Consider the following 72,089-nt stretch of genomic DNA (forward strand, 5'->3'; position numbering starts at 1 on the left):
CTATACATGCATCATACTTTATTAACTGTCACTCCATTATTTACATACAGAACTATAGTGACAAACTTGATGCACAATAGCACAGTAGCACAATGAACGGATAACCCAGTAAACGTGCTGACATAGCCAGCACCAGGCAGACACTGCCTCTAAGGCCTGTATGAGCCAGGAATAGTTTACTACACTAGTAGAGAGTGTAGGGAAATGAGGGTTGTAGAACTGCGTCACTAGGTGATAGTTATAGTGACCGGATGTGCCAAAAATATGATTTAAACACAAATTCTGCACTTTATTCACAAAATTCAGCATTTAAGCTAACTAGTAAAGTGCAAAAACATGGGAAAATAATACTACACACTTTCCAAAGTGTCGGGAATTCATTGTGTCACTAAAAATAATATTAAAGACACTTTAAAGGCTTATTAAGCACTTTAACGGATCAGTATCCAACCGAACAACTGGACTTTACCCGGAACATAAATATATTGAAAACAACATTGTTTTTCTTTTTCTGAGCCAGTTAGGGTCCCCAAATACCCTAACACCCGTCATAACATATAACACACTTATACCTTATTTCAAGTGTCTAATTAACAAACTAAATACTTAACTATTAGTTGAAATCCAATTGTAACCCCCCCCCCCACAACCGAACGATTCCCTTAGGGAACCACCTCCACAAGTTTTTGACTATTTTAATCATGTGTGCTCAATATCTTGATGACACATTATTTAGTGGATAATAGGATTGTATGGATTATAAATTTGCTTATAAAATAAGATTTTCAAGAAACCGATTTTATTTACAAAGATAGAAATATCTAGTAAAGATAATGGAAGGTTACCACACACTTTTACATAACCCACAAGTTCATGTGTTTGCGATTTATGTATATGTTTGACTAGTTTGATGTTGGAATATTGTTTGTTGATGTTGAGAAATTGTTGATTGAGTTTTGAAAAGAAAATGATACGCTTGTAAGCGTGGCCACCTACAGTTACAGAGGAAACTCTGGCGAAATTTTTCCAGAAAATAACACTTAGAATTATTTTCATGACAAGTGCTTAAAAATATCTTTTTAACTTGTTTTTCCAAATAAATTTCGCCATGATTTTTATTACAAAATAACCAAGTGTCGGAGGTGGGATTTTCATAAATAAAACTTGCTGAATATATATTTAGAATATATATTTTTCATAATAGCACTTGTGAGATTTTTATGAGTACTTTGTGAACTACGTAAATATTATTTTTAGAGTAAAAATAATATTACTAGAATACACTAAATATTAACGGCTCCAAAATAATACTAACACCTTCACAATAAATATTTAAGTTACACTGGTATTATTATTACCACCCGAACTTTACAACGTAACTTACGTATTTTGGGAAAAGTACTCTTAAATGCGTATCTTGATAAAAGTATTATTTTGGAAAATGGTATGTAATAAAATATAATATTTTTGGGAAAAATATTTATATTTTGGAAGTAGAGTATTTTAGACAAATGAAATAAAATATATTTTATTAAGTGAGACTTAATAATATATTTGAAGATACATAAACGCACATGTATCAAAGCCCCCATCCTTGGGAAGGAATATATTTACCAAATAATTACGAAGTGTAATTACGAAATAGTTGCCTAACTATTTCCCAAAGACATTAAACCTTAAGCTAAGGCACGGTCGTCCGTCTAATAGAAGTTAGTACGTGTAGGTCGTCGCACAGCAGGTTGACTGGGAGATACTTTTTAGAGACGCACTTCGGTGAGTTCATGTCCCTCTTTTCTCTTAACTGTTTTCAGTTTTCAACCTGCGGGGGTGAAATACATGTTACTATGATTACGAGTACTTTTACACATGGTATGGTTAGCGTAAGGAGGGTTACTACGTAGATCACGTGAGTGGGTAGGCGGGAACTGAAGGCCATTAATCCTCAGTGTAAGACCGAGGGACAGTAGCGGTAGATCTATCTGGGTGTAGCGAGCCCAGCCCCAGGCCCAACAGTACGGACCTCAGGGTGACTTGGTACCCGACGCAAAAATCTGCTAGGTTTGAGTCTTCCTACTGCACTTCACACATATCAATGGCCTTGCAAACCATTGGTGATCTCTTTATTTCCTTATTTGCTACATACCAGGGATTTTTATACTTATAAAGGTTTTTACATACTCACTACACATGAACTCGCTCAACAATTTTTGTTGATTTTTCCAACTTACATGTATTTCAGGGAACTAAGGATCTGGCACGGTATGCTACTTTTTCACGCTGCGTTAGAGTTATGGGATCATCCACGTTTAGGGATTGCGACTTTTACCTGGACGAGTCGCAAGTCTTAAACGGTGTTTATTTTATGTTTGTGGTTGCGTCTTAAGAATAATGTTTTATTTGGTAGTGTTGTAAACTCGAAGCATGAGTCAGCGTTTCAGACAATGTTGTGGTATTTTGTTTTTAAGACTTTAATTAATGGATGATTCTGCATGGTTTTACTTTCATATAGCTTTGTTGTGATTAAGCTATGGTATTAAGAAGTCACACCAAATTAACCAACGCTTCCGCAAAGCCAGGGTGTGACAGATAGTGCGTTGGGAGGTTGAAAATTTTTCAAAAGCGGCGCCTAAACCACAAAGAAACCAGTGGTGCTTATCCTCATCGCTAATCGGATGTCCGATTGCAGCAAGTTGATCAAAAACACCTTTGAACTTTCGACCGTATTCGGAAACTGTGGAGTTTCCTTTTGAAGGGTCTGAAGAGTGTCGGTCAGATTATGAACACGCTCGATGGAGCCGTGACTGTAGGCGTTAGCCAATGCTTTCCAGACCGAAATGGCATTGTTATGACCGATAGTTTCAACCATTGATTCCTCTGTTAGGATGGAGTTAATGAGCAGGAGAACCTTCTGGTCATTCGCTTGCCAGGAAATGTAATCGGGATTGATAGTGAGTTTTCCTTCAGAGGTGATTTTTTCGGGTGGAATTGGAATCGAACCATCAACATGTCCGCGAAGTTTGAGGTATGTGAGGACAGGGGTGACTTGTTTTTCCCAAGTAAGGTAGTTTGTTGAATTGAGTTTGATGTTAATTTAATGGGTTAGGGAATGGAGTGGGATGGAAGAAGTGTCTGTGGGGTTGGACATGATGATGGAGAGGAAGAAGATTGGTACGATAGAAGAAGAAAGAAGGAGGAGAAAAAACAGAGTTGTCAGAAGAAGAAAAAAGAAAGAAACAGGGGTGCTGAACCAAGGAGAAAAAAGAAAAAAAAGGGGATTAGGATCTCTTGGCTGATACAATGAGATAATGGAAAACTTCAATGATTTTTCATTACACATACAACCCCTATAAATACACAAGAAGTTACAAAGACTAGAGGAGACAATTTCTCCTATTTACATATTTAGATGATACATTTAACTACAATTGCTATAATTTATCCTATGTTTAATGTGAGGGCAACGAAGAGAAAACTACCATGAGTTGTGACGATTTCTTGTGCAAGTTTTGCTATCAGTTTTTTACATAAATGTAGATGAACATGTTATAAAAACACATGTAAAGAAAATCTGAGCAGCAGCCTTTTTACATCATTATAAAAAGACGTTGACATCAGCATTTACATCCATCGTAAGGGATTTTTATTGGAAAAGTTGATTTTTCTTTTTTAGAATTTTTGGTAAAAAAAGTTTGTTTGAAAAAAAAAATCGTTTTGGCCGAGTTCTCTAAACTCATAGGAGTTTTATATATAGGGTTAGGTTCATCTGTGAACAAACTCCTTGATTGTGAAAACTAGTGAACTAATCCTAACCCTTGATTATCTATAGTATTATAAAAAGGAGAAGTGATGTACAAGATGGTAATTTTACCACGCGTATCAATTTTAAAGCAACATGTACAAGGTGCTTAAAGCCATTTAAGTTGCAAGTTCTCCAAAATTTTAAGACACTAGAGGGTTAAATTTGGGATTTCACATGGAATTAAAGAACCCTAAATTAATCTTCATCAATAGAATTGAAGGCGGCCAAGGAAGGATCTCACCTTCTTCAATTCATCCTCTCAATTACCCTGTTAAGAAGTGGGCAATGGAAGATCAGGCACACATTCAATTCATCCTCTCATCAGTTAAAAACGGCATCAACATTACCGGACCCAAAATCGCGAAATAGGACACGCGTCGGCAACTCAACTCTACCCCTAAACCCCAGATTCTCATGGCCTTGAAAGCATCTGGTAAGAATCAAATCCATCAACTTTAACCAGTTGATACCCCTAATCGATTGTTAGACAAAACCATTGCTACATGATAATGAGTCATAGTTATGTTATGTAGATTAGGCATGTTAGGATTGGGTCTTGATCTAGATCTGATCCATACAGGGATTGACGGATCCAATTGGTATAACACGATCTACTCATTTAATTCATTGACCCATATAAAACAATTCTCTTTCTATTTATTTTCTTGTGATATTCCACCCCACCATACTGTTAGCTTCTCACTTTCTTTAAGAAAGTGATTTGGTCTATGGCAACAATATTTATAAGGTAAAGATATGATGAAGGTGATTTCATCATAACGTTTTCTCTTTTATGTGATAATTTGAATACAGTTACTTTTCTTTTTTATTTAACTTGAGTGGTTTATTTGGTATATTCTTAAGCCAGGCTTAACTTGATGTGGCATATTTTAATTATGAGAGTCATTAAACATGACAAGTTATTACATGGGATACCATAATTGACTCTAATATTAGACGGGACACCCGCTGCAACGCGTGGGCATTCCCACTAGTCAATACACAAGTATAAACACAAATGTAAATCAACGGCCAAAATTTGATGATAAAAATATACTAGTGTATTTTACAATTTAATGATTTAAATCAATGGCGAGAATTTGTTCTCAGTTCACAAATATACTAGTTCTCACTCTAGAACACCACATATATGTATATATTTAATCATCTTTACTCCTAGAATTCTTTATGAACGATAATTGTGCATCTATTACAAACCAAATGTTTTAAATATTTAAAATGAAAGCCCAGCAAGTGACTAATTTGACATATGATATTGGATGGTGAGTTGAATATGTGAAATTAAACACATGTTATGTTTAAGCCGATATTTGTGAATATGAGTAATAGATGACCCTATCTCAAATGAAAATTCCGTTTTTCTTGTAATTGTCGTCTTTTAATTTGTTTTCCTTGCTTTTTCCTCACTACTAGTTGACATACTTGAGCTTATATTTTAGCTGGTGAGTAAAAGAATCAAGTGGAAAAGATTAGTGATGAGAATGGGTAGTTAAAAGTAATAAATTAAATTTCTGAGAACGAAGAATATGTGAAAAGCTAGCAGTGAAAAATTACCTATTACCTATCTATTTAAAGAGAAAGTTTATACCTTGGGGTATGGTGGGGCTTGGGTTGCGGGCATGATTTGACACGTGGAGTTCGAGTCCTCCTATCGGTGAGTGACGTGTCCGTGGAGTATATGACGGGGCTTGAGTTGGGGCGTGGCTTGACAGTTTATTAAAAAAAATTACAAAAAATTAAAAAAATACACACAACAATAAAAAAAAAAGCCTAAAATTTTGTTAATTACAAAATAAAAAAAAACCTAAAAACGATTACAAAATAAAAAAAAAACTAAAAATTACAAAAAAAAACTAAAAACGATTACAAAATAAAAAAAGCTAGCACGTTAGGTAAATTTTAAAAAGCGCAAGCTTGTCGAACGGCTTTCGCTCCTTGCCCCGAAATTCAATGTTCGCCACCGCCACCCGGTCCTCGTGGCTTAACTCACCGCTCGGAACGGCTTCGTAGTAGGCTTTGAAACGATCAAGCTTGGGCAAACGATGGGTTGGGGTGACCGCTTGGCTTGGCCAAACGGTTAAAATTTAAACACCCCGCTATAACATGGCCACCAAGCAAATAGGAGCCCGCCACATAGGATCGCTAGCCTGCCCCACGCCCGGCTTTAAACTCCCGCCCCTTGGGCCACGCCCCAACCCAAGTGTCACACCCCAACCGATGGCGGAAACATCGGGGTGCGAGCACTAAGCGTTCAGATTGCTCATGAGAATTCCATAACACTAAATATTCCGATAATAGTTAATTTGATTTCATGCAAAATTATCTAAAATAAACATCCATCGAAAACAAGTATCAAAGTACATCGTCATCAAACATTGTTCAAAAGTCCTAGATTAGCTAAGTGTCGTTTCTAGGCATCATCCTAGCTTGTTTTCCCATGAGTTTCACAGCAACCTATCAGCCTGCAACATGTATTAAAATATCAATACAAAAGTATTGGCGAGTATACAAGTTTGATAATAGAATAATAGATTAAAACAACTCATATCCATAATGTAGTAATAAAAATAGTTTCAGCCGTGCTTGTGTCGTAGTCCACGCAGTGATAGCTCAAGTATCCCGATGCTTTAGTGTTTACCCAAGACTCAAGGTAAACTAGAATCCTCCTAACAATACCCCCCGAGAATAATGGGAGAGGTGCATCCCCTATAGCGCTACTATTGTTAAGGCCGAACTACACAAATTGGATTAAACGTCACATAGCACAAAGAATCAAGAATCACAAGTTTCAAGTACACCGAGGATAGAGTTTAAGTTTCAACGATTCGAGTTTAAGTTTCATAGAATACATGTTACACCCCACAAGTTTAAAGTAAAAGGGGATCGAGTATACTCACAGTGATTGCTTAACAGTATAAACTGCTATTGGATCAAATGGAGCTCTTTTTAGAATTGGCCTGATTAGATTACAATAGGATAAGAGTCAGGCAGAATAACGAGGTTGCTCAAAGTGTCAATTCAGTCACTGGATCGGATGGCTGTCCGATCAGATGGCTATCCGATCGGATTGCCAGTCGGTCGGGTGACACATGTGCGTGAGGAGACAGATGGCTGCCCAATCAGATGGCCATCCGATCGGGTTGCCACTTGATTTGAAATTCACAAGTGAGGGGATAGGGTGGCTGTCCGATCGGGCGGCTGTCCGATCGGGTTGCCACTCGATCCGGGTGTTAAGTGTTTTGGGTCACCTTAATCGGGTGGCTGCTCGATCGGGCGGCTATTCGATTGGGTTGCCACTCGATCAAAGTTTCCAAAGTTTCCATGTTCCAAAAGATTCTTAGTGTTGAGGAGTTTCAAAGTAAAAGGGCAAGCGTCAACTGATAGGGTGTCTGTCTGATCGGGTTGCCGCTCGATCGGGCGACCCCTGTTCTTGTCTAACATTTTTGTAAAATTTCCAAGTTTCTAGCTTAATGGTGACGGCACGGCGCGTACTATGACAACAGCAACCTCATTAGCACACAGCCGTTCTGAACGGGTGGGAATCACCCCTCGTCCGATCAGTCGTCTGTCCTTAATAAGTTTATGTCAGAATCCGTTGCCATGCTCGTCTTCACCGGTGATAACTCAGATCCAAGCCGACTTTAGACTACTTATCAAGTCTACAGTCCATTAAAACCCGGCTCCCACCGAATAAAGTAAAAGTTGAGGAAGTGATGAAGAAAACTTAAGTTTTATTATCAAAACTCTTAGATTCTAGCTTAGATTTAGTGTGAGACGCATGAAATACCTTAGGTCTGAGCTAGATTTTGCTCAGAATGACATCACATGGCAGTTTGTACAAACCCCCATGATGATGTCACCCTCAAAAACTCAGATCCGAGAGATTCCACGGTGAAAAGTGTGATTTCAAGTGAGAATCACATAGAGAATGATGTGTAGAGCGAGAAAGTACAAGGATGTAGCCTAAAACGTACCGAAATCGATGAGAAAATGGAAGAGAAAGGGTGCTTGTGCGTCTGAGTCGAGCAGGTCTGTCACATCAGTGAAGGACTGATGTGACAGCTCTTATTTATAGTGTGAGAGTGTGAGACGAGATAAGGTGTGCATGGGTTGGGTGGTAGTCCGATCGAGTGGCAAATCGATCGGGTGGTCATCCGATCAGGTTGTAATCCGATCGGATTGCCACTCTGGCCAATCCAACCTTTAGGCGTTCATGTCTTTGATTCGCGAGTTAGATTAAGCGTTGCGTATTATTGAGTAATAGCTTAACTAGATTACCTTATAAACATCAAAAGTCTCATAGTTTCTACCAGTGACAAGACTCCAGTCTCTCGCTTAACCAAGAATCAAGTTTCACGAGTCTCAAGAGTCAGGCACTAAACAAATTTCAAGAGTCAAGAATCATAGTTTCTCAAGCATCAAGAATCAAGAGTCCAAGTATCAAGTATCAAGAATCATCATAAAGAATCTAGCTTTCATAGTATTAAGGATCAAGTATCTAGAGTAAAGTATCAAGCATCATAGTATTAAGCATCAATATCAACAAGATTCATACCAAAAGTATCAAAGTATCAATCATCACATAACTACAGGGACTAAAACTAATAATTGATAAAAGTTCAGGGACTAATTCTGCCAAAAGCCTAAAGTTTAGGGACGCTGGGCGTTACAGTCTCCCCTCCTTTAGGAGATTTCGTCCCCAAAATCTTGGAAGAAGGCTGCTCGAAGAGCTGCGGATACTTAGCCTTCATATCACTTTTCAATTCCCAAGTGAATTCGGCGCCACGCTTTCCTTCCCATCGAACCTTAACAATGGGAATTTTGCTACACCTCAAACGCTTGACAGTTTGATCCATGATTTCGACCGGTTTCTCCACAAACTGAACAGCTTCGTTTATTTGCAAGTCTTCGAGGGGAACCTGCAGTCCTTCGTCGGCTAGGCATTTACGTAGATTAGACACGTGGAACACTCGATGCACGTTGTTTAGTTCTTGTGGCAAGTCAAGTTTGTACGCTACCTTGCCAATCCTTTCAAGTATCACGAAAGGACCCACATAGCGAGGAGCGAGCTTTCCCTTCTTTCCAAAACGAACTACTCCCTTCCAGGGAGATACCTTGAGAAGAACTCGGTCTCCAACAGCAAATTCCAGAGGCTTGCGCCTTTTATCAGCATAGCTCTTTTGTGTGCTCCTAGCCTTGATCAAGTTATGACGGATCTGAAGAATCTTATCCGTTGTCTCTTGAATAATCTCAGGGTCAGTGAACTGCTTTTCCCCAACCTTATGCCAGCTGAGAGGAGATCGGCATTTTCGCCTATATAAAGCTTCAAAAGGAGCCATCTGAATACTGGAATGGTAGCTATAGTTGTACGAGAATTCTATCAACGGTAAATGTACATCCCAGTTACCACCAAAGTCGATGACACAAGAATGGAGCATGTCCTCTAGGGTTTGAATAGTACGCTCGGTCTGTCCTTCCGTCTGAGGATGAAAGGCCGTGCTAAGATTCAAGTGCGAACCCATAGCAGACTGAAATGTTTGCCAAAGACGCGAAGTAAAACGACCATCACGGTCCGAGATTATGTCAAGAGGTATGCCATGACGGCATATAATCTCATCAGTATAGACTCGAGCAAGTTTCTCCACTCTGTAATCTTCACGAATAGGAAGAAAGTGGGCTGATTTGGTCAAACGATCTATAATCACCCAGATACTATCGTGACCTTTAGAGGTATAGGGTAGTTTGGTAATAAAGTCCATAGCAATGCTATCCCACTTCCAAACAGGGATTTTAGGTTGTTCCAAGAATCCAGAGGGACGCTGGTGTTCAGCCTTTACCTTCGAGCAGGTAAGGCACTTAGACACATATACGGCAATGTCCCTCTTCATGCCAGGCCACCAATAAGTCATACGCAGATCCTGGTACATCTTATCGGCACCTGGATGGATAGAGTAATGAGATTCGTGAGCCTCAGTCATAATGAGCTCACGGAGATTATCGCGATCTGGCACCCAGATGCGATTTAGAGAGTACTGAAGACCATCAGATTTAGTTTCGAGCTGATTCACATTAGCACCATGAACTTCAACAGTTAGGCTTCCTTCATTAGCTGACGAATACTGAGCTTCACGAATTCAAGCATGCGGGTCACTAGATAAAAGTATTGCCTTGAAATGGGTTTTACAACTAAGGGCGTCGGCTACTACGTTCGCTTTGCCAGGATGATAGCGAATTTCGCAGTCATAGTTGTTAAGTAGTTCCACCCAACGTCTCTGTCGCATGTTCGGTTCCTTTTGGTCAAAGATATGTTGGAGGCTCCTATGCTCGGTGAAGACCACACTTAGTACCATAAAGGTAGTGTCGCCAGATCTTTAACGCAAAATAACCGCACCAAGCTCCAGATCGTGGGTAGTATTGTTTTTCTCATGTACCTTGAGCTGACAAGAGGCATAAGCGATAACCTTGTCTCGCTGCATGAGCACACAGCCCAATCCACGGTTCGAGGCATCACAATATACCACAAAATCGTCATTGCCGTTAGGTAGGGTTAACACAGGAGCATTACAGAAAAGGTTCTTAAGAGTCAGAAAGGATTCCTCTTGTTCGGGACCCCAAACAAAAGGTTTCTCCTTTTGGGTTAGCGTGGTAAGACGAACATCGATTTTAGAGAAAGCCACGATGAACCGACGGTAATAACCCACCAATCCTAGAAAAGAACGAATCTCAGACACGGATTTAGGCGTACACCAATTCTTCACTGCCTCAATCTTAGAAGGGTCAACATGAATACCTTGTCTACTAACAATATGACCAAGGAATTGCACTTCATCAATCCAGAACTCACACTTAGAGAATTTAGCATGCAGACGTACACCACGTAGAAGTTCAAGCATAAGATGTAGATGGCGAGCATGATCGGCTTTAGACTTGGAATAAATAAGAATATCGTCAATAAAGACTATAACAAAATGATCCAAATAGGGTTTACACACACGATTCATAAGGTCCATGAACACGGCGGGTGCGTTGGTCAGCCCAAAAGGTATGACTACGAACTCGTAGTGCCCATATCGAGTATGAAACACAGTTTTTGGAATATCATCTTCGAGGACACGTAGTTGATGATATCCAGAACGTAAGTCAATCTTCGAGAAACATGACGCGCCTTGTAGTTGGTCAAATAGGTCATCAATACGAGGGAGCGGATAATGATTCTTCACGGTAAGCTTATTAAGTTCACGATAGTCGATACACATACGAAGGAACCATCCTTCTTCTTGATGAATAACACGGGAGCACCCCACGGGGAGGTACTTGGACGAATAAAACCCTTATCGAGTAATTCCTGCAGTTGACTAGATAACTCTTGCATCTCAGAAGGTGCAAGACGGTAAGGAGCCCTGGCGACAGGAGTCGCACCAGGTACAAGATCAATACGAAAGTCAACAGATCTGGGAGGAGGAAGACCAGGAAGATCTTCAGGAAAGACATCAGTGAAATCACACACCACTGGAACATCGCTTATGTTTTTCCCCTTGCCCTTTTGTTCCACCACGTGGGCCAAGAAGGCAGGGTTCCATTTACGTAAGCTTCTGCTCGCTTGTGTACATGACATCAACCTCAGTCCCTTCGAAGGTCGGTCTCCATAAACGATCAAAGTATCACCACAAGGAAGAGGAAGACGAACAAGTTTCTCGTGACAAACAATCTCGGCATGGTTCTTACGCAACCATTCCATACCAATAATAACATCAAAGCTACCCAAACACATGGGTATGAGATCAATAGAGAACACGTGATCATTATGAGTCAGGGAACAATCACGAATGATAGAATTAACAAGAATCGACTTACCATTGGCGACCGCAACAGAGAACGACTCAGGTAACTTGGAGCGTGTACAGTTTATCAAAGACTCAAATTCCATGGACACAAAGCTTTTATCGGCACCAGTATCAAATAGAATCGAAGCGTAAAGGTTATTAACAACGAACATACCATTGACAACGTCATTGTCATTACGAGCCTGATTAGCATTAAGGTTGAATGCTCGACCACGAGCGGCTGGCTGCTGGTCCTGGTTCAGCTGAGGACACTGGTTACGGAGGGGGGTAGTATATCCACACTTGTAGCATGCACGAACAACATTAACTGGCCATGGGTTCTGCAGAGGAGCTGGAGGTGCTGGTAACGCTGCCTGAGCTGGGGCTTGTTGAGCTTGCTAGGCTGGGTTAGTTTGACGACAATAAGGAGTCGTGTGACCATAGCGATTACAGTTGGTGCACAGACGACGTGCAGAAGTAGCAGGATGATGGTAGCTGCAAGTGGTACACTTTGGATGAGAACCCGTGTACAGTTTCTTAGCTTCAGGAGCAGTAAGGTTAGCAGCAGCAGTAGCAGGAGCAGGTTTAACAGCAGGATTTGCAATAGGAGTAATAGCATTACATCCGAAACCCTGAGACTTCCGCTTCTTGTTCTTGCTGCCACTTGGCTGTTGGGTAACTTAGTTTGCAGACTTGGAGGGAGCAGGAGTAGCAAACTACTTATCATGCACACGGTTGTTGTTCAAACTTGCTGCTAGACGATAGACTTTTTCAATAGTTTCTGGTTGAGCTGCTTCAATAGAATCGCGCATAGCCGAAGGTAGACCATTGATGTAGTTGGTTATCATTCGCTTAGGAGTAGAAACCAAGTGAGGAACGATCAAGCTAAGCTGCTTGAATCTGGTAGTATAAGCCAGGTTATCATCACCAACCTGCTTCAGATGCCAAAACTCTTCTTCAAGCTTCAATTGTTCATGAGGAGGGCAGAACTCGAGCATCATTAGTTCTCGCTCCTCGGCCCATGGAAGAGCATGAACGGATGTTTCTCTCATTCGACCACAACTCCAACGCTCTGCCTTGAAACATCCCAGTTGCACTCCTAGTCTTTAAATGATCTGGGCACTCGCTGTTAATGAAGGTAACCTCGATGTTGTCGAACCACTCGAGCATAGCAGTCACCCCATCACTGCCCATGAAAGACTTAGGGTTGCAAGAGATGAAATGCTTATAGTTGAACTTAGTAGGATTTTGGTTCTCGGCCTTTGAGTCCAGAGAGGATGGGGGAGTGTTTGATCCTTGGTGCTCAGAGACGATCTTTGGCACGACTCGGGCAATCTGGTCGGCCATGAATGACATCATCTTTTTCTGAGACTTCTCCCTGGATTTCCTGAGAGTGTCGACTTGCTTTCGAGAAGGCATCCTAAAGATCCAATAAGAGGATCGTATAAGTCTAAATTCACGAAGCCTCACAATATAGATTCACACACAATAGACTAAAACTCAACAAGATTCACAAGATTCACAAGATTCACATAGATCAAGATTCAAGTTTCACATAGATTTCAATACCACAAAGCCCACGACCTTCGCATGGCACGTTGTACGAAGTTTGGCAACATGTCAGAAGCGCTTATATATAGGAAGTACCAGCGGTGTATCCACCATGCTTCGAGCACATCGCTTCCACCTCGTACTCGGTGTCAGGTTACGTGTCGTAGAATACACTCATCATCATCATCATAGATTCACATAGTTTACAATAGATTCAAATAGATTTACGTAGATTCTAATAGATTCCAATAGATTCAATAGACTTCCATAGATTCGATAGATTTAATAGACTCCAGTAGATTCAATTGATTCAATAGACTCCAATAGATTCACATTGTTCACATAGATTCGTGCTAACAATCCGCAAACAACGAAACCCCGCATGGCACGTGCTACGAAAGTTCGGCAACATGACGGAAGCACTTATATATAGAAAGTACCAGCGGCATATCCACCATGCTTCAATCATGCCACATCCGTCTCGTCATCGGTGTCATGCCTCATTAACCACCGATTTAGATTTCACCACTTCTCAAAACATAGATTAACCTGATACATTCAACCACATAGATTAACAAGGTAGATTCAATCACTTAAACCCGAGTCTACAAAACTACGAATTTCACTTAGCACGTGGTACGAAGGTTTGGTAGCATGCCGAAAACGCTTATATATAGGAAGTACCAGCGGCGTATCTACCACGCTTCGGACATGCCACTTCCGCCTCGTCTTCGGCGTGAGGCTACGTTTCATATTTTGTTACTCAAAACCACACATATGCAGATTACATATAGTTTATGCTAGAGTACACCTAGGTTACATATAGTTTACACGAGTAGTTTCCACATCTTAGATTTCAACATCCTTATCACTGATCTACAAACACTAAATGTTGCATGGCACTTGGTACGAAAGTTGGTAACATGCCGGAAACACTTATATATAGGAAGTACCAGCGGTGTGTCCACCATGTTTTAGACACATCACTTCTGTCTCGTATTCCATGCCATGTTTCATTTAGCGTCTCATAATCACTCAACACATAGATTTATCAGATAGATTCACATAGCATCATGATTCCCACATAGGTTGAGTAAAACTTCATAAATTTAATTTGATCCTGAGGTTAGAGTTAATGTTTTAGATTGTGGACATACGTGCGGTTCGTGTAAAAGCATAACAAATGATCGAAGAATTGAGTTTAAAATCACATGCATAAAAATCGAGATAACATAAAAGCAAGATAGGCTCTTAAAACATAGGATTGTTCCGGGTAGAGGAACGGCTTAAGTGATTCGAACCCCTTTCGAATTGAGGTAACGTGTCTTGACTTACTTAGACAAACACGTCATCGATGTTAGGCCTACGATATTCGTCCTTTTAGTCATTCCACGTCCCTAATTGATTGGAACTTCGAGACTTTGGCGAGACATATGAAAAAAATCAAGGAGTGGGACTAGTTATCAAGGTCTGAGCTTCACCTGTAACTTGACAACATCGTACCCTAAATAGCGTCGGTACTTATCCGCAGATAAGACCTATTAGAATAGTACGGAGATTTCCCATCAAGGTTTGGATGTCACTCCTTTCTTGAGGGCAATTCTCGTGCAAAAATACAACCACCGATTAACAGTGTTTTCTAAGTATAAAGTGTTTATTATGTTAGCCTTAGAAAAGGCATGTAAGTTTAACAGGATTATGAGCTGCTAGGAAGCAGATACGGTAGAATACATAAGTCTTAAACAACAAATAAGAGTCGAGATTCCTAGAACTATAGACTAGGGCAAGTATTCCTACTTATCCTAATTCCTTATAGTTATAGCTCTGATACCAATCTGTTACACCCCAACCGATGGCGGAAACATCGGGGTGCGAGCACTAAGCATTCAGATTGCTCATGAGAATTCCATAACACTAGATGTTCCGATAATAGTTAATTAGATTTCATGCAAAATTATCTATAATAAACATCCATCGAAAACAAGTATCAAAGTACATCATCATCAAACATTGTTTAAAAGTCCTAGATTAGCTAAGTGTTGTTTCTAGGCATCATCCTAGCTTGTTTTCCCATGAGTTCCACAGCAACCTATCAGCCTGCAACATGTATTAAAATATCAATACAAAAGTATTGGCGAGTATACAAGTTTGATAATAGAATAATAGATTAAAACAACTCATATCCATAATGTAGTAATAAAAATAGTTTCAGCCGTGCTTGTGTCGCAGTCCACGCAGTGATAGCCCAAGTATCCCGATGCTTTAGTGTTTACCCAGGACTCAAGGTAAACTAGAATCCTCCTAACAATACCCCCCAAGAATAATGGGAGAGGTGTATCCCGTATAGCGCTACTATTATTAAGGCGGAACTACACACTCTGGATTAAACGTCACATAGCACAAAGAATCAAGAATCACAAGTTTCACGTACACATAGGATAGAGGTTAAGTTTCAACGATTCGAGTTTAAGTTTCATAGAATACATGTTACACCCCAAAAGTTTAAAGTAAAGGGGGATCGAGTATACTCACAGTGATTGCTTAACAGTATAGACTGCTATTGGATCAAATGGAGCTCTTTTTATAATTAGCCTGATTAGATTACAATAGGATAAGAGTCGGGCAGAATAACGAGGTTGCTCAAAGTGTCAATTCAGTCACTGGATCGGATGGCTGTCCGATCGGATGGATCGGACTGCCAGTCGGTCGGGTGACACATGTGCGTGAGGAGACAGATGGCTACCCGATCGGATGGCCATTCGATCGGGTTGCCACTTGATTTGAAATTCACAAGTGAGGGGATAGGGTGGCTGTCCGATCGGGCGGCTGTCCGATCGGGTTGCCACCCGATCCGGGTGTTAAGTGTTTTGGGTCACCTTAATCGGGTGGTTGCTCGATCGGGAGGCTGTCCGATCAGGTTGCCACTCGATCAATGTTTCCAAAGTTTCCAAAGTTTCCATGTTCCTAAAGATTCTTAGTGCTGAGGTGTTTCAAAGTAAAAGGGCAAGTGTCACCTGATAGGGTGGCTGTCCGATCGGACGGCTGTTCGATTGGGTTGCCGCTCGATCAGCGACCCCTGTTCTTGTTTAACATTTTTGTAAAATTTCCAAGTTTCTAGCTTAATGGTGACGGGACGGCGCGTACTATGACAACAGCAACTTCATTAGCACATAGCCGTTCTGAACGGGTGGGAATCACCCTCGTCCGATCAGTCGTCTGTCCGTAATAAGTTTATGTCAGAATTCGTTGCCATGCTCGTCTTCACCGGTGATAACTCAAATGCAAGCCGACTTTAGACTACTTATCAAGTCTACAGTCCATTCAGACCCGGCTCCTACCGAATAAAGTAAAAGTTGAGGAAGAGATGAAGAAAACTTAAGTTTTATTATCAAAACTCTTAGATTCTAGCTTAGATTTAGTGTGAGACGCATGATATACCTTAGGTCTGAGCTAGATTTTGCTCAGAATGACATCACATGGCAGTTTGTACAAACCCCCATGATGATGTCACCCTCAAGAACTCGGATCCGAGAGATTCCACGGCGAAAAGTGTGATTTCAAGTGAGAATCACGTAGAGAATGATGTATAGAGCGAGAAAGTACAAGGATCTAGCCTAAACGTACCGAAATCGATGAGAAAATGGAAGAGAAAGGGTGCTTGTGCGTCTGAGTCGAGCAGGTCTGTCACATTAGTGAAGGACTGATGTGACAGCTCTTATTTATAGTGCGAGAGTGTGAGAGGAGATAAGGTGCGCATGGGTCGGGTAGTAGTCCGATCGAGTGGCCACTCGATCGGGTGGTCATCCGATCGGGTTGTAATCCGATCGGGTGGTAATCCGATCGGGTGGCAATCCGATCGGATTGCCACTCTGGCCAATCCAACCTTTACGCGTTCCTGTCTTTGATTCGCGAGTTAGATTAAGTGTTGCGTATTATTGAGTAATAGCTTAACTAGATTACCTTATAAATATCAAAAGTCTCATAGTTTCCGTCAGTGACAAGGCTCCAGTCTCTCGCTTAACCAAGAATTAAATTTCACGAGTCTCAAGAGTCAGGCACCAAACAAATTTCAAAAGTCAAGAATCATAGTTTCTCAAGTATCAAGAATCAAGAGTCCAAGTATCAAGTATCAAGAATCATCATAAAGAATCTAGCTTTCATAGTATTAAGGATCAAGTATCTAGAGTAAAGTATCAAGCATCATAGTATTAAGCATCAATATCAACAAGATTCATACCAAAAGTATCAAAGTATCAATCATCACATAACTACAGGGACTAAAATTGAAAATTGATAAAAGTTCAGAGACTAATTCTGCCAAAAGCCTAAAGTTTAGGGACGCTGGGCGTTACACCAAGCCCACCCGGGGAGGTGGCTTGGGTGTTTTCAGCCAACCCACGCCCCAACCCAAGCTCCATACCCCACAGTCTTAGGACTATTACCTATCTATTTTTTTTGAACGATCAACAAACTCAATCCCGAACACTCTCGGGGTATTACCTACCTATTTAAAGAGAAAGTTTAGAAGTAATAGTATTGGATTGTTACCTATCTATTTAAAGAGAAAGTTAAGAAGTAATATTGGATTCTGAGGGGGGGGGGTTGCCAACAGTGGCGGACTCATGATTTTTTTTTGTGGGGGCGGAAAATATTTTTAATGATATTAGGCCCCTTGATATATAAAATAAATCCGGTTCATATCGGATCGGATTGGGACGGGTCATGTAAAACTACAGAACATCAAGCTAAAATTTATATAATCTTAAAAACACGTCAAATGACGATACAAACATATTTAGTTAGTTTAATTTCTAGAATAAATAGTTAAATGAAAAATTAAAAATCAAAATATCATAAAACTTTTAATGTCAACATTGCTAATATTATTTTAAAATCTAAATATGAACTTTTCACTACGTCAAAAATGCCTTTGGTCAAAGATTTCTCAAAACTGGCAAACTACATATTCGACTAAGTGATTGTTTAATGATTCTTTTAATGGTTCAAACCTTTTACTTGTTCAGTATTTAATGGTTCAGACTGTTTGTTTCACGAGCAGATGTCTGAATGGTTCAGACATTTGTCTCTAAATGGTTAAAATTTATACAAAGTCTGAATGGTTAAGACCTCTAATCTGAATTGGCCAGACATTTTCCTTTGAACGGTTAAGCATTATACAGGTTCTTAATGGTTCAGACCTCTTACTAGTTCAGCACTTAATAGTTCAGACCTCCTCTTACTGGTTCAGCACTTAACCATTCAGATGTTGCCAAACAGCCCCTAAATGTGTGGCTAAAGGTCAATTCTAAGGGTGGACGGTATGGTTGGGGTGAGTTAGGGTGTTTGAGTTTTCTCTACCCAATGATATAAAGTCATGTCAACTCCCCCCTTCACTCCACATTTTCTACTCAAACACTAGGTATGGTTCAAACACCCACTAAATTAAAAAATAAAAAGTTTTGATTGGTTCTTCTCTCCTATCTCCTCTCTCTCTCTCCTCCCTTTGTTCTTCTTCACCTTCGGTGAGTATACACCGAAAAAACACTCTCTCTCCTACTCCCCACTCCCCATTCAAACACCCGGTGTGATTCACCGATCAGTGAATGCCATCCCCGAATGAGGTCACTAAAACCATACCGACTCCCCTAATATTTCAAAACAGTTTTAGCCACACATTTTATTATTAATGTGATCACTGATTAAAATCGGTTCCATACTATTTGTTGATGAAAACCTCACACTAATCGGCAGAAGTTAACACTTGCCCTTGGATCTTCACCTGTGATGGTGCGCACCAAACCCTTACTTGGTCTTAATCAATCAGAGTAACCGTATCACTTGAACTTAATCAACCGAAGAAAAATTCACCAACTATTTGTTACCAAAACTTTGTGTCACAAAAAATTTAAAATCAATTTCTTTTGGTCACTAAAAACCTTTTGGGTTCAAAAGTTTCACTAAAAATACTTGTCAAAACAAATATTATCATTTTATTTATTTGAACTTTAAGTAATTAAAAGTTGTCACTTAAAATTTGACACCACAACTATTTTCACACAAATCATTGTCAGGAGATCAACCGAAACCACACAAATCAGTTGAATTATACCAAAATAATACCAAACTTCTCCAATTTGCCAAATTATTTATCTTTGTTTAGTTCAAATCTTCGGTCCATATTTCTGATATCCCATCCAATTTACTTCAACTAAACCGTGTCAAATTCTGAATTTCACTGTATTACTTCAACCTTACTCAGCCTAATAATGACACCAAAATCCCATCCAATTTACTTCAACTAAACCGTGTCAAATTCTGAATTTCACTGTGTTACTTCAACCTTATTCAGCCCAATAATGACACCAAAGGGAGTTTAATTTGTAGCCTAAATTCAAACCAACACTTGATGTATCAGCCCACTATTATTGTGTTGACAGTTACCAACTAACTAATGGTCCAATCCAATTTCACTAAATCTCATCCATTTTATTGGCGCAAACCAAACTCCAACGGCTCAACTTCTCACACATGTTAGCCCGCATTTGACTAATGAGTAACAGCCTACTTTAGAATTTTCAATCTATAAACTAATCAACCTTCAATATGTTCCACTTAATTTGAACCGTCCCAAATTAATACCTCTAACACCACACGGTGTGGTGCGTGGAGAGGGGAGGAGAGGAGAAGCCCCTCCATGCCCCCAACACCGTCCCGTACCTTGGCGTGGGGGAGGGGCTTGGAGAAGATGATCGGCGTGGGTGGGGGGCAAAGGTGATGGTGAGGTGGCGCGATTTGGTTGGTGGAAGATGGAAAGATTCGTTGAACGGCTCTTTTGTTTAAAAAAATTCTAAAGATTTTATCATATAAACCACATTAAATACAGCCTATTCACCGTTTTTCTCCGTACAAACATATTATTTCACTCTCAAATCCTCTCATTAAATAAAAAATGCAATCATCATCTTCGCTTGACAAATTTGCTTTATCATCTTCGTTTGACGAGGGAGCGGAACTAATAACATCATCGCTTCAGAAAGTCGTTCATTGTATATTTGAAGATGTCGATAGCTCACAACCCAAAAGGGGGAACATATAATACACGATCGGCTCGCCACACAATAATTATTGGTAAGTGATCATTTTTCACCCAACCGAACATATGATGATAGGAGTTTTAGGCGACTTTTTTCATATGAGGCTAGGTTTATTTCTAAATATATAGCAAATGATTAAAAAGTAAATATTGTTGGAAATTTGTGAAAATAGCACTTTTCACAAATATAGGAAAATGATTTTTTCCTATTTTGGACTAGAAATAAATATAAGAAAATGAGTGGGTTTTATATATTTATTTGTGGGTTTGTATTCTAGGGTGGGAGTTGGCTACAAAGTCCATTTTTCCTACAAAGTATACAAAGTCATAAAACACCACAATTTCAGCCATAAAACACACTCACAACCCACAAATAACAAAGTGGAGATTACTAAAACTCCATATTTGTTGGGTTTGTGTTGTGTTTTGGATGATAAGGTTTTTATTTTCGTATAACTAACATTAATGTGTTTTATGTTGATTATCATGTTGTGTTTTATACACATAGTTCTACGATGGTGTGTTTGAAGTTTTTATGGACTTTTACGGTTTGGATATTGTGTTTTAGTGATCTTTACTCTGTTATTTATGGGTTTTAAGTGTGTTTTATGGTTAAAATTGTGGTGTTTTATGACTTTGTACACTTTGTAGGAAAAATGGACTTTGTAGCGGAACCCCACCCTTGTGTTCTATGTTGGAAGAACTACAAGAAATTTGCTTCTTTACCAACACAAAGTATATGTGGGAAAAAGCATATAATGTGTTCGTAGTTGTCTTTACCTACATATAAAATAAATGTAATGATGTGTAGGCTCATGACTGTGGATATAGGTCATTACCTACACATAAGTTATATGTAGGCATATAGCAAGATATACCTACACATATATGTGTGGCTAAAAGCCATTTATATGTGTGGTTAAAAGTACAACAATTTGTTTAGAAGACATCTGACGTGGCAGTTGACATGGCAGTTGACGTGGCATGAATATATGTGTGGGTAAAAGTAATCTTATGTGTAGGTAAAAGTAATATTATGTGTAGGTAAATGTTGAAGATGTGTAGGTATTGATCTTAATTTGTGTTGAAAAAGAAATGTTGATGTGTTGGTAAATATATTTTGAAGTGTAGACATTAACCACACTATATGTAGATAAAAATATTCAATATATACAAACAAATACCAAAGCAATATGGAAACCTACGTGAACAAATTAAGATTCTTAATTAAACTAATAAGCATCAATCTTACAATCATCCGGTGGACGGCTACCTTGCCATAGTAAAATGAAAAAAAAAAAAAAAAAAAAAAAACTCTGAATATAAACAAAATCAACTGCTTACAATTGACACAGGTCCATTCAACAATATGTTTCATAATCAACATGAATTGTCGACCCGACTCTTGGGTTTGACTTCCTTGCATGTCAGATTCACTCTGAGGTCTGACTTGTGTCTGTAGGTTGATGCGGCTGAACCGCCTGTATTAAACCACCTAATTGTTGACCGTCGTCTTGTGGTGCATGAGCAGGTTCCGATTACTCCTGAGGTGGCTCCATTTCTGGGGTCCAGCGAGATTGGTTTGGCCGATTGTTCCACCTTTCCCTCAATTTTAAAAATTCGTAAATAATCGAAGTAACACACATCGCACCACTGAAGCCAGCAAATGTAGCAAGCAGCACTGATAAAACCCCGGTCACGTTAAGCTGTAATTTTTTTCACACGGATTCAACGAGTTTGACTTAAAATGTCAAACATAAAGTATTTTACTATTTCTGTCTTGCCTTTGAGTAAAAAATATATGCGAAACCAACCTCTAAAGCGAACTGAACGCCTGCATAAACCCATGCATACCTTCTCTTCACTGAACGTAAATTAAAAAAACTATTTTTACATCGAATAAATATGATCAAATCTCTAATTGGGATGGAAACATACCCATCGTTGTTGATGTCATCGATGCAAGGAGACCCAATATGCAAGAAAACGGCAGAGATATAGCAATCGCACCTGAACCCATTTTATCTACCAAAAGTTGCTCCAAGAAACAAAAGTATGCAAGCATGCTAACGATCACAAGAACGGGTACATCCTGCCATACTCTAATAAAAAGAAAGTATATTATATTATTATGTCCCTGAAAAATCGAATGTGTTCACGTATAAACATGTTACCTGTATCTAGTAACTTCTAACTGTTGCATAGCTCCATTTCCCCTATGGATTCGGCTTTGAGACCTCTGAATTCTTAAAAGAGTAACAGCCAAGTTTTTGACTTCTTGCTTGCAAACTTCACAAGTTTTGTTTCCTTTAATGCTAAACCACTTTATCGCACATTCTTGATGCGCCAGCACTAACTCGCCTTTGCAATTACACTCCATTTTAAGGGTATCATCGGCACCTTCCTTTAATTCAACCATACATATTTTACACGTAGCTTTTTCTTCTGCGATGTCCTCACCCACTTCTTTATGATCGGTTCCGTCTAAACGTGTAAATTATTAGTTATTGGAAACAAGAAAATGTTTAAGCGCACACATGATTGTTCATTTACTCGTTTACCAGTTTTGGTTGTAGGATTCGTATTACTTGTGGGAAGTGTTCCTTGTGCAACTTTTGGAGTAGCGGGAATTATCTTGAATACGCCACCTAATGACTCGATTTGATTTACGCTTCCGTCTTTCATCAAATCAGGAACGGAATATGAACGATGCATAGGCGGTTGGATCCAAACTTTCTGTAAAGAGCAAGGATTAAAACAAATAACATGGTTATTATTAGCTCGCAAAATCCGAAAAAAGCGTGGTACTTACTTCAACAGTGTTTCTTCCAAGCATAAGGACTTCGGATTGGGAAAGAAATCAGATTTTAGTAAAATAATTGAACTAAAGAGTGTGCTGAATCAAACAGTAATCTTACCTAGTCTTAGTTTAACCACCCTCTGTAAACTTGAATGTTGTTGCAGCATAAAGTTAGTGTTCCAATTGCCATTATCTGATACAACATAACTTGAATATATTAAAACATCCACATAGGATATTTCATTGTCAAAATGACATCACACACTCCTACAGTCTCATGTGGGGATAATTAAATATATTCTACAAAACCTGGTATATATTTACCCAATATAAAATCATAGTCTCATGTAGGGGTGTGAATTTCTGACACGACCCGAAAACACGATAGGAACCTAACACGAAATTCGCGGGTTTGGGTTTAGTCTAAATGGGTTCGGGTCAGTTTCAGGTTAAACCTGCGGACCCGTTTAGCTAAACGGTCAGGTTTAGGTCAACCCGGTCGGTTGGCAGGTTGACCCATTTAACCCATTTATATTAGAATTATATTTTTACAATATGTTTTATGTCATAATTTGATTAGGTGTATAATTTTATGTCATAACTATAACTTAAAAAGGGAAATCTATATATGATAAAAAATAAGTTGAATGAACAGTGATTTAGTATTTTAGTATTAAATTAGAATTAGAATTAGAATTATTTAAAATTAGAATAGTAACATCATTAAGAGATGAGCAAATGGTATCGGGTATAGGTACTGGTCTCAAATTTACCAAACCGGTGTATTTTCGGTACCGGTTCTGCACAGGTATTCACCGGTTTTTACCCTCAAATACCGGTGTCATACCTGTACCGACCAGTAACGAACCGTACCATACTAGGTATATTCGGTACCGGTACCCACTTTTGGGGATTTCGGTAACGGTATTTTCAGTACCAGTTGGTAACGAGCTCATCAAATCCTGTAGCAACGCAACAATGCAAGTAATTGCACTGTTTAGATTACTTTTCATACACACATTAAGTAAACTGTATTTCGTTTGAATGGGGTTTTATATACACAACAACTTATTTTGCTTTCTTTTTTGTCTTTTTCTGTAATGAATGAATTGTAGCATGTAAAATTAACTTGGATATTTAGAATACTGATGAGTAAATCGTATCAGATCCTGTAAACGAACCGGTATCGTATCGGTACCAAATTTACTATACCAAATCGTTTTCTGTACCAATTTGGTACCCACCTTTTGGCGTTTTCAGAATCGGTACTATCGGTTCGACACCGGTCTAGCACCATACCTGTATTTATTGATTTTTACCTTCAAATACCATACCGTATTGTACCGAGCATTTTCGGTGCCGGTACCTAATTTCGATGATTTTCCGGATCGGTACTTTCGCTGCCGTTACCGGTACCGAGCTCATCCATATTTTAACGTGTTAGCACCGTAACAACTGAACTGAAAACAACCGAATTTCCAACGTGTAGGACGTGTGGGCCCTATTATTATATATTAGGTTATTTAAAATCGTTTTTTTATGACGGAGTGACTATCCTTACCACGTCATTTTATTTATGTTTTGATATTCAGTATCTGTTTGCCGTTGCTGACACGCCTTTTGTAGTCATTGAGTCCCGCCGCAACGCGCGGGATGAAAATAACTAGTTGACATAATATTTTATGATTTAATTGTAATTTTATTATATAAATTTGTGTTTTTTGTAGTAGATGTTAATTTTAATATATTAATTTGCTGAAAAAAATAAAAAAAAAATACGGGTTGAATGGGTCGGGTTCGGGTCAGCCTGAGAATATTCGGGTCGGGTTCGGGTTCGTATGTATGACGCAATTTTCGGGTTCGGGTCGGGTTCGTCTAAAATTTTCGGGTTCGGGTCAGGTTGACCCCGCCAACCCGTGAACACGACCCGTTTAGCACCTCTAGTCTCATGTAGGATATATAAGGTAAAAACATTAAATAAAATAAATACCTGTGGTATAGCACAAAACTTGAAGATTGATGGATCACGTAATTTGGACATATACTTTAAACAATATATGTACTAAAGCGTTTGTCACCATATCATTCAAGCACTCAATAGCCTTCTGCGAGTTTTCTTTGTGTTTCAAGTCCTGAGATACATATCATCAAGTAACAATTAGATTGAAGATCCAAACTTCAAAACTAATTAATAAGAGCATTCTACTATGTGATTCTACATTGGCTTTGGATGCAAAAGGGATGTGGGGGGGGTCAAAACGGTAATTTTGTATGAGTTAGGTTGGGTAGCCACAAACACTTTGTCTAAGAAGTTCGAATTTCTTTACAAATAATTAACGTGTCAATATTATTACAAATATACTTTGGCTGACTTGTGGTCAGTACAACTGATTTGACGTGTTTCTAGGGCTGCAAATGAACTGAAGGTTCAACAAACAACTCGTGAACTGGCATCGCGTAGCCTTGCTCTAATCAAGTTATCAGGTATCCACCCAGGCTGCCCACCACTAGTGATAGATGTCACCACCGTCAATATAAACGAACTCAAGTTACTCCCTAACGAATTCGTTAGTAAAGAAAGTGTGCTACATAAGCTACGCATAGCATCGGGGGACTGATCATAGAAGAATTCAAGCTGCCCAACAAAGGTAAACACTTCAGCAGCACCCAACAAAAAGTACTGTGGTATCTACCAGAAGATACTCGGTAGAACGGGGGTATTATAACCCAGCGATGCTGCGATATCAAGACGTTTTATTTCCACCAAAGTTGCAGCCAACATGCAAAGAATGGACAGAAAGAGGCTGATGCCCATTCATTGAAGTTCGGTGAAGCCTCTTCCTTGATTTGTGAATTTTCTTGCGATGGGAACAAGGATGCGGTCATAAACAGGTACCCAAAAGATAACACTGATGACATCTAAAGTTGACAGAGAAGCAACGGGAATGGTGAATGACCTGATTGTTGTGTCCATCATCACCCCTTGAAGGGGTATGGTCCCAAAAAGTCGCGCAAACCTCAGATCAGGTTGCGCGTGAGACCATACTCCTTAACACAACAACTTGTTAACAACAACCTCGCGCGACCTACATCGCACAACGATTTATCCCGCGTGAGGGAATGCACACAACAAACACAGATATCAACACTTAGCATAAAATAATGGTACAAATGAGCACACTAGCCCCGCGCGGGTTAGTTGCCATCCAACAAGAACCACTCAGTAGGAAAGCGCGCTTCTACCTACAGGGGTACACGGGGTACAAGTGGCAGTAAAAAGAGCCAATGAACGTCCAGCAGGCTCGGTCCAATCGTGCGCCACGATCGCCTGACGATAAGTACACAAGGACGCCTACATGGCACCAATCAAGAGACGGGGACAACTGTCCCACGATCTCCACTCGTCTGCTGATGACAGAAGGACAACAAGGCCGACAACAATGACACGTGGCTCCAATCAAGGTGCGCCAGCACCGACGAGCATCTAGAAGCCACTAAGCGGTCGATGCCAGCAAGGCAATGAGCATATTCGTTGTGTTGTCCGTTTCTGGCCCAAGGCCCATCAACCCACAACCTCTTACACCTCTCCGGCTATAAATAGAGACCTTCATTCCTCAGGTTAAACATTCTATTCCCTTGGCTCTCACTCTTTACACTTAATTACTCTCAAAGTAATCGCTTATTCTCACGCCGGAGCTTGGTTAAGAGGGAAACCCCCACATTCCCCTCTTAACGAGTTAACGGTGTTCTGTTTTGCAGGATAAATCACCAAGTCGGAGCTCAAATATCCTTAAGAAGATTAACCCTCATGAAAGGAACATAAACCAATCTAATTAAATCCCTAATTAGATCACTGTTTCTTCATTGGCGCCCACCGATTTTTTCTATAACCACCCTCATCTTCTTTTATTTGAGCCTTTGACGTCTCTTTCTTCCTTCGGCTATGACTGGTCAAGGAATCATCCCAGAGTTCGGTTTCGGAACCAACTCTAACACGGCGTTGGGCGAGGGAATCCAAAACTTCCAAGCCCAACAAATCGAAGAAATCGGCGAAGTTGAAATCAACAATACTGGGGGTCCGCGCGGGAGCTTCACCCGCATCACCCAAGTGGTCACCCCAGGAAACGGAGAAGGACCTTCGAACACAGCGCCACCTCAAAATGTATCTGCATTACTTGGCTTACCAGAAGGTGAAACCCCAGCCTCGTGGTATGCCAAGAACATCGCCACTATCAATGCAGCATACCAATCGCTCATCGCGCAGCAGGCAGTTTTGACGGCAGAACCGTCCTTGGTCACCCCTCAGAGTCAGGGGGTGCGCCAAATGCCACCACCAGCCAATATACAAGGCAGAACCAACAGGCCTCCCCCTACAAGACGTTTAAGCGTACAAGACACGCGCGATACAAGAGGGGAAACGGATAGTTACTATGAATATCCGTCGAACCTTCAACGAGGCCCTGTTCACAGCCGGCTCACGCCGCGCAACATGAACAACGAATGGGAAGAAACAGACCCATATGATCCCACATGGGAAGGTGACGAAGAATCGTCAGTCTTTAATCGTTTACCAAAAAACCATGAGTACTACAAGCCAAGACAACACATTGGCTACACAGAAGAAGCTGAAAGAGATTTCCGCCAGGCATACAGACCAGCGGAAGCTGCGGAACACTCCAAGTTTATCCCGAAAATTGCACTCGCGCCGCTTTCACGAGAGAAGCTACCCCCAACTGTTGGGAAATTCAATGGGTTAACTGACCCAGACGATCACGTCAGAACATTCACGAGTGTGGGCTGCATGGGAGGTTGGAACATGCCCATGTGGTGCCACCTGTTCATTCAAACCCTTACCGGAGCGGCTCGCGACTGGTTTGACAGCCTTCCGCCTGGGAAGATTAAATCATGGACAGATTTCAAGACGCAATTCTTAAGCTACTTTAGCCAACAACGTCGCTACCAACGTGACACAGCCGAAGTAGAAGATATTTGGCGAAGAGATGGTGAAGGTCTGGAGGACTTCATCACGCGTTTTAACAAAGAGTGTCTGGAAATAGGCGGCGTCAGTGAGCAACTCATGCGCTGCCACTTCAAAAAGGCTATACGTTGCGATAGTCTCATTAGAACCATCACAGGCAAAGATGGAATGCCAAAGGAGTGGGATAAACTAATGGAAGCCGCAAAAATCGTCGCGCAAACTGAGGAGTCCCTTGCTGGTGGAAAGGGTTACTACCCAGAAGATCGATTTTCAAGAGGAAGTACGCGCGATAACAACAACAAGCGTAACAAATATAAGAGTCATGACTGTAAGTCTGAGAGACCAAGAGGCCGTGACGACAGGCCACGCTACAGAGAAGATGCGCGAGAAACGATTGACCGAATCGGTTACAAGAAGGCGGTCAGAGACGACAATCGCGACAAACACTGGACTCCGCTCACAAAAACTCCAAAGGAGGTATTGATGACGGAGAATGTCGATTTCAAAGCGCCAAGGCCAATGACAAACAAGAAAGGGCAAGACCCTAACTTGTACTGCGATTTTCACAAAGATTCAGGGCACCTGACCGACGACTGTTACAGCTTGCGCCAAGAAATCGAGAGGGCACTCAAAAGCGGCAAGCTAAGCCATTTAGTGAAGAATGTACGCAAGGAAACCCGTCAACTCCAGCGCCATGATGAAGGTAACCACAAAAAGGTCCGACGACTAGAGACCCACATGGTCAACGGACCCAGGTACAGCGCGAAAGAGAAAGGCAAACGCCCTTATGAACCTTCTTGGCAAGAGCAGCAAGTTATATTTCCAGTAGTGCGCGGCGGACCTCGCGCCACACGTCCTGTGGTCATCACCGGCATAATCGGGCATTATGAAACTGACTACATATTCATAGACCCGGGAAGTACTGCCGACATCATTTACGAACAGTGTTTCAATCAGTTGGATGAAGAGGATAAGCGCGACTCGAACCTGTCGATTATCCTTTGTCTGGATTTTGCAACGAGATGGTTTTTCCTCTCGGACAGATCAGTTTCCCCGTCACGCTCTCTGACGGGAAACACTCAAGAACAACAAATGTGAACTTCATGGTAATGCCAGTGAAATCGAGGCATGATGTGCTTATTGGTAGGGAAACACAAGGCGAGCTAAACATGGTGACTTCAACGCCTCATTCTGCGATAGGTTTCCCAACCAAGACAGGAGTGGCAATCATATATGCCAAGAAAGAAGTAATGTCGACTGAAGAGTTGCGCCCAACAAAGGCGGCAAAGGTCTCCACGACCGAGCCAGAGAAATGGGTTTTAAACCGAAAATACCCCGAGCAGACTGTGACAATTGGCCACGCCATTTCGTCAGACATCAGAACACGTCTAAAGCAACTGCTGTTTCGAAACATGGATATATTTGCCTGGACACCGGCAGACATGACCGGTGTCCCGCGCAACATCACCGAGCATTGCTTAAATACGTACCCATCTGTCGAGCCAAAGGTCCAAAGAAGGCGCAGCCTAGGGGCAGACAAGACAAAAGCAATGAACGAGCAGGTATGTGAGCTGCTCAAAGCCGGGATCCTGCGAGAGGTAAGATATCAGAGTTGGGTGGCGAACCCCGTGATGGTCGAGAAATCAAATGGCGGATGGCGCATGTGCGTAGACTACACTGATCTCAACAAGGCGTGCCCAAAGGATTGCTATTCCTTGCCTGAGATTGATAAAAAAATAGATTCTCTCGCGCCATACCGATGGAAGTGCTTTTTGGATTGCTACAAAGGATACCATCAAGTGCAGATGAAGCTAGAAGATGAAGACAAGACAGCGTTCAGAACGGATCTTGGAATCTTCTGCTACACAAAGATGCCTTTTGGCCTGAAGAATGCAGGCGCGACATATCAACGCTTGATGGACAAGACCTTCGCAGGTGACATCGGAAAGCATATTGAGGTTTATATCGATGATCTAGTGGTTAAAAGTCCTGAGGAGGACCAAATGTTGAAAGACATCGAGAAAACATTCAACTCATTGCGCAGCGTGAATATGAAGCTAAATCCAGCCAAGTGTTCCTTTGGCATGGAAGAAGGGAAGTTTCTAGGCTTCATTGTCACAAACGGCGGTTTCAAGGTGAATCCAGAGAAAGTACAAGCTATTGAGCGAATGCCTTCACCGAGAAACATCAAGGAAATGCAACGACTACCCGGCCGGCTGGCCGCGCTTAATCGTTTTCTCTCAAATCACGCCGCAAAGTCGTATCCCTTCATTAGCACGTTGCGCAATTGTGTGAAGAAGCAAGAGTTCAAATGGACCCCGGAAGCCGAAACAGCTTTTCAACAAATGAAAGCGTGTCTGATCGAACTCCCTACCTTGACTGCACCATTTGAGAAGGAACCCCTCGTACTGTACTTGTCCTCCTCGAATAAGGCAGTCGGGTCAGTATTATTGGTCGATAGAAACGGGGTACAAACCCCGATCTACTATGTCAGCAGGGTACTCACTGACCCAGAAACAAGATATTCCACAATGGAAAAGCTGGTTCTTGCACTGCTACACGCCTCCCGAAGGTTGCGCCGATACTTCACAGGCCATGTGATAACTGTGCTTACAAATTTCCACATTGGCACCATACTACAGAAGCCTGAGACATCAGGCAGGTTGGCAAAATGGGCCATTGAACTGGGCGGCCATAACATCTTGTACAGGCCGCGCCCGGCCATTAAGGGGCAGGTCCTCGCCGACTTCATCACAGAAGTGCCGGCCGATAAAATCAAGGAGTGCGAGCTGATAGAGACTCCCGAGAAAGATACAACAGATGAAACTTGGATGCTTTACACCGACGGGGCATCAAATGAAGATGGCGCTGGAGCAGGATTGCGCCTGGTGAGCCCAGAGAATCACGAGTTTACTTACGCCATTAAGTTGGACTTCAAAAACACCAACAACGAGGCTGAGTACGAAGCATTTCTGGCAGGCTTACGCCTCGCCATCAAGATGGGAGCAAAAAACTTGCGCGCACATGTTGACTCACTCCTGATAGCCAGTCAAGTAAATGGCATATACGACGCGAAGGGAGAAGTCATGGCTCTATATCTGGAACAAGCGAAGGAATTGCTCCAACAATTCGAAACTCACAAGGTTATACATATCAATCGCTCAGAAAACAAGCCTGCCGATGCCTTGAGCAAGCTTGCCTCGACTTCCTTTCAACATCTCGCCAAGGATGTAAGAATAGAGGTACTCAAGAATCCATCGGTATTACTACGACAAGTAAACGTGATCGAAGCAGGGCAACCATCGTGGATGACCCCAATCATCCAATACTTGCAAGAAGGGGTGCTCCCTGAAAACAAAGCGGAAGCAAGGAAGATCCAAAACAAAGCCCTACAATACGAAATGAACGGCGGTATTTTGTACCGAAAATCCTTCCTAGGGCCACTGCTACGCTGTGTGGACCCTCAGGATGCGAATTACCTGATAAGGGAGATCCACGAGGGAATTTGCGGCATTCACTCCGGACCACGGATGGTTGTCGCGAAGATCATGAGCGCCGGTTACTACTGGCCTGGTATGCATGTCGACGCAATGAAGGAGATCCGCAAATGTGAGTCTTGCCAGAGGCATTCTCCAAAAACACTGCGCCCTAAAAATGATCTTATCCCTGTATCCACCGCATGGCCCTTTCAGCAATGGGGAATTGACATGGTGGGACCTTTCCCGGATGCTCCCGGCGCCGTAAAGTTCATCATAGTAGCTGTCGACTACTTCACAAAGTGGGTAGAAGCCAAAGCCCTTGCATCCACCACAGCTATGATTGTGCGCAAATTCATATGGGAGCACATCATATGCAGATTTGGCCTCCCGCTCAAGATCGTGACTGACAATGGCACCAACTTTGCTTCGGACGATCTTAAGAAATGGATGAAGGAGATGAACATCGAACACACTTTCACATCCGTTGCGCACCCACAAGGCAACGGACAAGTGGAAAGTGTGAACAAATGCATCGTCGAAGGGATAAAGGCCAGATTAGGAACAAGGCGGCGCGGATGGGTTGATGAGCTCCCAAGCATTTTATGGGCTCATCGGACCATGCCAAAGACGAGTACCGGAGAGACCCCTTTCAGCCTGGTCTATGGCTCAGAGGCGGTCATTCCGGCGGAGATTGGCTTGCCCTCGCCACGGATGACAACGGTCAACGCAGTTGACAATGAAGCGGAAAGGCGCCTAGACTTGGACCTGTTAGAAGAAAGACGCGAAATCGCGAGAATCAGAGAGGCCAAATACAAAACCCAGTTGGAAAGGTACTACAACACAAGGGTTCGCATTTGCACTTTCAACCCAGGGGAATACGTCTTTCGCGACAATGAAGCATCAAATGCGGAACGACCAGGGAAATTGGCACCTAAATGGGAAGGCCCATATCTGATTCATGAGGTCCTGGGCAAAGGGGCCTACAAATTGCGCACCCTAGATGGCCACATCTTACCAAGAACTTGGAATGCGCAACAATTGCGCAAATGTTACATGTAATCTATTTCGGCCTTGCGCCATCTTTCAATTCACTACGCCGGCTACAAGCTATTAGCAATTATGTATGAAGGCCTAAGCGCCCATTTCTGACTTGAATGAAAACATACGACATGTTTTTCTATTACATTTTTTCGTTACAAATGCATGCTAAACTTTTGATTAGCGCGAAAACGCTCCAGCATTTCAAGGTTGTTCAAACCACCTCCAAGGTCCTCCGCGAACAAAGCGCGAGACCGGGTGGATACCTTAATACTTAAAAAACGCTTCCATTTATTCGAGCTAATTTAACATAAAGTTTTTATAGCAATGCAATAATTGCAACGGAAAAAACCAAAATGTTTCATTTCATTTAAAACTTGCGCAAATGCGCAGCATTGTACATAGAGTGTCCGAAGAAATTACAAAGGCACAAATGCCTATCAACCACCTATTCAACAAACTATCCTATTCATCGCGGCGATCATCACCATCATCTCCGTCATCTTCACCATCATCATCGTTGCCATCATCATCACCATCGCCGCCATCATCACCAGCTGGCTCTTCGTCGGACAACTCGACGGTAACTGGTGGATCGAGGACTGCCTTAAGACGCTGGCACCAGTCGTTTTTCTTCAACGATTCAACAACCAACTCCATGATAGGCAAAGAAAGGTTGTCATAGGAGTTTTCAGCACTTGCCAGTGCAGCATCAGCATGTTCCGTCACTGAGCAATGACTTATGTCAAATTCCTGCCCAAGCATCTGCTCAACGTGATCGGCACACTCCAGGTAGCCTCCCCGATGACCCACCGCACGCGCCGCATCAGTCAGAGCCGCTACGGCGCGGTCTAGCTCGCCCGCATTCAGGATGGAGTTGGCAACCTTCACAAAAAACAAAAAGCATTAAAGATAAAACTCTCAACAAGAAAAAGCATAAGACAAAGTGGAGAAGATTCAAAGAGTTTTTGAGAGAAAAGTGGAGAAGAAACGAAGAGAAGTGAGAATCTCTCACCTTCTCTTCGGATATATATACCCATCGCATTTAATGCGATGGGTAACCGTGCCGCGTTCGCCGCTAAGCCAACCAACGAGAGGTTGCCACGTCAAGCGGAAAACCAGGGACGACGGTTACCACGCGCGCGTGGGCCTCACTCTCCTGACACGAAGTGCAACCGCCGCAGGCGGCATGATGACATCCGTGCCAGGGGTCAACTCAAACGTCGCTCTCAGCGACTTATCTCACCAACCCGTCAGAAGTTCAAATTTCGAAGTTTCCCGCCATAAAACGTGCAAGTAACTTCATGCAGAAGTCACATGAGCCGCGCCAGATATACGTAAAATACTATAACCTCGCGCGCCTAAAAGGCCAAACAATAAATCACTCAACACCTGCCTAGTACCTGCGCATTTAAAACGACAGTTTTCAACGTACGCCATACAAGTCAGGATCAAAAGAACCATTTCCCCTTCTCTTATTTTTTATTAAGTCCATAGCTCCAACCACTTGCGTTGCGCATGGTGCAGCACTGGACTGGGGGGACTTGAAGGGGTATGGTCCCAAAAAGTCGCGCAAACCTCAGATCAGGTTGCGCGTGAGACCATACTCCTTAACACAACAACTTGTTAACAACAACCTCGCGCGACCTACATCGCACAACGATTTATCCCGCGTGAGGGAATGCACACAACAAACACAGATATCAACACTTAGCATAAAATAATGGTACAAATGAGCACACTAGCCCCGCGCGGGTTAGTTGCCATCCAACAAGAACCACTCAGTAGGAAAGCGCGCTTCTACCTACAGGGGTACACGGGGTACAAGTGGCAGTAAAAAGAGCCAATGAACGTCCAGCAGGCTCTGTCCAATCGTGCGCCACGATCGCCTGACGATAAGTACACAAGGACGCCTACATGGCACCAATCAAGAGACGGGGACAACTGTCCCACGATCTCCACTCGTCTGCTGATGACAGAAGGACAACAAGGCCGACAACAATGACACGTGGCTCCAATCAAGGTGCGCCAGCACCGACGAGCATCTAGAAGCCACTAAGCGGTCGATGCCAGCAAGGCAATGAGCATATTTGTTGTGTTGTCCGTTTCTGGCCCAAGGCCCATCAGCCCACAACCTCTTACACCTCTCCGGCTATAAATAGAGACCTTCATTCCTCAGGTTAAACATTCTATTCCCTTGGCTCTCACTCTTTACACTTAATTACTCTCAAAGTAGTCGCTTATTCTCACGCCGGAGCCTGGTTAAGAGGGAAACCCCCACATTCCCCTCTTAACGAGTTAACGGTGTTCTGTTTTGCAGGATAAATCACCAAGTCGGAGCTCAAATATCCTTAAGAAGATTAACCCTCATGAAAGGAACATAAACCAATCTAATTAAATCCCTAATTAGATCACTGTTTCTTCACCCCTTGTTCTACAAACATGGTTGACATTTGGGCATAAACGGCTGAAAAAACAATCCCTGTTGCCCATATTGGAAACATTCGGATCACGATCTTGAATTCTTCTACTTGTGTCACCGTGCATAGCCGGAATCCGACAAATTTTCAACAAATTAGTGGTAACAGAATCATTAGCCGGTAACAATGGCTGCCAGCAATCCATTCATAAACGAGGTGACGAGTTCCGGTCTGGAGAAGATACCATATACATATACAAAAAATTACCTTATCGAGCTCGAGCCGGCTCGCAAGCCTAAACGAGCTTTTTGTTTATATATTTTTTATTAATATATTAAACATATGTTTATATAATAATAATTACCATTTATATAAATATAAAAAAATAACTAAAGTATACGTATAATAATAATATAATTAATATAAATTAATTAATAAATACTAAACGAGTCGAGCCCGAGCTGAGCTCGAGCTCGAAAAATTACCTTCGAGCCTAGTTGGAGCTTCAGAAATAAAGCTCGAATCGAGCTGAGCTCGAGCTCGAGCCTGGTCGAGCTCGGGCTCGGCTCGGCTTGTTTGCACCCCTAGGTTTTAAAAAAGTAATAGTAAAGGTAAACTAACCTGCAACCGTTTTTCGATCTTTTTGTAACTCACAGAAGCCGATCCTCGCAGGTTTCCTTTAAACAACACCCCAGCCTGTGAAATCAGGATCATAAAAAATAAAGATTTTTAAATCACATTGTAAAAGATGACTTGTATTTAATCACCTCATATGGCTCCTGGCTAGTAATAAAGAAAGTGTTGAATCCAAACACTTGGTCTTTAAGTATATCGATGGTTTCCTTTGGGATCATGATTACGTCATCAAGTTCCTGTGGCTGTTAAAAATGATCAGAAACTATAAATAGAGAACGTTATGATACACATGAAGATGGACATCGTACTAATGAAATGTTCACCTTCACACCTGGCAGCGGTGATCCGCTTATTATCAGTCTCCTGTTTTAAAATTATGAGTTAATATACAAATTTGTTGCAAAATAAGAGTATAAGAAAAATACCTTGGTGACTTCTTCTTTAGGTTCAGCCTCGACAACATCTGTATTTAGTAATCTGTTAAGCCCCTCAAGTTGACTTGATTGGACTTTATCCTAACAAAAACAAATTTCTATAAGAATTTCAAAATAATCACTGTATTATTATTAATTATAATAACAAATAATTTTATTTAAATTGACAAACACCTCGCTGGGCTCTTGAGCCTTGTTACCATCCAGGAATTTGTTGAGTAATTCCAACTGACTAGGCTTCCCCTTATCCTAACAAGAGAACTTATCAGTTACTTATCGAGTCAAGCGCACCAATGTATAAATGACAGTTATATAGGTTAATGTTTTTTACTTTTCCTTTATCATCATCAATGGTTGAACTACTTGAATTTGTGGATTCTGCAGTTTCAACTGCTTCATGCGCTTCTTTTTCCTATACAAACATGTTAAGACATCCAAGCTTGTAACTAGGCATATGATAATAATGATGAAGAAGAAAATTGAACTTTTGTAATCATCACAGCAAAACCCCCTTTTTGGTCAATGTGGTTTCATCATGGTATGAACGATTGGGCCTCTAGTAATCATTTTACACTAATATCAACGACCATAAACCTGGTTCTCAAAGCCAAAACTCAAACGCGGGCAGAAGATTAAATCATGATGACAAAGGTTTCTCATATGCAAACCTTTGATTTATCTATTACAGTTATTACTATTTGATTTATCATCAATCCTAAAGTTCGTTTCTTAGTCGTTTTCCTATCTCTAGTTTGAAATATTGACAATATGATAAACAAACAATGCATATGGAATTCCTTAGGGAAGTATTTCACACCTGGATATGAACTTAATTAAAGCACCATATAGGAAAGTAAATTAGTTACCTTGAAAGAATGTTGTAAGTTGTTTTGAAATATCTATATATATATAACTATATAATACATTTCCAATGGACACAAAAGTAATTTAACACCTATTTTTTAAGATGGCAGACCAAAAGTCTTACATAAACCCTATATTTTCACATTTTCCTTCCTATTTTGTCCTCATCTCCTATTACATCTCCGTATATCTGCATCAGTTTCTTCAGAAGAGTTCTCTTTCAATCTTTGAATCTCTACAGCCACAACATTAATTGTTACTGGAAGAATTAATTCCCAGATACGTTTATTCCATTTGCCCTTTGATTCCTGAATTGCCCCAATCGATTATCCTTCCCTCAATCAGTTTTAATCGAATGGTGCTCTTCCCCTTTAATGCCACCGCTAAAGCTTCCGCTTCTCCACCTTCTGTCTATACAAAACAACCTATTTTTTGTCTTTGTATCTTAATTTTCTCCGGCGAATACGCATGTTATAGTGACAAAGAGGGAAATCCGGTGTTCCCTCTGATGCTTTCGATTGCATATTCAGAGAAGAGAGGGAGGGAGAACCAGAGAACACAGAGAGAGCAGTGGTAGTTAGAGAGTGAAAGAGCGATAGGAGAGAGAGAGAGAGAGAGACAATGGAGAAGGGAGACCAGGCAGAGGGGTTAAAGCGATGCCGGTTCATTCATCTAGGGTTCCGACAGAGGGGTTCAACCGATGAGCTGTAATCCGGGTTTACCCGACCCAGATTGGTTTCATGACTCAGTCGCTTAATTGTTTATGTTTTATTTGTTATCTTTTTGTGGGTGGTGTGTTTCCAATGAGAATATTGAAATTAAAAGTTTCAAGATTTTGATGTTTTTGGTTTGCAAAAGTGAAGATCAGCCATGGCTCCTGCTGGAAAAGCTTTACGGTTTTTTCTTGAAGCCAATGATTGGTAAAGTTTATATTTTTATTATGTAATTGAATGCTTCAAATAGTTATGTTGGTGATCATATTCATTACTTTATCTTATGAATTGCTAAATGTTCATCTGAATTCATAGGATACAGTGCGTGTTTGGTTCGCGGAATTTGTTGGAATTTGGATATAGTTAGTTTACCTAAAGTAAATCACAATGATTATTTTTTAATTCTTTTTTTGAACGACCAACAAAAGCCTGATCACGCGAGTAAACCCAATGGCAAAAGGCCACCCACGCCTGCAAACACAGATTGCGCTGGTGACCTGGCCGGCCACCGTTCCAGAGGAAACCCGCAGCCCGATGACCCACTTGGCTCAACCCAGAGCATTTTGCTCCAAGCGAGGCGAGACTCGAACCCTTGACCTCCACATTGGAAGGTCGTGGGGTTGCCAATGCACCAGAGGGTCATCGGCGAAAATGATCAGTTTGAATGCACATATGAATACCTCTTTATATTGGTATGTTTATCTGAAAATTTTGGTTTGTTTGGACCAGGTTTTGTGATGCAGGTTTGCCAAGTGATATAACTATTGTCATTGATAAAGTGAAGTTCCATCTTCACAAGGTAACTTTCCCTGACATTACATGCAGTTAAAGATATCCACATTTTGGTATTGCAGCTTTGACCCATTTTGAATGGGTCAATTTGGGTTGTGTTTTATCTTAAAACCTTTAGCTAAAAGGTGAATAAGTCATTGGTTAGCACATAATTAACGCATTAATCATGTATATAAAACGGACGAAAGAGTGTTTACGGGTCAACCCAGCCCATCCCATACTAAAAGTCATTCGCTTTAATTCAAGCCTGTTTGGCCTGTGGGGCAACATGCTCATCTTGTTACCTCTGTTAAAGATCATATGTTTTCAAATAATTTTGTGTGCGCTCATTTTGATCACAAGATTAGTGCATTTATTATCATTAGATTTTGATTTTAACTATGTTCAGTTTTATAACAAAGAGCTAGATTCTGGAAAATGCATTATCTTTTGCAGCTCGTTTTGTTATGGAGAACATGACTATTGAGGCGATCATCCATCAAAGCCGGAACCACACCGCTGCCAGCTAAGACACAGTAGTCCGAACCACATTGCATGCTCTATTTTCGGCTACATCTAATAGGTTCCAGTCACTCTTGAGTTCGCGAAGTGGTTGCCGGAAAATTGTTGCTGGGAATCTATGGTTTTTCTTGGTGTGTCAATAGTAACTTATAAAGTTTATATGTAAATTGTATAAGAAGACGAGAAGAATGGAACGTCTTGATGGAACGAATTCATACAACAATTTAGCTTGACCTTTTTGTTTGCCTTCTTCTGTGATTATTATTTTTTAGTGCTTTTAGGTTAATAGTTTCCATTGATATAACTAATCCTTTTTCAGAATATATGATATATATTTTGGTTTTGAATCTCAGGTCACCTACATTGGAGTGTTTATATACTTAAAATGCTGTAGTGTACACAGAAGTCTAGGTCCAAATGTTTCAAAGGTAAGCCTTTTTTATGCATATGCTGTTGGGTAATCTTGATGTGTCGGGTCGGTTCGGGTTGAGTACCGGGTAAAGTCAGTTACGGTTCATGCACTTAGAATGGGTTAGCAGAAGAACTAGTCCATGTTGACCGAGTTATATGGAGCTCATCGTGTGAACGTTGGCTTAGAAGTTGCTGAAATATAGGAGCACGTTAACTTAATTGTTTTTGCATGTCTTTTGTTTATTATAAATAGGTTAGTGGCAGTAAGGCTTTTGTACTCTCATTTTTATAAGTAATAAAGTTTCAACAGTTTGCCAATTACATACGTGAGTTTGTGTGTTTGATCTTGGGCTGAACCAACATTTGGTATCAGAGCGAGGTCGAAACGAGGGGCGTTTTGAGAGTGCAGGTTTGAGAGTGCAGGTTTGAGAGTCGTCTTTTGGGTGAAGACGGTGGAGCCGTTTTGAGAGTCGGTTCCGTGAAGAGGGGAGCAGCCCCTTTAAATTGCAGGGCTATGAAGATAGATCGAGAGAACGGGACGGATAGCGGTTATGGAAGTTCGAAGAAAGAAAGAAAGAAGAACGGCAAGACAGAAAGCTGGTTTATTTGATCAACAAGATGAGAAAGAAAGAAGGCCGTAGCAGTGCCGCGAAACCGAAAGAAACTAGCACGATCGTCGCCGGAGAAGAAGAACCGGTAATAAGAAGACCGCTGTCGGAAAGCTTGTTCCGACGGGAGAAAAGAAGAAAGAGACCGTTGCCGGAGATTGATTTGTGGCGTGAGACCGAGAAGACCGAAGAAGCCGCACGAGACCGGCGGCGTGAAGAAAAGCAGACCGAAGGAGGCAATCGAGACCAGCGGTTCGCCTGAGAAAGAAAGACCGATAAGCTGCAAGAAAGATAGGCGGCTAAACTAGACCGAGACCGTGGGTGTGACATTGACCGAAGGTTCGCACCATGATAGACCGAAATAAGCTTTTATTGAAGAAATCTTAGACCGAATGACCGAAAGAAAGACCGTGATTGTGAACAAAGACCGAGAGTTCACATTAGACCGAAATCGTGAGCGAGAGACCGAATGCGTTCACGTTAAAAGAGAAAGACTGGATCATAGTGGCTCGGATAGAAAGGGAAGCTAGACTGACATCAAGATTACGGGGGTGAATGTTGGGTAATCTTGATGTGTCGGGTCGGTTCGGGTTGAGTACCGGGTAAAGTCAGTTACGGTTCATGCACTTAGAATGGGTTAGCAGAAGAACTAGTCCATGTTGACCGAGTTATATGGAGCTCATCGTGTGAACGTTGGCTTAGAAGTTGCTGAAATATAGGAGCACGTTAACTTAATTGTTTTTGCATGTCTTTTGTTTATTATAAATAGGTTAGTGGCAGTAAGGCTTTTGTACTCTCATTTTTATAAGTAATAAAGTTTCAACAGTTTGCCAATTACATACGTGAGTTTGTGTGTTTGATCTTGGGCTGAACCAACATATGCACATTTATTTACCATAATTTTAACAAACTGCACGTATCCAGATATAACAGTAGACTCGGTTATGAAAACGGACTGTACATTTTGATCCTTAGATAACTTCTTATACACAAACAGATGTATGCAAGTTCTAACATGATACGACTTACCTCGACAGGTTTTATTAGCAACAATTGATGAATGGGCTGAAGAAGAAATTAACGCCATGGTTGAAGTTGGAGGAAACAGTTCTGCAAATTCAATTTACGAGGCCCATGTTCCTAAAGGAGTTAAACCTGGCCCAGATGCTAGCCTTGACTTTGAGCACCGTACTAAGTTTATCAGGTATACTTTGCTAGAATATTCTGATAAACTGAACCCATTTATCACTTACAAAAATGTTGAGTCAAAAATTAATCACCAGCATATTCTAGATTAGGTACAACGTCTTACGTCTGGCAATATCTCACCATGGACGAGTCTATTTTACTCTTTTGGGGACCCCTCGTATGCTAAAGATCATATATAGCTTCTGTCTTTGAGCATCACAAAGCCACGATTTTCATTGTAATGTACCGTCTCACAAGTAAGTATTTTGCGGGTGTGATGGTCCAGTTAATTCTTCTTGCAACACCCGCAGTATTAGGGGTGTTCTTCGGGTTTTTTTTTCGGGTTTTTCGCTAGGAAAAAATGACCCGATAACCGACACATTTAAAGTTCGGGTTGTTCGGGTCTGGGTTATTCGGTTTTCGGGTTTACACGTAGAATGGGAAGATTTTTTTTTTTTTTTTATTTACAAAATATCATCAAACATCATTTACCAATATGGTATGATGATGTTCAAAAGTTTCAAAACTTAATCTTCCAAATATTAAAACACTCCAAACCAAAATGCATCTATAAAGAAAAAGACAATTAGGGTTTTTGTTCAGGTTTCGAGTTTCGGGTTGTTCGGGTTTTTATTTGGGGTTCAAGTTAGTCGGGTTCGGGTTTGGGATTTTCGGGTATTCTCTAATTCGGGTTTGGGTGGATTTAGATTCGGACCGGGTTCGGGCTTCAGATAAAAAAGAACAGCCCTACGCAGTATGCCTTATAAGTGCAATTGCAGTCTCTGCTAGAATAAAGAACTTGACTCAAAAGTCGCAGGATAAAACCCACTCAAAGCTTGTCTGCCATGGGAACAAGCAGCACAAGGAAATCTTCAAAAGGTGGAAGTAACTAACTGGTCTAGACTCTAGAGTAACATATCATCATGATATATGAAACTTTTAAGTTATTAGGTTTGTAGATTGATGTCACTGGTAGAGTCTCAAGTATATTAAAAATATTAGTCATATCTTTGCATTCACATGTTTTAGATTCTACTTCCTTTATGACACTAATTTCATTGCCATATGCCTTGGCTTTTGTCTTCATAATGGTTTTATGACATGTCTACATGTGTGTATACTTGCATATTCAGAACAAGGAGTTTCCATGGGGTAAGCTTTTTGTAACCTAATTACATATTTATGGCATAGAGGTCCGTTGCATTCTCACTTTCTTTTATTAGTAAAATCTTCCTTTTACAAGTTAACTTTTTTATTAGCATGGTTGAACCTTTTATGACCATTTGTGTTTTGAGGGATAGGTTGAAGTTGTCTTTGTTAATTGTGCTTGCAAAATGCATAGTACTACGAGAAGTATGTAGATCTTTGAATTAAAGGATATAGGAGGTGATATGAATTAAAATAGACTTTTGAATGCATTCGATCCATTATATATGTTTTCCCATTAGGTATATTTTTAGTGGCTCAACCCAGGTCATCCATGTTATAATGTATTGAAGTTATTAATCTTTAGTGTTATTTGTGCAGGTCTTGATGGGCTCTTTACGTGTCGATGTTACACCATGTTAACAAGTTGCCTCTATTTTTGTTATAACAACTTTTATTATAATGTTTATAGCCGTTTCTTTTTTTACAATTTTGTTGTCTATATTTTTTTTATTGTTTTAAAGTTTGAATTATGTTCTCGTCCCGTATTGTCGCCTCCGCTGCAACGCGCGGGTTCCCCACTAGTTTGTTAAAAAATATGAAGGGCCACTTAAGTTTATAACAATAGTTTTAATAAAATCATATTGAACATACATGTAAAATAAAGTTCATTTTTTGAAAACAAGATTGTTTAGGTTGTAGTATGGAGTCTTTAAAGCTTGTTGGAGTTGCAAACAAGTATGAAATACAGGTCACTACCTTACAACTGTAGGCCATGAACTGGAAATTTCTCTTTGAGCAATCCACGTGTTATGACCTGATCCACATTGAACGGACGATGGCTAACACACAATCCAAACATCAAAAATTGGTCAGAACACATTCAAACAGGAAAATCCGCAGATCAACGACATTTGAAAGCAATCAATGTACAATCAAAGAAAAAGGAGGAACACAACTTACATGAACAGTGAATCGGACATCTCGATCATCTTGCCCTGAAGTTACTGTATTAGAGCAGGGGGGCGGCTTACATATATGTAGTTGACAACACAGGGGATGCGCAGGTGGGGGGATGGGTTCAGTGAGGATTATTGAGGTGTTGGTGAAGTGTATGGAATCGACTAATGTTAGGTTTTTTTGGGGGAGAAGAAGTGGTGCTGGTGGAATAGTTGGAAGAAGTTAAGGAAGTGGATGTGTGGTGGTATGATATTAAACAAAAACGATAAGTTATTAGAGGATTTGTTCTTGAAATCATGAATTTGAAATATGAAACCTGCAACTACCGGAAGTTTTGGTAAGATGGAGTGTTTTGCAATTCGGGAAGGAGGGAGTTAGGGCTATCTCCATCCACAACTTTCTTCAACCCAATCTTATAATAAAAAATTAATTTCTCTCTCTTTCACCTACACAACCCAACTTACCTCAACCTTTTACTCACATCCACACCCCAACCTTTAATTTTTTCTTATTAAATATATATTTGTATGCTTATTATTTATCTATAAATGTGTTAAAAATAATTACAATTAATATTTTCATTTAAAACCGATTTGTTTTAAAAGCAAAATAAATAACAACAATATAATGAACCAGTAAGATCAGTACATGTGGAAAACAAGTATCAAACATAGTTAATAAAGTTATTGAAAAAAATTTAACGAACCAGTAAGATCAGTACATGTGGAAAACAAAGATATATGCATTTTTTATAAAAAAAATTAATTAAAAAATATATTTTTTTTGAAGAAACTCGGTTTTTGATGAAATTTATATCGATATATTCACAAAAAAAAAGTTAAATAACACTGTGTTTTCAGATTTTTTTTAATAATTAAATATTAAAAGTTATTAAAGAAAATCATGTTTTAGTTAGAATTAATTGTTATAAAACAAAAATAGAAAATATAATTATAAAAGAACCACTAACAATCCAACATGTGGCATTTATAAAATAATAAAAAAATCATCAACCAAAGTTGGCACACCAACTTGGTCGTGAGTTTTAACTGAATTTTTTTTTTTCACTTTTTGGCCAATCAACCAAGGTTTTGGTCACCAATTGTTGTAGCCTTAGGGTTTAGAATAGAGATGCAGAGGGAAACTAAAATTTAGTGGTGAAAATCTAAAAAAAATTGAAATCTTTGGACGAAAATTTTAGTGGCTGATAAACTATTATTTACACAAACTAAATTATTTATATAGATTTTATATAAATTAATACGTACGGAGTGGGGATAAGCGTTTGTTACCATATATATTCGGTATCGGTATACATTTTTTTCATTTTTTTGGAATCGGTACTAGTTAGACATCTGTATTTTGGTCTATTTACTGATACCCGTTTTCCTTTTTTTTTTTTGATATTGGTGCTTTCGATACCGGTACAGGTTCGGAACCAGTCCAGTACCATGTTCATCCCTAATAGAGAGTTTTAAAAAGTAAATGAAAGTTAAGCTTTATTTGTAAATCTTATATGTAAATTTAGAGATGGCGCAATGGGTCAGGTATGTCTAATCCTATACCCACACTTGGTTGTAATATCATGTCTCATACTCGGCTCAAAACTTGACGTGATCTACTAAGGCCCATTATGTTCCATTAAAACTTGTATGATCAACTACCGTCCACCGTGATTGATCTATTAAGGCCCAATATTGTCCTTTACAACATGTATGATTTACTATCGTCCACCGTGATGCATTAATGCCTAATATGGTCCATTATGATCCACTAAGGCCCAATATGATCCACTAAGACATGCACGATCTACTATTTTCCATTGTGATCCATTAAGACCCAATATGGCCCATTAACACATTTATGATCTACTATTGTCCATTAAAGTGTGGGTAAAGGTTTCGAAAACATTTCTTATTTTAGAATTTAGAAGCACTTAGAAAATAGTGGCACACGTAAAGTATCATTTAAAGTTATCAAATATTTTAGTGGCATATGGAAGGTATCACTAAAAATCTAAATAGTGGCATAAGGACTAAATGCCACTAAAAATGTGTGTTAAGCAAATGTGGCAAACGTAAAGTGCCACTAAAACCTAAATAAGTGGCACAAAAGCTAAATGCCACTAGAAGTGTGTGCCACTAAATGGACTTTTTTTTTTTTGTAGTGTGATGTTGAAATAGAGATTGTTTGTAATTTCAAGCATTATAATAGAAAGTGTATTTTCGGATTGTTTGTGGAATTCTTCTGTAAAACTTCTGCTATCGGTTTATAGTGTTGATATATCTGATTTGTAAGCGAATAGAGTGTTGATTGTTTAAAAAAATTGATGTTTCAAGTTGGGAAAAAGAGGAATCTTTGGAAATTTAGTGTAATATAATTGGTAGTGGGGACCGAGTTGCAGTAGAAAGATATGACTTTGTCCTAGAAAGTGTTAAAGGTTATTTTAGGGCTTACATAGTATGCTTTTCAAATAAAACTCGTTTTTTGTTAAACTGTTTGATTTTTTTTTTGTTTTTGAATTTCAGATGGATTTTATAATAATTCTAAATGTCAGTGGAATGAAGGAAGTAACACAAGGATTGGTAAGATACATTCTTAGAATTGTGTTTATATTGATAGAATACACTTAAATGTCAGTAAATGTATTCTATGTATAGGTATTACCAAAGATATTAACTAATCACATACCGAGAGATTGTCAATCGATAAAGTTGGTTGATTACTTGGGGGTCAAGTATAAGGTTTGTGTAGAAAATATGGGTCATAGAAATAAAAAGATGCACGGTTCTCAATGGATACGGTTTGTTAAATGTCACAAACTCAAGAATATAGCCATGCTTTGTTTCAAAAAACTGAAAGAAGCCAAATTTGAAGTATCTGTTCTGAGCGATGAGGGTTTTGAAATAAGAAAGGATGGCAACGGAAAAGATTATGTGCATGGTTGCGTGGTACGTGCTTCGGAGGAAACATACTATAAGCAGGTTAAAGTTTGCTATCTTCTTTTTATATTCTGTCAGTATCTATTTTTTTGAAAATAAATTTATAATATATATGTTGGATTGTTTGTAAAATGTAATATAATGTTCCTGAAATGTATCAAAATTGTAGGATTTACCGCATGGATTGCTGTGGTTGTTGTCAGATAGGCAGTTAAAGATTGATCACTTACTTGCAAAAGTACACGGACCTAAACAAAGTTCAACGGTTGATGTGTGTTATGTTTTCACTCCGGAAAATCCAAAAGGTTTAGCTGCTGGTTTTATGGGCTCAGGATGAACCACATTTTGCTTTGAGAATGAAATTGAGGAGGGCTGCCAGTTGCTGTTTCAATGGATGGGAAGTACCCCAGCAAACAATTTTAACTTCAATGTTAACATTTTCAAGAAAAATGGGGTAGGACTGCAAGTAACGGCTGAACATCAATGCAGCCGTAGCAACCACCAACACAACAAAAGGCGTCCCACATACAAGAAACAGATTCAATATCATGTGATAAAGACAAACTTCCTGGTATTTACATAACAACTTTGCTTTTTATAAGTTATTTTTGTTATAATTTTGTCTTTAACTTTTACTTAAACTTACGGTTATGAAGAATGAATAATACTACCATGTTGATTTACTTTTACAGACGATACCAAAGAAGTTTGTTAGAGACAACCAGCTAAATAGGTACCTTGTGCAGTTTTGTCGTTTGGTCATGTGAAGTTTCGTGTACCCCTACGTGTCAGAACAGATGATAGACAACCTGCTGATGACACCCATCTGGTAATGGTTACGGACTGGCATCAGATTCAGATTCTGGCTAAAACGGGGATGTCTGTGGACAAAGTATTGAGGTTTGAGCTGGTAGAAGAAAAAAGTGTGATAGGTGACAAAGTACATTTTGAAGTTTGTTAATATGTTTTATGACCATGTTTTTAGGATTTATTGCTTTATCTTTTGATGGTTATCCTAGGTGGACAAATTTGGTTTTCTTAAGTAGAACTTTAACAATCACGTCCCGCTATGATGGTATCGTAATTTTGTTTTTGGGATGAGTAACAGATATAACTAAATTCGATATATCGATTTTCGTGCCCCGTGTTATATATAACTATATATTATCTATAGTGTATCAGGGGATTCGAACATAATATAAATATTCATGAAAATAACGAAAAAATACAAAAGTACAGGAAACATTAAGGAAACATTGTCATTTGTCTTCACAGTCTGAAATGTTATCACAACTAAGATAAATATTGTCATTTTCTAGAATAACTCTATCGTGAAAATAAGAAGGATTAGAAACTTTTCTTGAAATATCACGCTATGTGAATGATATGAGAGAACCAACTGGATCAACTTTGTCTGTAATAAGCAACTCTTCCGGAAGATGTCCTCCTTTCATCAGTTACAATAGATAAATCAACATTCAATGAATGATTAATATTAATAAGAAAACTCTATACAACATATAATTTGTAATATTTGTTAATGGGCTGCTCTAAATGTTATGACTTGACGATTCAAGTGGTTTAAAACACTGTTTTAAACCAACAGTGGTTTCAAAACATATCATTAACAACATTATTTTAACCCAAGAGTGGTTTGAAACACTGTTTAAACCCAAAAGTGCATTCAAAACCTGTTTTAACCCAAAACAGTGGTTTGAAAACACTGTTTTAACCCAAAACAGTGGTTTAGAAACACTGTTTAAAATAGTGTTGTCTAAAATGATAATATGTTGTCTAATAATTACCTAGGGCATAAAAATTTTATTGTTGTGTTACGAAAAAATTATTAGTTCATATCTGATATAGAAATTAGCTAACTAATTGATAATATGTTGTCTAAAATGAAAGCATGACCTAATTTTATATTGTCTAATAATCAAAACATTACCTAATTTAAAACACCTGTCCGATGGACACGGGTACATCGTAAACATTGAATGTAAGCCTACATTTATATGTAAAATATGATGTGAAATTATTTAATGAATTCACATTGGCATATATATCATTTAAATTCTGCAAGTGTTTCCAAACATTCAAAAATTGACAATTGTTGACCTTGAAACCAAAGTCCAAACATTTAGAAATCTACAAAACATTCAAAAACAAAAGTCCTCTGTCTCTGTTTCAAGCCAAATATTGATCTTGAAACCATATCTGCAAGTGGCGCTAAATTTCTTGATCTCAATACCCAACCTGCCTGAAATTGACAATTACTATCCCGTAAGTTTCAAAACCACATTGAAAAATCATATATAAAAACCTAAGTTTCGAGATGTATTAAGGAAAACCGTTACCTGAAATGTAAAGGGAAAGAATGTGATGGCTCAATGATGGTTGTTGTCGTTAGGTGCATTGAGATCTAACGTCAAGAATTTAATGGCTTAAGTATAATTATAAGCTTATTAACGAATGAGACCAAATTAATTTAAAATTTAACCTTATGATAACGAAAAGGCAATCTTTGTATAGTCTGAAACATAAGTCATCCTTGAACATGGGTCATCAGCCAAATCAAATAATAAAAAACAGATTATATCCCTGCATGAAAAAAAATGGATAAATTTAAAGGGAAAATGGGTTTGAAAAATGATAACCCAACAGTAGAGGATCTCATTCTACAACTCCGATAAATGCAAGGGTGTTCTCAAATAATGGTTCCTAGATATTTGAAAACCAACAAAGATCGACAAATGTTAAAAGTACTGCTTCTGTGGACATTTGTTGGTCTTCAAACATCTAGGAAGTATTACTTGAAAACACCCCTGAATTTATCGAGGCTATAGAATGAGATCTTCAAATACTGGGTTATCATCTTTCAATCACATTTTCACTAAATTTATCAATCTTGTTTTTCATACCTCATCGAGTCAAACTATTCGCCTGCAAACAGATCGAGAAAGCTTGAAGTATAACCTGTACTTAATTACATGGCACCAGATTTTCACTGATTCAAGAATCTCAACATCAGCTGACAACAAAGAACCAATTTACAAACATCTTAATAACAATCCATAATTCAGATTATTAACTTCTGAATGCACTAACCGGTTTTTCCTGAAGAATTGTTGTTTGGTCTGTGTGGTGTGATGTCAATTGTACTGTTATTCCGCTTCCTGGCTGTATTAACACGTTAAAATCTTAAAACATAGAAGCAAACAAAATATTCCAAAAAAAAACAAAACACAAGTAGTTAGTTATATGCTTACCAAACTTGAAGTGTTGCACCGCAGCCTCCACATGTGTACACCGGTTTGCTGCTTATCAAACTAACCATCATTATAATCAGCAAATTGCTATTATTATCAAAACACGTTTAAGTGAAAAGTAAACGGAATGAAAAACAAACAAAGATCATTGAATCTATAAACAATCCATCCAGACTTGCCTGTGTGTTGAATTAACCAGTGTTGCTGTTGGCTTCATGATCATCGTTTTTGACATGCCCAATGGTTCTGGTGGTGAGTTGTACGGGTGATTCTCGTGTATCAGCCAACCAAAATAATTAAAAAACAAATGAAACACTACAACAAAACAAAAATCATTACCACAAACAAAACGAATCAAAAAAGATGAAACCTTTATCAAACTACAAATTCTTGAAATTACCAATCACAACTAAGAACAAACATACCAAGAGCATCTTCACGGATGGAAAAAGTACCTTATCTTTCTGATTGAACAACAATCGAGAATTGAGAGTAACCACCTGATCTGTAGGAGACAGTTGCTTCAACCTTAACATCTTCACAGTCACTTTATATCAATGGCCACACGAACCAATTTACAAACGATGATTCAACCAAATTCACAGTAAACTGGCCACACAAACACCTATAAAACAAAACACAGGAATCGGTTACAAACGTCAATTTATATGACCGATCTACAAACAAAAAATTGAAAAACTTACCAGCGTCATCACATACAACTAAATAGGCATCTCAGGCCAACCAAACTCCATTTTCTTGTATAAATGTAACAACAATTATACACGATCCCTTTTCAAGAAAGACAGAGTTGATATGATTACTTCAGCTGTGCATTAAATGGCCAAACAACTCCCCAACCATAGAATTCTTGGAAAACACCATAGTTTCAGTCTCAGGTGAGAACCATCTCATCAACATCATTGACTGAATATCACTTGCAATCTAAAAAACGTTGTCTTATGTGTTCGAAGTTGCAAAAAAATTATATTGTCAGAATGCCAAGCTCAGATTGTGCATAAAGATGACAACACCATGGCTGCAAGAGAGGTTGCATGAACAACTACCATCCTACGACCTTGTCATACCATAATGCTATCTTCATTCAATTTTTACTCAGATCTTTAAAATCATCATAGCCTCATGTTGAAAGGACAGGAAAAATGCACTTTGCATTCATTTTTATTCATCATCACAGTCAACACTAAATGATTTGCTAAAGTAATACAAGTGATTTGAAAATGTCAGACCTCGCGTATATTCGGGCAGACGTTTCCTTCATCATAGTTTTAGACTTAGGTGAGAAGCATCTCATCAACATCATTGACTGAATATCCCTTAGGTGACATCGATCTAATTATCATCAACTAAACATCGATTACACCCAACGCTACCTAGAACAGCCGCGAACGGCAGCCGGCAACGATTAGGGCATGTTGCAACAACACGGCAGATCTTGCCATCATAGCCTAAAATGACAAAAGCATCTAAGGTGATCAAAACTGAACTGATCAATTTTCAAAATAAAAAAAATCCTAATTGAATCTTAATGTAACAACACATACAGGGTCAGTCAACACAGTTTAGAATTCTGATGATACAGGTTCAGGTAATAATCTATTTTTTTAGGAGGCAAAATTTGAAATACATGGGGAGTTGTTTTGGCCATTTAAGGCACTCAGAAGTAATCATATCTCCTTCCAACTCTCTCTTTCTTCTCTATTTATGGTGAAGTTGCAAAACATTTATATTGTCAGACTGTCAGGCTCAGATTGTGCATAAAGATGACAACACCGTAGCTGCAAGAGAGGTTACATGAACAACTGCCATCCTACAACCTTGCCATACCATAATGCTATCTTCATTCAATTTTTACACAGTTTGCAAAATCATCATAGCCTCATGTTGAAAGCACAAGAAAAATGCACTTTGAATTCATTTTTATTCATCATCACAGTCAACACTAAATGATTTACTAAAGTAATACAAATGATTTGAAAATATCAGACCTTGCTTATATTCGGGCAGACGTTTGCTTCATCATAGTTTTAGTCTCAGGTGAGAAGCATCTAATCAACATCATTGACTGAATATCTCTTGGGTGACATCGATCTAATTATCATCAACCAAACATCGATTACACCCAACGCTACCTAGAACAGCCGCGAACGGCAGTCGGCAACGATTAGGACATGTTGCAACAACACGCCGGATCTCGGCATCATAGCCTCAGATGACAAAAGCATCTAAGGTGATCAAAACTGAACCGATCAATTTTCAAAATCAAAAAAATCATAATTGAATCTTAATCTAACAACACATACATGGTCACTCAACACAGTTGAGATGATACAGGTTCAGGTAATAAAAAGAAACCCTCTGGTGTAGAAGCAACCAGTGAGAGTGTTTTAATGGAATTTTTAGGAGGGGTCGGTGACATTGTCGAGGGTTATCAGGAAATGCTATCACTTTGCATTTCCTGACAACCTCGACAATGTCACCGACCCCTCCAAGTTTTCCACCAAAACACTCTCACTGGTTGCTTCTTCAACAGAGGTCATGGTAAACCTGTAGCTACAGCTCCATCAAGCTTCGATCACCAAACATATATGTGTTGGACCGCTCCCACTGGAATTAAGAAAAAATGTTTGAGTTAAATAATCATATTATTCCATGGTGTTATTAATATAAATTATAAAATGAAAGAGACATACCTCATTACCTCCAGCCGGTGACTACATCAAACAGTTTCTCCTCAGCTTTCCAAACATTACCCACTGCTCCAAATAACTTGGCTATTATTTCACCATCTTCTTGTGTTGCACCTACTCCCAAACTACATGCTATTTTTAGAAAAAAATGCACATATTATTTGAGAAATTTTTTTTTTATCATAGACCCTTAAATCTTTTCAACTTTAAGGTTATGCTTCATACTGCAAACCAACAATTTCAAGAAGGTTGTCATTTGTTTATTGATGTGTGAAATATTAATGAGCCTCAGAAACATTTTCGCTCGCATAACTTATCAACTATCACATAATTCTATAGATTACCATGAATCTACTGTGAAGATACTATAAAACATGAAAAAGCTCATCATTCCAAGTGTTGAAACAGTGACAACCACCTTCATAGTTGCTCGGCCCAATCCTTCATCTTGATCATTGACTGCAGATTTGATGAGTGACCCATCTTCGTCTGCTTCTTCAAGAGGAAACCACTGTAATATCAAATCTCACAGGAAAATGACTACAAACATTCAAGAGGCCCAATCCTTCAACTTGTCGACTGATTAAGTTTAAATGACTACAAACATTAAAGATTACAATTTTTAACCAAAAAAAAAAAAAAACAAAACACATCAATTTTTGCAAACCAAATTGCGTAATATTATCTATAGCACACCAAATAACCAAACAAACACAAATCTATAACAATACCTGTTGTTCTCAAGAAAAGCTTAACCTAAAACTGCCATTATCATGTCAAATTTGAGTTGTTAAACATTATCATGTCAAATTAGATCTGTTGGGTTTTTTAACACAACAACTAAAGCAGGCATTCCAGTTTCTTTTTACGTTTTCTCTAGAGGTTTTTTTTACCATTGAGTTTTTTGAACATGGTATCAAACTCTAAAAGAAACAACTCATTTTAGATCAATATTGCTTAAATGATTTGGGTTTCTAAAAGACCTTGGTAACCATTAACTGTCATAAGTGTGCGGGCGTGAGGACAGAGCTTCCAACCATGACCTGTTATCCACTAATACGTAGAACTCTTTGCTATCGGGGGCCAAGAAAACGCTATGATCCGAAAGATAAGACTGCAAATCACTGAAAAATGCAATGATATTAATTCAAGTGGAAAACTGCAGTTTACACAGATGAAGATTCATTATAAATTAACAATTATGGCGAATTTACTGCAAAACCAAGTTTATTTGACTACAAATCCCTTAAAAAATGCAAAGATCCAATAGAATAACATTATTTCAAGGTGAAAACTGCCATTTACACATATGAAGATTCATAACAAATTAACAAATATCGTGAATTTACCGCAAAACCTAATTTATTTAACTACAAATCACTATGAAAGGCGGAAGAGAGAGAGCTGACTATCGCCGTCCTTGTCGAAGAGGCTGAAAGCCTTCTTGAATTCAGAGATCTGATCATCTGTGAGCTGAGATGATGGAGTTTTGTTGGTGAAGAGAGAGGGTTAATCGGATCGAGAAACAATGGGGGGAGATGAAAATGCAAATTTTAGAACACAGGATTAAACCTTCAGTTTGCAGGAACCTCTTCAATCCATGGCATGATTTTTCTTCTTTGATTTAAGTTGAATCGAGAGAAGGGGCACATGCAGATCTAGATGGCAGATCTAAATCTAGATCTGATGGAATTTGAGAGGGAGAAAGAGAAGAGGAGGTGAAAATTATGGTTCAGACATTTGTGCAGAGTAATTCAGATTTCAAAATCAAAACTAATTAAAGTACCGCCCATTTTTTCGGATACCAAAATGGTTATTTGAATTTAGAAAATTATATCTATATAACAAATAATATATAAAAAACGTAATTATGACATAAGCATGGGCAATGTGGCATGGCTGAGAGGCTGACACATAGGCAGATTTACATCAGCCAATCTTCTCTTATTATAGATAGTATAGATTGAAACTGTCTTAAATTCATGAGTATAATGCAATCCATAAAGTTGGATAAGTAGAAAGTTCATTCACATGCGCGTTGAATTGTAGTGGTTATCCGGGTTGAGATATTGGAATATTCAACACCATATTTTTTTTCATGTACTTACTATTTGTAGATTATTATATAGTCAAATTTTATTATTGCAGTTAAATGTTAATATTCTTTTCATTTCTTATATGACAACAATAAATAAATTAAATTAATAAAAACTAAAAATATCATAAATACCGTCATTAAACAAAAAAAAAATGTATGGTTCCGTTTTCCATGCAATCAACGCAATCTTGGTTGCAATATATCCATTGTCCCTAAGCCCAACAACAAGGACGCTCTTGTAAGGTCCACACAACCGTGCTTCCCCTATCCATCCAAACAAAAGAATATTAGTTGGCCGCAGGGTAGATCCTCTTTCAAATGAACCCGTCAGGAAGTTCACGCGCGCCTCCTTTTTAGCAGTAATCCATGCCCGTTTTAGGGTGGAAGTGGCACTCCTCTCATCTACCCTAGTCCCCTCCAATACTGGGATGACACGTCATTTTTACTCTAAACTACCCTAACACCACAAAATCACTTGCAACACTCCTTTCAACTAACCTAGAACTTCTTATTTATTTATTTATTTATTTGTAATAAAATATAGTAAACAATTTTTCATGCCTCAACGTGATTAAATTGTTTGGGCTCATACTTACGGAGGGCTACCTTAATCGCTTCTTCTTCATTTTGCACCTCTTCCATGTTCATTGCCTCGTTGAAAAGTGGGTCAAAGTTTATACCCTGCCTTTGGATTATCCGCAACCTTGAATGAATCTCGTATACCTTGCGTTTTTTTTTTCACCCATATTTTATTGGAATGGTTCAAGGACTTCAGGCCATATCTGACACGATCCGCAAATCCTGTTCTCGGAGAGACTCAACGAAGCACTAACCAATGTTACTTCCTCTTCTTCGGTCCACCCGCCGTTGCCATTTCAAAGAAACTTTTGTTTGTAAAATTAAAGTGTGGTGAGGTGTGAAAATCATTTGCATTTATAGTTGATTATTTAAAGATTTTTTTATATGTTTGTAACGGTCATTAGATCGTTGAATGATAAAAAAAAATGTTCCCACACACGGCTTCCTCTACGCTCAAACCCAACCCGCTTGCCTTACCCGAGTAGTTGGCGGTGGTGTAACCGTTGCAGGTTAGAACCCATAAAGCCAACCTGAGGGGCACCGCCCCCTCCACTCTTAGAATATTACTTAGAACATCTCTAACCGGATCATGCATGTATTTAAAACAGATAACTCCTTGCAATGAATTGCATGCTTCCCAAAATAATGCAAACAAACCTTAAGGCAAACTAGACAGGGCTCATGTGTTGGAAAAAAAGCGCATTAGTCGGTACTTAAGGATAGCCCGGTAGTTCGACAGACACATGTTGGCCCATTGAGGATGACTCTGATCAAATCTCCAGCATGAGGGGCCTGGAGACATTCAAACGCCGGTTTTTTGGTGACGGGGTACATAAAACTTCTATCCCAAACTCCCCAAAGCAGCATGGCCTTAAGGGAGCGGTGTTCTTATCTGAGAAACCACCAAATCAAAACAAAACTAGGAATCGACTTGTGCAAGCAATCCTACGCATACCCGTAATTAGAGTCTAACCCATTAATACCACAACCCCTAAGAATGTTGTCTTGCAAACTCCAAGATTGTGCCCTCGAGGCCACAAAATCATATGTAGATACATCATCAGCCGAAAATAAATGCAAACCCCAAACGAGTCAGAGAAGATGCCAACCTCCATTGAAGATCCCAAAAAAACAAACCCCACAAACCACAATATCCTCGATCGCCCTCCTAAGGCTCTAGTAAAAAATAGAAACATTTTCCCCTAAATACATATGCTGCCCCGTTTTAAGGACAAATAACAACTTTGCAACACCCATACATGAGCGGAGCAAAGGGGGCTTGCATTAAAGGTCCCGTAGACATGGAAGACAACTCATCAGATCCATTGTACAAGATGCCCTTTTCACAGCCAAACTAGTGATGAAACTCGCATCCTGGCTAACGACCTCCTTGAGGAGTTTCACACCCACCACCAGCCTTCCAATTGCGAGAGGAAACAAACTCTCCTACACCTAGACTCCATTGCATGGCAATACAAATACTTTTGTTTTCTTGATGTTAAGTTCAAGTCCCAAACATAACCCTCAAACCTGATTATATCTAAAGCTTTAGCCATCTCTTTAGCGTCTTTGATAACCATACCATCATCTAGGTACCAAGCATGAAAGAGTTATTTACAACTATCTCGTACACTGTAAATGAGGGGATGCAAAACTAAGGTATAAAGGAGAGACACCAAATGGTGCCCCTGTTGAACTCAAGTGGTGAACCATATAGGATCATCTCCCACATATAACCAAGCTACTTGCCTATATATATATATATAAAAAAACCCATTGGGACATGGATGGGCATTGGGTCCAAACCTCATGCAATAGGATTGTCTCATCCACCAAGTTGAAGGCATTAGAGAAATCGACGATAAGTATATCGAACGACCCATCCGAGTGGAACTCATTTAAAAACTTGTTCACACTTTGGAGCACAGCCTCTGTCCCGCTGGGAACTCCCTTTCCAAACTAATAATCACCGAACCTCTCATACCAACATTAGAGACCAGCCTCATCTAAATCGCACCCACAACAATAAGCCTAATCCAGTTGCCGGTTAAGTAATGGTGTGAGGGGGTGGATCCAACAAACATTGCCAAGGCCCTACAACACCTCCCTTTTAAGAAAATTTGACAACTTCAGAAATAGCCATGAGCAACCCGATGACGATCGCTAACACTTCTCCATAAAGAGCATCCGAAACATGTTGGGTAGTCAACCCACCCCGCCCATAAGAAGTCCTTTTGGGGAAGATTTAAGGCAACTAAGCACACTTTTAGCATCCACAACAAGAGGAGACTCAAAGAGTAATGAAACATGCATAAATAGAGGGGGCATTGATTAGATGTCGAGCGTCTAGTCAAAGTCTCAAAGATAAAGGTTAAAAGTGATCCGTAGTACCATTAGTTATATAGTTAGTGGTCAGAAGAGTGTCGAACCAAAAAGAGTTTGTAGTGAATCAATGAAATGATTCCAATTGGTTTTTCGTGAAATAAGCTAACAATTTCAACTAGAATTATGAATAAATGGTGATTAAAATGGATTTGTAAAAAAAGTATGATAAAGAATCACACCTAGGCTTCGGATTAACATGTATCTAGGGTTGTCCTACGCGAATGCTTGGATTATTTTATAAACGTACACCAATTTTCTTGAGTTTGTTATATTGAAAACCTAATCTTAGAAATGAAAAACAATCTATCATACATAAAAGGTGCAAGAAAACATTAAAAATATGAATTAAAGACAAAAGTATGTTTTATAAATCAAGAATAACAACCACAGCCCAGCACATATCAAAACTCATTGAAAACTCACAACGCATTCACAAAATTACAATCAAAAGAATACCAAATGTTTGTATCAAACCAAAACATGTAAAAAATAAACCGTAGAAAACTCATAATCTTTCTCTGGGGATGATCTTGGATTGATTATATAACAACCTCCTAAAATATTTCTGACACCCCTAAAATATTTAGAACATCCATATACGTCCTAAAATACACCCTAAATACGTAAAATGGCCCTAAATACCTTTATATAATTAAAAATAAAATAAAAACAATTTCTGAGGAGCGCTCGCGGGCCGCGAAGACCTTGTCTTCAGGCTACGTGGGGCGCGACAGCTCTCGATCAGGGCGACACCCTGAGCTGCCACGTGGCAGGTTCGTGTCAAGTCTATATCCGGCGAATCAGCAACCCTAGCCCCTACACCCCTAGCTTGCGGCCCGCGAAGGCTTAGCCTTCATCTTACGCGGGTCACGAGAGACTGGTTGAACATAACAATAAATAGGAGGCCTCGACTTTCATTTTTTCGACGCTCACAATATATAATTTTCTCTCAATTTCTATAGTGTAGAAGTAATACCCGGGCATTATCCCCACTAATATAGTAGCGAAGCTCTGCCTCATTGTAAGTTTCATAACCCCCAGTTACGTATTAGATACGCTGCCCGATTGATCTAGTGCTCCGTAACTGATGTCGAGGCTCTGCCCGACATAGTCGTTGGAGTTTTGTCTAGGGGAGGGTATAACTAATGTAAATATTGGGTTATTATACTAACGCATGTGCATTGTTTAATTAATAGATTATAACCAGGAAAACACAAAGGAAAACCCTAAAGTAGCAATGTGAGTAATCCTTCTTTTTTGCAAACTGTTTTTACAAAACCTCAAATGTTTTACATTATATTAAACAGTGATTGAGTATTTGTATTCTACAATTATCATCGGTATGTTGGGGTTTTGTATACAAAATTTGTTACCACACTGTGAGTAGTAACATGACCACAAGTCGGGTTGACAGTACCGTGGGTGGTGATTAAAGTAGAAAAATAAACAAATGTAATTGCGAGATCGCCCTCAATAACTGTAAACTGATAAAACCTGTCTTGATTAAATTGGGATTCACTCACCGGTATTTCCCACTTACAAAATGTTTTTAAACGCGTTTTAGGTAACAAAATGTGAAAGCCAAATAGAAGCCAGCTGGACAGCACTGAAGGCTTGGAAAAGTGGCTATAAAAGTTATCTAAATAAAGAATATGTTTTTATTTAATAAAATAGGGTTTACCCCTATAAAATGTTTGTAATGGAAACTTGGGATTTTCCCATGTGTTTAATATTATAAAAATGTCGTATTTTACTCTGATAAAATAATTCCTAACTACGGTCCTGAGGTAAGTTCCGCTGCCAAAATTGATGAACACCGATACCACTGAAACTGGTCGCGGCCGCCCGTTCCCGGGTAATTAGTGGACGGGGGTTGCGACAGATTAGCCACTCATGATTGATGATTGATCTTCAAAACATAATGGAATATAGCAATGGATGGATTGGATCTTTAATAATCTCTCCAAATGCTCCCAAAATTGACTATGGAACACCCCCTATTCATGTGTGTCTTGAATAAGTTGAATGTGAATAGAACATTAAAATTGGTTAAAGGAGAATTTTTGCAGGTTGAAACTTATGGGGGATGCAATTTGCCTCCTAGTTCTCCACTGTTTTGCATTTTAGTATGCATCCATGAAATTCTAATGGTGTCACAGGATGCGTCCTTGAGGAAGCAACTTCGCATCCCTATCCAAAGTCATCTCCTTTCTTTTGAAAACCAATCCCTAGTAATTCCATATACTTGCCCCTTATACAAATTTGTCATAAATAATTATTCATGTTTAACCCTTATACTTTTCAACCTTAAAAAATTTGTCACCATGAATTTTTCATTTTTAACCCCAACACTTTTCCACTGACAATTTGGTCACCAAGTAATTATTTATGGTTTAACGACCTCGTCGCCACACGTGGGGTCCTACGTTGACTTGGTTATCCTTTTTTTATGTTTGACTTATCAGTCTAATTTTGTTACTTAACACCCCACAGCGTGTGTGTGTCGTTCAGCATTTTACGTTTTCCTTTTTATTCACCAACTTTAACTCCTCTCACATTTTTACGATTTTTTTACTTTTAACCCCTCTCATAAATTTGTCACAAAACATTTTTCATTTTTAACCTAAACACTTTCTCACTTTCAACTTTGATCCCTTATACTCATAAAGCGCAGGTCCTGAATACTATATACATTATTAACCAACTTTAACTCCTCTCACATTTTTAAAATTTATTTTTTTTACTTTTAACCCTGTTGAAAATATATGATTAATTCATATACTATACATTTGTTGGTTATGTTTATTTGTTAGGCCATATCAGTCATGTTACTTTTATACATATTGGGCTAGTCTTAGGCTTATTATTGTTATAACTAAGCTGGTTATTGTTATAACTGTGACAACCCTCACCAAATCAGGTATTCGTACGACTTAATTAATATTTAATTACTGCTTAATTACTGTGCTTGCTTGCCCTTGTGGATAAACTGCTACCTGAATACTGATACATGTACTTACTTGCATCATACTTTATTTCTTGTCACTCCATTATTTACATACAGAACTTAGTGACAACCTTGATGCACCAAAAGCACAGTAGCACAATAAACGGATAACCTATTAAACGTGCTGACATAGCTAGCACTAGGCAGGTACTGCCTCTAAGGCCTGTATGAGCCAGAGATAGTTTACTACACTAGTGGAGAGTGTAGGGATAGAAGGGTTGTAGAACTGCGTCACTAGGTGATTATTACAGTGACCGGATGTGGCTAAAACGTACTTTAAGTACAAAATTCAGCACTTTAAATAAAAATTCAGCATTTAAAAAGTGCCAAAACTTGAGAAAAATATTATTAGACACTTTCCAAAGTGTCGGGAATAAATCATGTCACTAAAAATAATAATAACGACACTTTAAAGCTTTGTTAAGCACTTTAACGGATCACTATCCAACCGAACAAACGGACTTAACCCGGGACATAAAAATATTGTCATTGACATAGTTTAACTTTTACTGAGCCAGTTAGGGTCCCCGAATACCCTAACACCCGGTATAAATTACTATACACTAGTAAATGGGTTAGCCTCCTAACTAACCAACTAATATTTAGCAAACTAGTTCAAACCCAACCCCTAACCCCAACCCCTTATCCCAATCGGCTCCCCCATAGGGAACACACACCCTTACATTTGTGATTATTTTAATTGCTTGGTTTAGTATCTACACTACATAAGGACTAATAGACAATAGTGGAAGATGGTTTATATAAGTAAGACCACTTCACTTCAATAGTCACAAAAAAAATAATAAATGAAAACCATCTTTCCCTCTCTTCTTACAACCGGCCGAAGACCACAACACACCCCACCACTTTCCATTTTCTTTTATTTTGGCAATTCTATATAATTCAAAGGTGTTAGAGCTCGTATAAGGAAGCCCGGTGTTCACGGAATCGCAAGGACCTCACCTCAACGCTATTAACCGCCTATTTTTCGACTAGTCTCTTCCCTAGCCTCGAGCTAGTAGTAAGTAACTCTAAACGCCTTTTTGTTCATATCTAAAGTGGGTAATAAGAATTTTGTAGGTTGAAATTTATGAACATGTTAGAACAAAATTTAAAAGTCTACTAAATAATATAAACAAAGTGGTTAATAGATGAATATTGGTGTAAAACTTATAAGACTTGTTTTGTTATGATTATTTAGTATTGTTTTATGCTAGTGTTAGTTCGGATCGTCATCTAACCCGGCTAAGTCATGTTCATGAAACATGACCTAGTGTATGTTAAAGTGTGAAAAGTGGTTAGATGAAGAACACTACTACTTATAACCATGAACTTGTGTAAAAACAATTTTTCTTATGAAATGGAATTCTAAACTAGTAGATCTAAAGATCTACAAGTGGTTTTTTCGAAGGACCAAGTATAAAATGAAATCATAATTTTAAAGCCGGGTCCTTCCTAAACAAAAGTGATTTTTGTGAACACACAAGTGTGTAGACACTTGTGTAACAAAAAGTTTTAACAAAGAATTATTTTTATAAATTTTGAACAAGAAGTTGTAGAAATGTATCTTCTTTAAGAACAAGGTTCTCAAAGAAACCGAGTCTACTTATAAAAGATCTACTAAAATATGGGGAAAGTTACTACATATCTTACACAAACCACAAGTTCATGTATTTTTGCGATTTATATCTATTTTGACTAGTTTGATGGTTTGAATATTGTTTACTGTTGATTGAGAAAATTGTTGATTTGAATTTTAAAAGAAAATGATACGCTTGAAAGCGTGGCCACCTCCAGTTACACGGGAAACTCTGGCGAAATTTTTCCAAAAATCTAACACTTGTAAATATTTTTATCACAAGTGTTATGACTATATTTTTAACTTGTTTTCCCGAATAACTTTCGCCACGATTTTTATTACAAAACTTTTTAAGTGTCGAAGGTGGGATTTTCACAAATAAACTTGCTAAAATATATATTTAGAATATATATTTTCATAACAACACTTGCGTAAATTATTGTGATTATTTTGCAAACTATCTAAATATTATTTTTAGAGTAAAAATAATATTACCGAATGTTAACAACTCCAAAACAATACGAACGCCTTCATAATAAATATTAAGTTACGACGGTATTATTAATACCACCCGATCTTTAAACATAACTCACGCATTTTCAGAAAATACTCATAAGTGTGTATTTTGACGAGTGTTATTTTGGGGAAAAATTATATGGAATAAATATAATATTTTTGGGAAAAATATTTATATTTTGGAAGAAGAGTATTTTAGACAAATGAAATAAAATATAATATTTTTGGGAAAGATATTTATATTTTGGAGATAGAATATTTTGGACAAAAGAATTAGAGTATATTTATTAAGTGGGATTTAATAATAAAGTCTTGGAATTGTATAAACGCACATGTATTAAAACCCCCATCCTTGGGAAGGAATATATTTACCAAATAATTCCGAAGTGTAATTACGAAATAGTTGCCTAACTATTTCCCAAAGACATTAACCCTTAAGCTAAGGCACGGCCGTCCGTCTAATAGAAGTTAGTACGTGTAGGTCGTCGCACAGCAGGTTGACTGGGAGATACTTTTTAGAGACGCACTTCAGTGAGTTCATGTCCCCCTTTTCTCTTAACTGTTTTCAGTTTTTAAACTGCGGGGGTGAAATACATGTTACTATGAATATGAGCACTTTTATACATGGTATGTTTAGCGTAAGGAGGGTTATTACCTAGATCATGTGAATGGGTAGGCTATTATCGTAAGACCATTAATCCTTGTATAAGGACCGAGAGGCATGAGTGATAGATCTATCGGGTGTTGCGAGCCCCACACATGAGCCAGCGTGTGGCTGCATGTGGTGACTATGTCGTTCCGCCGGAAGGACCGGTATGAAATACGCGTTACAGGTGTCACACCCTGGCTTTGCGGAAGCGTGGTAATTTGGTGTGACTCCTTAATACCATAGCTTAATCATAACAAACTATATGAATTTAAAAATTATGCAAGATCATCCATTAAAAGTAAAATAGTAAAACATTGTCTTAACGGGTTAACACCCAACAACCATAAACTTTGTCTAAACATTACAAATTCAAACATAAACACGAATTCAAGGACTGTGACTTGTCCAGGTAAGAGTCACATTCCCCGAACCCTGGATGACCTTGAGCCTAATGCAGCGGAAAACAAGCCATACCGCACCAGATCGCTAGTTTCCTGAAATACATGTAAGTTGAAAAATCAACAATAATGTTGAGCGAGTTCATGCGAAAGTGAGTATATAAACCTTTATCTTTATCAAAAACCTGGTATGTAGCAAATATGGAAAAAGAGATCACCAATGGTTTGCAAGGCCATTGATATGTGTGAAGTGCAAGTAGGAAGACTCAAACCTAGCGGATTTTGCGTCGGGCACAAAGTCACCCCAAGGTCCGTTATGCTGGACCTGGAGTTGGGCTCGCTACACCCAGATAGATCTACCGCTTACGTCCCTCGGTCCTACCATGAGGATTAATGGCCTCCAGTTCCCGCCTACCCACTCACATGATCTAAGTAATAACCCTCCTTACGCTAACCATACCATGTATCAAGTATTCATAATCATAGTAACATGTATTTCACCCCCGCAGTTTATAAAACTGAAAAGAGTTAAGAGAAAAGGGGGACATGAACTCACTGTCAGTGCGTCGCTAAGTAGAGTACTCCAAATATCCGAAAGCCGTGCAACGACCTACATGTGCTAATTCTATTAGACGGATGGCCGTGCTTTAGCTTTATAGTTTAAGTTTCGGGAAACAGTTAGACAACCGTTCCTTGTATATATTTGGTAGTTAATCTCCTTCCCAAGGATGGGGGAATTAATACATGTGCGTTTATAATATTAAGTCTCACTTAATATATTTTATTCCTCATCCCAAAATATAATTATTTTTCTCAAAAATAATATATTTTCTTTTTACATAATACTTTCCAAAATAATTCGTTGACAACATACGCGTTTATGAATATTTCCGTATAAAGCGTAAGTTACGTTTTGGCGATTTAGTGGTAATAGTAATTACCGTTGTAACTCATATGTTTGTCGTGTAGGCGTTGGTATTATTTTGGGGTTCGTCAAAGTTTGTAAATATTATTTTTACTCTAAAAATAATATTTATATATTTTCACAAAATAATCATAAATAGTGTGGTGAAAAATATATTTATCGAATAAATATTTATCACGTTTAGTTTTTGTGAAAATCCCACCTCCGATTATTTAATAAATAAAGTCTTGGCGAAATGTATTTTGAAAACATTTCAAAATAGTTTAACACTTGTAAATAATTCTAAGTGTTGGATTTTAGAAAAATTTCGCCAGAGTTTCCCCTGTAACTGGAGGTGGCCACGCTTTCAAGCGTATCATTTTCTTTTACAAAATCATTCCAACACTTCTTTAAATCAACCAATCAATTTCCGATACTTCAAACTAGTTTCAACACATCAAACTTGTAGACTAGTATGTAAAATCGCATTATTACATGAACTTGTAGTTTTTCCGAAAGTCATAGTGTAGATCATCTTATATTTAGTGGATCTATGTATAAAATAGTTTAGTCTTGTAAAAACCCCGTTTTTGGAACAAATCATTCTTTACAACTTCCCGACAACTTTTGTAAAAATTGTTACTTTGTCGGATCTTTCGTTTCACAAGTGTTTATACACTTGTAGTTTGTAAAAATCATATTTGTTAACATGTCATCCAACTTTTATAAACATGATTTTCTCGACACTTGGTTCTACGAATATACCTCTTGTACATACGTAGATCGGCTCGTTTTAAATACTATTTTACAAGTCAAAATACTTTTACACAAGTTCATGTTTCTCGTGTGGTGGAGTTTCACCTTTTAATCCTCGTACCGATAGAAACAAGCGTATGTCAAGATTCGTGATCTTAACAAAGTAGGGTTAAACGATGATAAGAGCCACCACAACGTAGATCGGGCCTCAATAATCAACATATTCGAATACTACGACTTTTACACATGTTATGAGCTTTTAACCAACAATATTCGAGTTTTAGTAGCCTTTAAAGATTCAAAACGCATGATTCCGACTTTTAACCGTTAAAAATCATATTAACCACTTTAGATACGATCAAGAGTGAGTTTTAAACATTATACCTCTAGCTCGGGGCTAGGGAAGAATCTAGTCGAAAATGGCGTGGATAAAAGCAAAGAAATGAGGTCCTTCAACTTCCGCTTGCTTCAAGACTCCTAGTACGTAACCCGTAAGCCTTGTGTATGATTGGAATGGAGAGATCAAAAGCCGACAATGGATGGGTGTGGGTGGGGAGTTACGGCCGAGAGTGGGGAGGCAAGAGAGAGAGAGCAAGGTGTGTTGGTGAAATATGGTGGTTTAACTCTTGTGTGTGTGTGAGTATTTATAGAGAAAATCAAGTTCTTTCGTCCAACGGTTTCCATGTCTTCTTGATTCCCAACATCAACAATATAAAATTCAAAAGTTTGTACCCTCTTGTCCCTTGGTTTGGCCGATCTCTTTAAGGGGGGGGGGTATCCGGTTGGATTCAATCATACAGTTAGAGTTTAGTTATGTTAATAGGTTAACTTTAGAGATTAACCCCGTTAGTTGCATGACGCGTTATAAAGCGGGTGTTAGGGTAATCAGGGACCCTAACTGGCTCAGAAAAAGACTAATAATATTTCTGGCAACATTTTTATGTTCCGGGTATAGTCCGGTTGTTCGGTTGGATAGTAATCCGTTAAAGTGCTTAAGTAATCTTTTAAGCGTCGTAATTAATATTTTTAGCGACACAATTTATTCTGCAAAGTGTCAGGAATATTTCCCCATGTTTTGGCACTTTATTAATTAGCTAGAAGCTAGTGTGTTGATAAAAGTGCTGTGTTTTGTGCTTAGAGTACGTTTTAGGCACATCCAATCTCTGTATCTTATTCCTAAAGACGCAGTTTAACAACCCTTGTATCCCTACACACACTATGGGTGTAGTAAAATATTTCTGGCTCATTCAGGCCTTTAGAGGCAGTGTTTGCCTGATGCTGGCTATATCAGCATGTTCAATAGGTTATCCGTTCAAGTGCTACCGTGCTACTGTGCATCATGTTTGTCACTAGAGTTCAGTAAGTAAATAATGTAGTGACGGAAATCAAAGTATGATGCAGATATGTACATGTATCAACAGTCAAGTAGCAGTTTATCAGTAATCTCAGTCAAGCACAGTAATTAAGCAACAATTAATAGTTAATTAAATCGTACGGATACCTGGTTTTGTGAGGGTTGTCACAACAGGTTTGAGTGCTTCCTAGGCCATTTCACTTATTAATGTATTAGCTACACATTAATTGATCTCTTTTTTCCTTATTGCTACATACCAGGAATTTTCATACATACAGACATCTTACAAAGGTTTTATTACTCACTTACACATGAACTCGCTCAACATTATTGTTGATTTTTCCAACTTACATGTATTTCAGGGAACTAAAGATCTGGCGCGGTATGTTACGTTTTCCCGTTGCATAAGAGTTATGAGGTCATCCAAGTTTAAGGGATGTGACTTTTACCTGGACGAGTCACAGTCCTTAAACTGCGTTTATTTCATGTTGATGTTTGTGTCTTTCAAACAATGTTTTTATGTTATCAGGTTGTAGTTTCCGTTGCATGAGTCAACGCCTTGAGACTATGTTGTGTTACTTTTGTTTTATAACTTAAATCAATGGATGATCTTGCATGGTTTTACTTTCATATAGCTTGTTATTATTAAGCTATGGTATTAAGAAGTCACACCAAATTAACCACGCTTCCGCAAAGCCAGGGTGTGACAATAACTGGTTTTGTGCCAAAGTTATAAACAGGTTACAAGTGTGAGGGGGTGAATGTGTAACATTTCAGGGGGTACGATCAGTTCATTGGATTCTTGTGGGCCAGAGTGTAACATTGATAGATCTGGGGTATAAAAAGGGATGTCATCAGTAGAGAGAATTGATTCTCTCTCATTCATTCACCTATAACACACACAGTTCTCTCTGTTCGTTCAAGTTTGTCACTCCGTTCAAGTTGTTATGATATGATGTAGATCCGTTGTAGGTCTTGTTTAGTTGTTGATCCAGTTATGGATCCTGTGTTGTTGATAGTCTTGTTGGTCTCTCGATATTCGTTGATCTTCAACCTAGTTTGGTCTGGTTGTTGATGATCCAGTGTTGGATCTTGTTGTTGATCCAGTGTTGGATCTTGTAGTTTAGTATTTTCTTCATATGATCAACTGATATTTTTATCAGTTGATCCTGAATTTTTGTATATGTTGATTTAGATCTTACATAAGTAAGATCTAGGGTTTGGGGGGTGTTTTTGGTTTGGGTTAATCAATAAAGTCTTACGTCACCGTTTTGTGGTTTCTTTGTGTTATGTGTTATTTGTTATTTCTTTATGCTGTGTTGAGCATTCATACCATTTGACATGGTATCAGAGTTACCACATAGCTCTTGATTCTGATTTTGGGATTCTGCTGTGTTCTAGTGTTTAAATCTGTTTTTTGGTTACCTTGTTATTATCTGTTTTGTTTTGATTTTTTTAAGTGTATGGAGGTTCAGATCTAGTGGGATCTGTTCAAATCTGGTGTGACACAAACCCTAATTAGGGTTTTTTGACGTTTGGAAGGAGATCTCCTGTCTTCTTTTTTGAAGACCGATGTTAGTCTCTGAATCCCTCGAAGGTTCAAAGCAAACTAACTAGGTGTAGTTTATTTATGGCCTGATCAGATCTTGTAGTTCTTGTAAACTACAGTTCTGATCTCTCTTGGAATTATATGCACCCTCTCTAAGATCGTGTCATTTTTTGTTCTTTATTTTTCTGTTGTTGAAATAGTTGATATCGAGGTAGTGAGGACCGGTCTATTTGTGTTCATGTTTGTGTTTCTGTTTGATGTTATTCTGTGGCTTACCTGTGTTTGTGTATTGTCTTGGTGTTTGTTGTTGTCCATTTTCTGTTATCTTCTTTATTAGAGTTGGCTCCTGTATAAAGACCTGTCTAGGCACTATAATTGATGAACCTGGAATCTGGATGATACAGCTTCGCCTTAGGATTTTTACATCTAGTTATTTATTCATCTCTGTCTTATTTGTATTTTTGGCTGATTCATTAGTTGATACTGTTTATCTATGTGTTATCTGTTGTTGTGAAGCTGTATTTTTTTGCTTGATTCAAATTAGTCTTTATGTTCTTTAACATTTTTCTCAGGATATGTTTCTTGTAAAATTGTAAAAGTTGTTAATCAAGTCAAATTAGTTTCTTAATATCTTCTCAAGTGTTGTTTTTCAAACGTGTTCTGAATTCTTTAAAGTCACGTGACTTTGTATGTTATCAGATGTGTATCTGATTTTTGTTATACAATCATATGATTCCGTGTTATTTGGATATGTTATATGATTGTTCTTTTCTGTGACGTATACAAGCATTATGATGTTCCTTATGAGTTTTTTGAGTGTATTATTAGTCAAGGAGTACATGAATTCATATCTTTTAACCTCGAGTCTAAATGTTTATAAGGTCTTGTGATTTTTTGGTTTTTTATCATTAAGTGTTTTGTGTGATATGTCTTATTGCATGAGGTTTCTGTTTCTCAGTGATGGATAGAGAATTTGTTTCATAACTGATAAAAGGTTTATTAATGTCTGCTTTAGTTATATATTTGGTTTTCTTGCTTTATAAATTAGTAGTTTGAGTCTTGATATCTTTCTCTACGATAGAGGGAAAATATAGTCTTGTTCTAATGGTCTTCGTTGAAGTGGGAAAGTATTTTATAAATGGTTTAAATATTGTTTTAACATTAAAACTTGCTAGCACAAATTTAGGGTTTTAGCCGTATTGAGCATTATTTGCTCTTCGGTTTGAGTATTCGAGTCCTTTTGTCTTGACAAGTATATTGTCTATCATATGACGATCACCATGTTTTGATCATCTTATGTAGCATCAGGTTCATCTACATTTTTTGTATCTTCACTCAAAAGTTCTCTTTGATTTGAACGAACAGTTCTTAAGGTTCTTGGGCAAGGTTTGGGTAATAAGTTTTTTTCTGCTAATCATAATAATAAATCGCTAGATCTAAATATGTTGTTGTGTGTCCTATTCGTGTGATCGCATCTATCAATTCTCATGTTTCTTTTTGACATGGACCGAGTACTTCAAATAAACACTTTGAACTAAACACTTCGAACTTGACTTGTTTCTTGAGAGGAAAAATAATGCCATGGAAACCAAGTTACAAACATCTTTACAAAAGGGTTATTAGTTAGTCAACATGAAGTGTTATGCAAAGTATTAAATATGTCCGATGTGTTTGGGTATTAAAGTGAGGGGGGTGTTAATGGTGTTACATTTCTATATCTTTCTCTTCATTTTTATACTTATATTATGTTTTGTTTGTTATGAGGAAATGGACTTGTATAAAGTGCTTTTATGTTGTTACATGTTCTCACAACTTCTTTGTGACATGCATATTACGAATGTTCTCACACTGGTTATGTATATTTTTTGGGTATCATGTTATCTACTTCTTAATGTCTTGACTTATGTGAATTTTTGTCTTGAGGAAATGCAAATTGATAAGTGTCTTAAATACTGTAAAACTAACTTACTACTGTAGATTGTAAGTCTAGTGTCTTGTTGTGTTATTAATCAAATTATGTGGTTTGTATGTTCTCTAAATAGTTGTTTTGTCAAGATTGTTCTTGATGTCTGTGTCAACCTAGCTATGAGATCTATATGTTGATGTTTTTTGTCTTGAATGATGCTAAAATGTCTTTTGTTTGCAATCTTTATGTCTACTTGTCTATGATCTTGTTTGTATCGTTAGTTGAGCAATGTGGTTCATGTTTAACCAATAGCATAGTCAAGATTATTTTGTATATGTGACAGCCTTGTATGTTATCTCGTGTGAGATATATTGTTCTGGTTTCAAATTATGTAATTCTGTGTTTAATCAGGATTTGTTTGGCTGTGTCTTATCGTCTTGTGTATGTCTTATTATTCTCAGTCTTGTTTCTTGAATTGTGTGATTCGTGTTTTCTAAAAGGATCATATGTCTGTCTTGTTGTGAGGTTAGTTGATTCATGTTGTTTTGGATGTTTTCAAACAAAGTTTCAAGATTGCTCTTGTATATTGTGGTTGCCTAGATTACTTCTTTGTGAGATTTTTTTTTGTTCTAATTGTAAAATCATATAATCTATAATTACAATTAGAAGGGTATTTGGCTGTTATTTGTTGTCTGATGTAGAACTTTGTTGTTCTCTTTTTGACAGAATTGTTTTGAATCCTGTGATTCAGTTTTTGATAAAAACAAATAAATCTTTAAGTTCTTTTCAAGTGTTCTCTTTATGTGTTATACTTGTTAAAGTCGCTAAATGAATAAAAAAATTTCTAATCAAGTCGAATCAGTCTTAAAGTTTTTTCACAAAGTTTGTTTTTGAAGACTTGATTATGAAGTTCAAAAATTGTGTGAGTTTATGCGTCGTTTAGGTATTTGGTTTTTTGATGTAAATTCATATTGTTCTTGTTCATATCAGTTCTGTTATGAAAATATATGATTCATTCATATACTATACCTTTGTTGGTTATGTTTATTTGTTGGGCCTTATCAGTTATGTTACGTTTATACATATTGGGCTAGTCTTAGGCTTATTATTGTAATAACTGAGCTCGTTATTTTTATAACTAGTTTTGTGCCAAAGTTATAAACATGTTACAAGTGTGAGGGGTGAATGTGTAACATTTCAGGGGGTCCGATCAGTTCGTTGGATTCTTGTGGGCCAAAGTGTAACATTAACATATCTAGGGGGTATAAAAAGGAATGTCATCAGTAGAGAGAATTGATTCTCTCTGATTCATTCACCTACAACACACACAGTTCTCTCTGTCCGTTCAAGCTTGTCACTCCGTTCAAGTTGTTGTGATCTGATGTAGATCCGTTGTGGGTCTTGTTTAGTTGTTGATCTGGTTATGGATCCTGTATTGTTAATAGTCTTGTTGGTCTCTCTGTATTCGTGGGTTTTCAACCTGGTTTGGTCTGGTTGTTGATGATCCAGTGACACTAGGCTAGAGCCTAGTTTCTTATAACTTAGGAGCCGGCCCTGTCCAGTGTTGGATCTTGTTGTTGATCCAGTTTTGGATCTTGTAGTTTAGTATTTTCTTCATATGATCAACTGATATCAGGGTTTTTTGGGGGGGGGGGGTGTTTTTGGTTTGGGTTAATCAATAAAGTTTTACGTTACCGTTTTGTCGCTTCTCTTGTGTTCTGTATTATTTCTTTATTTGTCTTGAGCATTCATACCATTTGACAAACCCCTATGTTTTTCATATGTTACAAATTTGTCATAAAACAATTTTTATTTCTAACCCCAACACTTTTTCACTTTCAAATTTGGTCCCCTATACTTTTCATCTTTTACAAAAAAAAAAAAACGGTTTATGTTTCGTTCTAGATTTTGCAAGTTAACGTTTTTACGTCTATTTCTTCGATTTAACGGCCCCGTTGCAATGCGCGGTCTTAAATCGACTTAGTTATTTCTTTTCTATGTTTTACGTTTTTGTCTAACTTTTGTGCGTTAACACGTCACAACGGGCGTGTATCATTCAACGTTTTGAGTTGACTTTTAATTCGGTTTAATGGTCTTGCAGTAACACGCGAGTTCTGATTACTAGTTATCTTTTAATGTGCACGAGTATCTGCTACATTGACCAAAAGGATGTTGAAAATTCGACTAATAGCAAACGTTCTAAATAAGTCATCTGGCAATTCAAATTCAAGT

At 38.6% G+C, this 72,089-nt stretch overlaps 2 protein-coding genes across 20 annotated transcripts; one reads left to right on the forward strand and one right to left on the reverse strand.

Moving 5' to 3' along the window:
* Positions 1–21,590: 21,590 nt before the first annotated feature.
* Positions 21,591–43,652, reverse strand: LOC110914027. 9 transcript variants are annotated; one of them, XM_022158843.2, is made up of 16 exons: positions 43,259–43,652; positions 43,055–43,137; positions 36,404–36,484; positions 36,247–36,321; positions 36,064–36,153; positions 35,962–36,001; positions 35,770–35,880; positions 35,624–35,698; positions 25,078–25,219; positions 23,206–23,280; positions 23,100–23,128; positions 22,849–23,023; positions 22,462–22,771; positions 22,226–22,389; positions 22,102–22,151; positions 21,591–21,993 (listed from the first exon to the last, which is right to left on the reverse strand). In XM_022158843.2, the coding sequence occupies exons 10-16, from the start codon at positions 23,252–23,254 to the stop codon at positions 21,826–21,828; spliced, it is 945 nt and encodes a 314-aa protein (XP_022014535.1). In that variant the 5' UTR covers positions 23,255–23,280; positions 25,078–25,219; positions 35,624–35,698; positions 35,770–35,880; positions 35,962–36,001; positions 36,064–36,153; positions 36,247–36,321; positions 36,404–36,484; positions 43,055–43,137; positions 43,259–43,652; the 3' UTR covers positions 21,591–21,825. The 9 variants fall into 9 exon arrangements, with proteins under 9 accessions (XP_022014535.1, XP_022014546.1, XP_035842947.1 ...); XM_022158854.2 differs by lacking the exon at positions 25,078–25,219; XM_035987054.1 differs by lacking the exon at positions 23,100–23,128.
* Positions 37,030–42,782, forward strand: LOC110914072 (ADP-ribosylation factor GTPase-activating protein AGD12-like). Of its 11 annotated transcripts, none has more exons than XR_002578434.2 (7): positions 37,031–37,856; positions 37,965–38,026; positions 38,379–39,370; positions 40,999–41,165; positions 41,255–41,406; positions 41,857–42,028; positions 42,677–42,782. XR_002578434.2 is itself a non-coding variant. In XM_022158902.2 (7 exons), the coding sequence occupies exons 1-5, from the start codon at positions 37,807–37,809 to the stop codon at positions 41,334–41,336; spliced, it is 444 nt and encodes a 147-aa protein (XP_022014594.1). In that variant the 5' UTR covers positions 37,035–37,806; the 3' UTR covers positions 41,337–41,406; positions 41,857–42,028; positions 42,677–42,782. The 11 variants fall into 11 exon arrangements, 3 of the variants coding, with proteins under 3 accessions (XP_022014594.1, XP_022014586.1, XP_022014591.1); XR_002578435.2 differs by having other exon boundaries at positions 37,034–38,026; positions 38,379–38,448; positions 38,877–39,370; XR_002578436.2 differs by lacking the exon at positions 37,965–38,026 and having other exon boundaries at positions 37,034–37,856; positions 38,379–38,448; positions 38,877–39,370.
* Positions 43,653–72,089: the final 28,437 nt, after the last annotated feature.

This window comes from Helianthus annuus, chromosome 2 (genome assembly GCF_002127325.2).
Source record: "Helianthus annuus cultivar XRQ/B chromosome 2, HanXRQr2.0-SUNRISE, whole genome shotgun sequence".
NCBI lineage: Eukaryota > Viridiplantae > Streptophyta > Magnoliopsida > Asterales > Asteraceae > Helianthus > Helianthus annuus.

What these genes read in the sequence shown, in the direction of transcription:
- LOC110914027 (XM_035987026.1), bottom strand. An exon ending in TTGGAAGAAACACTGTTGAA is followed by an intron (nt 23,024 to 23,099) that starts GTAAGTACCACG and finishes TGCTCTTTACAG; the next exon opens with AAAGTTTGGATCCAACCGCC. An exon ending in GATGACATCAACAACGATGG is followed by an intron (nt 22,152 to 22,225) that starts GTATGTTTCCAT and finishes ATTTACGTTCAG; the next exon opens with TGAAGAGAAGGTATGCATGG.
- LOC110914072 (XM_022158894.2), top strand. Translation starts at nt 37,807, where the DNA reads ATGGCTCCTGCTGGAAAAGCTTTACGGTTTTTTCTTGAAGCCAATGAT. An exon ending in TTTCTTGAAGCCAATGATTG is followed by an intron (nt 37,857 to 38,378) that starts GTAAAGTTTATA and finishes TGTTTGGACCAG; the next exon opens with GTTTTGTGATGCAGGTTTGC. An exon ending in TGAAGTTCCATCTTCACAAG is followed by an intron (nt 38,449 to 39,295) that starts GTAACTTTCCCT and finishes TTTGAATCTCAG; the next exon opens with GTCACCTACATTGGAGTGTT.